The 72089-nt window shown below is 48.6% G+C and overlaps 1 protein-coding gene across 1 annotated transcript; it reads left to right on the top strand.

Moving 5' to 3' along the window:
- Positions 1 to 12366: 12366 nt before the first annotated feature.
- SLC35B2 (solute carrier family 35 member B2) lies at positions 12367 to 43558 on the top strand. The gene is made up of 4 exons (XM_073628731.1): positions 12367 to 12460; positions 37482 to 37675; positions 40153 to 40310; positions 42350 to 43558. The coding sequence occupies exons 1-4, from the start codon at positions 12438 to 12440 to the stop codon at positions 43286 to 43288; spliced, it is 1314 nt and encodes a 437-aa protein (XP_073484832.1). The 5' UTR covers positions 12367 to 12437; the 3' UTR covers positions 43289 to 43558.
- The last annotated feature ends 28531 nt before the right edge of the window (positions 43559 to 72089 follow it).

Here is a 72089-nt window from a genome sequence, read left to right as displayed (position 1 = left end):
GGCCAATACCTTTATTTAATATGCTCTTAAAGCACGCCCATTTTTCCTCTGTGTTTTTTGTTCCTAGGATTTTATCCCATTTAATATCTTCTAGCAAGGAGCGCAGTTTAGGGAAGTTGGCTCTTTTCAAATTCAGTGTCTTTGTGTTCCCCTTGTGTTTCCTATTTGTGTGGTTTATACTGAAGGCAATTGACCTGTGGTCGCTGTTTCCTAAATTGCCCTGTATATCCACATCCGCGGTCAGGTCTGTATTGTTAGTATTCAGTAGGTCTAGCGTAGCACCCTGATGTTTAGGCAGGGTTGCTATTAAATGTATTTACCAAGTGATAGTTGCCTTGGTTAATTGTTAGGAGATCAATTGATTTAGCCCTATTTCTGGAATCACTGCACTTCTCTCTCCTGTTGCTAGGTGGCCGGGTATCTGGGGACATTAGATAAGACAAGGGCATTGTAAGGACAGGTTAGGAATGAATGGGGTGTCTCAGTGAATGGGCAGGGATTTTCTTGGGTCCCTTGGCCTGCTGGGAGAGCCTATTTATTTGGGTGGAGTCAGGTGATCGGGGGTTCTGTGCCACCTGGATGGCTGTCTGGGTTGACATGTGTCGTATTGCCCTGGGCTGTTAGGCCAGAAATCTAAGGCCTATCCGCTTGCTGAGAGCCTATCAAGAAGTAGTGCAGGGTTGGGACTGCGGTCTGGTAGTCCAACCAGAAGTAAGGGTTCCACCGGCCGGGGAACCAGTCGTGGATCGGAGGTAGAGGGGAAGCTGTCGCCACAAAGGGACCATCCACCTTGCTACCAGAGATCATTGTGCGTAAGCTGAGGCCAGTACCAGAGCAGACTTCTCGCCAGCCGGGGATGGTGAAGAAATGGGAAAGCTTCAGCAAGTGCCAAGTCAGGGACCCAGAGGGACAGTAGAGGTGACGCTTGTGGAGTGCCAAGCCAGGGACCTAACGTGTCAGCAATGGTGAAGCTTGAGGAGTACCTATAAGATCCAAGCCAGGGACCTAACGTGTCAGCAGGGGTGAAGCTTGAGGAGTATCTATAAGATCCAAGCCAGGGACCCAGCAGTGAAGTGGGGGTGATGCTTGAGGAAGATACTGAGTGCTACAGTGAAAGAGCTCAGGGGATCCAGTGGCTAGTGGATCTGAAGTCTAGTGAGAGAGCCTGGGGCTCCTTAAGTGAAGACCTACAGTGAGTGTGGGGTAAAGAAAACTGTTTGTGTTGCAGATAGTTGAATACCTTTACCATTAGTAACAGCTACAGGATTATTGCCATAGGAGACAGCGGTCCTACCTATACAGAAGTGGTGTCCGGCTGGAGGCCTTCACCTGTATAGCTGTCCACCTTTGCATCTACTTAAGGGTGTCCTGGCCCTAACCCTCTCTCCCACAGTTCTGTTTAAGAGACAATAAATCTCTTTGCATTCAAAAAGTGTCTGGCACCCACCATTTTATCTTGCATCACACCCACCATGCCTTGTAACCCACTCTACACTGAAGGATGTGAGCTTTCCCTAACCCTGGAGGTCACCATTAGGCCTCAGGGGCCCAGGGACTTTGCTACACTAGTAATGCTTTGTTTCTTGTGGATGCAATTACCATCTGACCCATGAAATTGTCCTGCAAGACATTTAGGAGATGGCGAGCCTTATGCCGTGTACAGGCGATCGGACATTCCGACAACAAAATCCTGGATTTATTTCCGAGGGATGTTGGCTCAAACATGTCTTGCACACACACGGTCGCACAAATGTTGTCGGAAATGCCGAACGTCAAGAACGCGGTGACGTACAACACGTACGACGAGCCGGGAAAAATGAAGTTCTATAGCCAGTGCGGCTCTTCTGCTTGATTCCGAGCATGCGTGGAATTTTGTGCGTTGGAATTGTGTACACACGATCGGAACGGACTTTGTTGTCAGAAAATTTGAGAACCAACCCTCAAATTTTGTTTGTCGGAAATTCCGACAAAAAATGTCCGATGGAGTCTCCACACGGTCGGAATTTCTGACAACAAGCTCGCATCCCACATTTGTTGTCGAAAATTCCGACCGTGTGTAGGTGGCATAAGACGAATGTGCGGTTCCTTCCGCCCAGTCTGTCTGGATAATTAAAACCCCCCATTATGATGACACTTCCCATCCTTGCCGCCATTCCAAACTGTGGTAGGAGGTCCGCCTCCCCCTCCTCCCTCTGCTTAGGGGGCCTATAGCATACTCCCAGTGTTACTTTCCTCCCTTTTGAAGCTCTGCCCATAAGGATTCCACCTCCTCCCTTGCTCCACTTGTACATCATTCTTGATATACAGGCATACTCCTCCCCCTTTTTTTTTTTTACCCTCCCTATCTCTGTGATATAGGGAATACCCTTGAATGGTTGCCAGCCAATCATGAGTGCTGTTGAACCAGGTCTCTGAAATTCCCACAAACTCTAAATCCTTCTCGTACAAGAGTAGCTCTCGTTCTCCCATCTGGTCAGCCGGACTCCTGGCATCAGTGAACATGCCTCGTAGTTTTTGTCCGGTCTCATACTATCTCCTTATTGGGTGTTCTGAGGATGCAATTTGGATTTGTTCATTTACTTGCCTTGGGTTTAGGTACTTTAGTCAACCTACCACTAATTCACCCAATACTACCCTTTGAAATTTGTTCCACGCTGACTATCTCTACATCTAGACCCCCCTGTGGCCTAGTGGGAGTGATTATGGGATGTCAGGGGAGGATTAGTGGGTAACGGCAACTTTTATGGAATGTCGGAGGGGTAATTATGGGTTGTCAATGAAATATTATGTGATGTCAGGGGGCGATAGGGAAATATTGAAGGATATCAAGAAGTTACTATACGGTGTTAAAGAAATGTTATAGGTTGTGACGGGGTGAGTATGGTGTGTCAGGGAATTATTATGAGATGCCAGGGGGTGATTATGGGATGACAAGCAATCAGTAAGGGGTGTCAGGGGGGGTTAGTATGGGGTGTTATGGGGTAAATATAGGCTATCAGAGGGTGATACTCGCATACAGTTGTGCTCAAACGTTTGCATCGCCCGGCAGAAATGGTGAAATTTTGGCATGGATGTTGAAAATATGATCATGCCAAAAAAGTCTTTTATTTAAGGATAATGATCATATGAAGCCATTTATTATCGCATAGCTGTCTGGTTCCTTTTTAAATCATAATAACAGAAATCCAAATGTGTAAAAAAGTGAAAAACTGCGCTAAATAATATCTGTCCTTGCAAACAAACTTAAGCACCAATTTTGTGCAACACAATAACAGTCAAAGTAAGAAAAACAATAAAATTGTGCTAATATTATAAAAGTCCATATATGTCACCAAATGAATGATTCAAATGTACAAAAAGTCCACATTTAATGATATAAAGTGAATAATTCCTTGGTAGTGTCCATCATCCATCACCAATAGTGTCACAGTGAATCTACCACTAGCTGTAGAAACTGCTTACCAGCTCCAGCTGACCCCTTGTTACAGGGGGTCGGTGAACGCCTATGGCTTAAAACACAGCCGGGGCCTTTCTCCACATCACAGCATCACTCCACTTCTTCCAGTGGTACTCAAGGGATTTGGTAGGAAATGGACACCAGAGGCTCCAAATAGTGTAAAATCCTTAGGTTTATTTGTATGAAAAATCTCGCTTACAGTAATAAAAGCCTGGAGTTTGGCGTGTCGGCCGGCACATACCAAAAAACCCGTCCGTCGGGACACGACAGAGGTGGTGACGTCAGCACGTCGCTCCGCCCTACACATTTCGTCTCAAATGACATCGTCCTGGGGCACATGCGTAGGGCGGAGCGAGGTGCTGACGTCACCACCTCTTTCGTGTCCCGACGGACGCGCTGTTTGGTATATGTCAGCCAGCACGCCATACTCCAGACTTTTATTGCTATAAGATAGAATTTTCACATAGATAAACCTAAGGATTTTACATTATTTGGAGCCTTTGTTTTTTTTTAGGTGTCCATTTCCTACCGAATCCCTTAAGTACCACCAGGAGAAGTGGAGTGACGCTGTGATGTGGAGAAAGGCCCCCGGCTGGGTTTTGAGCCATAGGCGTTCACCGACCCCCTGTAATAAGGGGCAAACTGGAGCTGGTAAGCAGAAATCCAAATGTCCCTGATGAAAAGTTCCCCTCCCCTGGAATTGTTGGCCTTGGTAGAGACACACAAGGTGACACTAACCGGTTCAAATGGCAATTAAAGGTTAATTTCCCACATCTGTTTCTATTTTTTTAAATTGCAGTTAGTATCTGTGTATAAATAGTCAATGAATTTGTTAGCTCTCACTGGATGCACTGAGCAGGCCAGATACTGAGCCACAGGGATCAGAAAAGAACTGTCAAAAGACCTGCGTAACAAGGTAATGGAACTTTATAAAGATGGAAAATTATATAAAAACATATCCGAAGCCTTGAATATGCCAGTCAGTACTGTTAAATCCTTTATTAAGAAGTGGAAAATTCAGGGATCTCTTGATACCAAGCCAAGGTCAGGTAGACCAAGAACGATTACAGCCACAACTGCCGGAATAATTGTTCGGGATACAAAAAAAACCCCCACAGGTAACCTCAGAAGAATTTTCTTTGCTTTTCAGTGGGTTAATACGAAATTGTGTAAATGAATTATTTCATTATTAACACTTAAAGTGGAACTAAACCCTCTTCTCCTTTACAGCCAAAGAAGCTGCCATCTTCGCTTCTGTTTGATCCGCAGCTGCCACAGTCCTGCACAAGTGATCAGTTAGGACCCAAGCCACGGTTTGACATTTCAAGCTGGTTAAAAGCACAAGCAACTGTGACAATTATCCTTCACAGCATGCTTTGAATAGAACTATTTTGGGAAACCATTAAACAAATTTGTTTAGTTCCGCTTTAAAGCCAGGAGATGATCAGCGTTTGGAGCCTATCAATACTCACAGGAGGGACACACCTATAGGTGTTCAGAATTTCCCTGGATTGAAGGCGGGCTACTCTGCTGGCTGAAGTCCTGACAGGAGAAGGTGTGACATGGAGAGATCCACGTCTTATCTGTTTATTTAGATAGGACAGCAGCCAGGATTGTACGACCTGACCGGCGTGCCTGGGTGACATGGTGACCTTGGGGTGAGTACAGGTGTAGAATCCTCCTACCTGGCGCCTTAGGGGTTCCTCGGGCCAAGGGTTAACCAAAACCCTAATACTGTGGTATTTTCCCAATATAATGGGTATAAATACTGGTTTAAGGTCCTGGGATACTAAGGTATAAATATTGAAATAGGTTCCTGATATACCAGGGGTATAAATACTATGACATTTTCCTCATATGCTGGCTTGTAAATACTGAAGTATGTACATGATATACTGGGATATATACTATATATACTGTATAAACTGAGAATATTCCTGATACACGTGGGTATGAATATTTGTTTGTGTAACTCATCTTTTGGGTTATAAATAAGGTATGTTCCTACTATACTTGTTTATGTTCCTGATATACTTGGGTATAGATACTCAAGTATATTCCTGATATACTTGTGTATGTATACTAAGGTATGTTCCTATTATACTTGTTTATGGATACTAAGGTATGTTCCTAGTATACTTGTGTATAGATAATCAGGTATGTTCCTGGTATACTTGTGTATAGGCACTCGGGTATGTTCCTGACATACTTGTTTATAGATACTAAGATATGTTCCTGATATACTTGGGTATAGATACTCGGTATGTTCCTGATATACATGGGTATGGATACTTGTTCCTTATATACTTAAATATGTACAGTATACTCAGGTATGTTCCTACTATACTTGTTTATGGATACTAAGATATGTTCCTGATATACTTGGATATAGATATATACGGGTATGTTCCTGATATAATAGGGTTTCGATACTAAAGTATGTTCCTAATATACTTGGGTATAGATACTCAGGTATGGTCTTGATATACTTGGGTATGGATACTAAGGTTTGTTCCTACTACACGTGTTTATGGATACTAAGGTATGTTCCTGATATACTTGTGTATAGATACTCAGGTACGTTCCTGATATACTTGGGTATATATACTAAGGTATGTTCCTACTATCCTGGTTTATGAATCACTGGCAGTAACGTACACAAAACTATATGGCGTTAAACTGGCAGTAATGCACACAGAAGTAAATGGCGTTAAACTTGCAGTAACGCACAAAACTTTATTGCGTTAAACTGGCAGTAACGCACACAAAACTATATGGCTTTAAACTGGCAGCAATGCACACAAAACTATATGGCGTTAAACTGGCAGTAACGCACGCAGAAGTAAATGGCGTTAAACTTACAGAAATGCAGAAAACTATATGGCGTTGAACTGGCAGTAACGCACAAAAAAACATATTGCGTTAAACTTGCAGTAACGCACACAGAACTATATGGCGGTAAACTGGCAGTAACGCACACAGAACTATATGGCAGTAAACTGGCAGTAACGCACACAGAACTATATGGCGGTAAACTGGCAGTAACACACACAGAACTATATGGCGTTAAACTGGCAGCAACGCACACAAAACTATATGGCGTTAAACTGGCAGTAACGCACACAAATGTAAATGGTGTTAAACTTGCAGTAATGCACACAAAACTATATGGCAGTAAACTGGCAGAAACGTACACAGAACTATATGCCGTTAAACTGGCAGTAACACAAAAAACTATATGACGTTAAACTGGCAGTAACGCACACAAAACGATATGGCGTTAAACTGTCAGTAACGCATGCAGAAGTAAATGGCGTTAAACTTACAGTAACGCACAAAACTATATGGCATTAAACTGTCAGTAACGCACAAAAAACTTTATTGCGTTAAACTGGCAGTAACGCACAAAAAACGATATGGCATTAAACTGGCAGTAATGCACACAGAACTATGTGGCGTTAAACTGGCAGTAACGCACACAAAACTATATGGCGTTAAACTGGCAGCAACGCACACAAAAGTAAATGGCGTTAAACTTGCAGTAACGCACAAAACTATATGGCATTAAATGGCAGTAACGCACAAAAACTATATGGCGTTAAACTGGCAGTAACGTACACAGTACTATATGGGGTTAAATTGGCAGTAATGCACACAGAAGTAAATGGCGTTAAACTTGCAGTAACGCACAAAACTATATGGCATTAAATGGCAGTAACGCACAAAAACGATATGGCGTTAAACTGGCAGTAACGTACACAGTACTATATGGGGTTAAATTGGCAGTAATGCACACAGAAGTAAATAGCGTTAAACTGGCAGTAACACAATCAAATAGAAGTGTTCAACCGTCACTACACTGACGCTATCTGAACTGTCCCTACTCTAGCTTTAAACTAATGTAAAGATTACTGACACGGTCTCACTACACTACAATGAAACTATCTGAGCTGTCCCTACTCTAGCTGCACACTATGCAAAGCTGAATGATGGTCCTCCTCACTACACTCACACTATCCCTAGACTGACACTAAACTAATATTCTCCACTGACAATTGAAGCAAAATAGCACAGTATAGCACACTAACTAATAGCACTGAACAGAGCCCTGTTCTATCTCTCTCCACGCCGAAATCACACTGAAAATGGCTGCCATTGAAAGAATACTTTGATACTGTGGGGCGGGAATGAGCCATGATTGGATAAAGTCATGATAACAGTGTCCATTCATGACTCTGACAGTGCTCTGTGCCCTAATTGGCTGAAGATTTCACTGCTTCAGCCAATCAGGGCTTGCAATGCACTGTTCAACTCCACAATGCATTGTGGCCGGTTCAGGGGGCCGAACAAACGGTCGAACGACCCGTTTGTTTGGATGTCCGCCGAACGTCCGAACAACGAAAGTTCGGCTCGGGCCGAACCATTCGGCCATCCCTAGTAGAGCAGTGGATGGCGTCGGTAGAGCAGTGAATGTAGTGTTGCTATCCGTCTGGGATTCACCCGGACAGTTCGGGTTTGGAATCATGTGTCTGGGTTTTAAACTGCTTGAAACCTGGACACATTATTCAGACTGAACTATGGCTTCCCAGTTCCCAGCAGGGATGCTGGCTGCAGTTGTCTAAGCTGAGAGTGTCTGTTTCATTCTCTTTCACACTGCCCAAAGCCAACACTAATAACCCCCCCACACACACACAGACGGGAGAGGAGAGAGGGTTGATCTGCTCCTCTTCCTCCCGCCCCTACCCCTCTGTGGCTGCCCACACTCCAATCCCCAGAACTGTGCCTCAGAAAAGGAAAGTGGGGGCCAGAAATTTGAAGTCCAGCAGCCTCAGATACATCTGGATGAGAGGTGCTGACTGCCAAAGAGTGAGTGAGCTCACCATCCATCCCTGTCTGTGACTGAAGTCTCCCCCCTTCTCTCTCCTGCCTCTCAGTGAGAACACTAAGGTAAATCATGGTTCTCAGAGCACCCCTTACATCAGAGTTCCCCTTTACACCAGAGGACACAGTGTTCCCTTTTACATCAGAGTCCTCTCCGTGCATCAGAGTTCTCAGTGTTCCCCCTTAAATCAGGGTTCCCAGAGCATCTCTTATGTCAGAGTCCCCAGAGTTCTCCCTTACATCAGAGTCTGCAGAGTCCCCCCTTACAGTGTAAAAGAGGAACTCTGCAGATTCAGATGTAAAAGGGGAACTCTTGTTATTAACTTCATATGATTAGAAATGTTATTTAATTGCAAAATATATGTATAGTTTATAGTATAAAAAAAATTTGCTGCGCGCCGCTAAAGTGTTTGGGTTTGACGGTGTCAGTAGAGCAGTGGACGGTGTCAGTAGGGCAGTGGACAGTGTCAGTAGAGCAGTGGACGGTGTCAATAGGGCAGTGGATGGTGTCAGTAGAGCAGAGAACGGTGTCAGTAGAGCAGTGGACGGTGTCAGTAGGGCAGAGAACGGTGTCAGTAGGGCAGTGGATGGTGTCAGGAGAGCAGTGGATGGTGTCAGTAGGGCAGTGGACGGTGTCAGTAGAGCAGTGGACGGTGTCAGTAGAGCAGAGAACGGTGTCAGTAGGGCAGTGGATGGTGTCAGTAGAGCAGTGGACGGTGTCAGTAGGGCAGTGGATGGTGTCAGGAGAGCAGTGGACGGTGTCGGTAGGGCAGTGGACGGTGTCAGTAGAGCAGAGAACGGTGTCAGTAGGGCAGTGGACGGTGTCAGTAGGGCAGAGGACGGTGTCGGTAGGGCAGTGGACGGTGTCAGTAGAGCAGTGGATGGTGTCAGTAGAGCAGAGAACGGTGTCAGTAGGGCAGTGGATGGTGTCAGGAGAGCAGTGGACGGTGTCGGTAGGGCAGTGGATGGTGTCAGGAGAGCAGTGGACGGTGTCGGTAGGGCAGTGGACGGTGTGAGTAGGGCAGAGGACGGTGTGAGTAGGGCAGTGGACGGTGTGAGTAGGGCAGAGGACGGTGTGAGTAGGGCAGTGGACGGTGTGAGTAGGGCAGTGGACGGTGTGAGTAGAGCAGTGGACGGTGTGAGTAGGGCAGTGGACGGTGTCAGTAGAGCAGTGGACGGTGTCAGTAGGGCAGAGGACGGTGTCAGTAGAGCAGTGGATGGTGTCAGTAGAGCAGAGGACGGTGTCAGTAGAGCAGTGGACTGTGTCAGTAGAGCAGTGGATGGTGTGAGTAGGGCAGTGGACGGTGTGAGTAGAGCAGTGGACGGTGTGAGTAGGGCAGTGGATGGTGTCAGTAGAGTAGTGGATGGTGTCAGTAGAGCAGTGGATGGTGTGAGTAGAGCAGTGGACGGTGTGAGTAGGGCAGTGGATGGTGTCAGTAGAGTAGTGGATGGTGTCAGTAGAGCAGTGGATGGTGTCAGTAGAGCAGTGGACGGTGTCAGTAGGGCAGTGGACGGTGTCAGGAGAGCAGTGGACGGTGTCAGTAGGGCAGAGGACGGTGTCAGTAGAGCAGTGGATGGTGTCAGTAGAGCAGTGGACGGTGTCGGTAGAGCAATGGACGGTGTCAGTAGAGCAGTGGATGGTGTCAGTAGAGCAGTGGACGGTGTCAGTAGAGCAGTGGACGGTGTGAGTAGGGCAGTGGACGGTGTGAGTAGGGCAGAGGACGGTGTCAGTAGAGCAGTGGATGGTGTCAGTAGAGCAGTGGACGGTGTCGGTAGAGCAGTGGACGGTGTCAGTAGAGCAGTGGACTGTGTCAGTAGAGCAGTGGACGGTGTCAGTAGAGCAGTGGATGGTGTGAGTAGGGCAGTGGACGGTGTCAGTAGAGCAGTGGACGGTGTCAGTAGAGCAGTGGACAGTGTCAGTAGAGCAGTGGACGGTGTGAGTAGAGCAGTGGATGGTGTCAGTAGAGCAGAGGATGGTGTCAGTAGAGCAGTGGATGGTGTCAGTAGAGCAGTGGACGGTGTGAGTAGAGCAGTGGACGGTGTGAGTAGGGCAGTGGATGGTGTCAGTAGAGTAGTGGACTGTGTCAGTAGAGCAGTGGACAGTGTCAGTAGAGCAGTGGACGGTGTGAGTAGAGCAGTGGATGGTGTCAGTAGAGTAGTGGACTGTGTCAGTAGAGCAGTGGACAGTGTCAGTAGAGCAGTGGACGGTGTGAGTAGGGCAGTGGATGGTGTCAGTAGAGTAGTGGACTGTGTCAGTAGAGCAGTGGACAGTGTCAGTAGAGCAGTGGATGGTGTGAGTAGGGCAGTGGATGGTGTCAGTAGAGCAGTGGACGGTGTCAGTAGAGCAGTGGACAGTGTCAGTAGAGCAGTGGACAGTGTCAGTAGAGCAGTGGACGGTGTCAGTAGAGCAGTGGACGGTGTGAGTAGAGCAGTGGACGGTGTGAGTAGGGCAGTGGATGGTGTCAGTAGAGTAGTGGACTGTGTCAGTAGAGTAGTGGACTGTGTCAGTAGGGCAGTGGATGGTGTCAGTAGAGCAGTGGACAGTGTCAGTAGAGCAGTGGACAGTGTCAGTAGAGCAGTGGACGGTGTCAGTAGAGCAGTGGACGGTGTGAGTAGAGCAGTGGACGGTGTGAGTAGAGCAGTGGACGGTGTGAGTAGGGCAGTGGATGGTGTCAGTAGAGTAGTGGACTGTGTCAGTAGAGTAGTGGACTGTGTCAGTAGGGCAGTGGATGGTGTCAGTGGAGCAGTGGACGGTGTCAGTAGGGCAGTGGATGGTGTCAGTAGAGCAGGGGACGGTGTCAGTAGAGCAGTGGACGGTGTCAGTAGGGCAGTGGATGGTGTCAGTAGGGCAGAGGACGGTGTCTGTAGAACAGTTGAAAAGGGGAATCTGCACCACACAGGGAGATTAGGGTGTGCCCAGGCACATCCGGCCCACCCTGTGCGCACTCCTATGACTGGAGCAGAAGGGATATGACGGGGGAGACTTCTTGCACAAAAGTTTTGATCAGAGAGAGGGAAGCTAACAGTCTATGGAAGGAATGGCAAGAACAGAGATCTGGTGATGGGGGAGGGATATTTTGGGTAATTGATAGGGGGAGGTGATATTCTGTGCAGTTAATGAGGATATTTCGGGCAGTTGATGGTGGGGTGGGGGGTATATTCTAGGCAGTTGATAGGTGGATGGGGGTGTATTTTGGGCAGTTGATGGGGGTAGGTTAGGGATATATTCCCAACCTCTGGGCAGTTGATGGGGGAGGGAGTGTTCTGGGCAGTTGATGGGGGAGGTGGTATTCTGGGCAGTTGATGGGGGAGGGGGTATTCTGGGCAGTTGATGGGGGTATTCTTGGCAGTTGAAAGGGGGGAACTCTGGGCAGTTGAAGGGGCAGGGGAGCATATTCTTGGCAGATGATGGGGGGTGTATTCGGGGCAGTTGAAGGAGGGGTGTCTTCTGGACAGTTGGTGGTGGGGGCGTATTGTTGGCAGTTGATGGGGGGGGGGTTGTATTCTGGGCAGTTGATGGGGGTGTATTCTGGGCAGTTTATACGGGGTGTATTCTGGGCAGTTGATGGGGGGGTATTCTGGGCAGTTTATAGGGGGTGTATTATGGGCAGTTGATGTGGGTATTCCGGGCAGTGGATGGGGAGAGTGTATTTTTGGCAGTTGATGGGAGGGGGGGGTGTCTCCTGGGCAGTTGATTGGGGGTGCAGTCTAGGTAGTTGATTGGGGGGGTATTCTGGGCAGCTGAAGGGGCAGGGGGCGTATTCTGGGAAGTTGATGGGGGTGGGTGGTATTTTGGGCAGTTAATGGGGGGTGTATTCTGGGCAGTGGATGGGGTAGGGGGCATATTCTGGGAATTTTATCGGGGGTGGTATTTTGGGCAGTTGATTGGAGGGGGGGGGGTAGTATTAGTGTTGTACAGGACCGGAGGGTCTTGTCTTTTAAGTGCCTTAAATCCCCACCAGGGGGCTCCAGTGATCTCGGACTCTGATGGCTGCAGCCGCACTGACTCCTCCGGGCCGCCGGGTGTCGCTGTGTCGGTGTGTGGAGGAGGAGGAGGAGGAGGAGGAGGGATGCCCGGCTGGGAGAGAAGAGACCAGACATGAAGAGCCCGACCAGGAGACGGTGAGTGATCGGAGCACCTACCGGGGATGGGGGCAGTGCAGGGGATCGAGATGTATATAGAACTGTCAGTGTGTCATCCGATTCCTTCCCACCGACCCCCCCCTCCCCCAACATATATCATCCCCATATATATCAGTGTCCCCCCCCATATATATCAGTGTCCCCCCCCATATATATCAGTGTCCCCCCCCCATATATATCAGTGTCCCCCCCCATATATATCAGTGTCCCCCCCCCCCATATATATCAGTGTCCCCCCCCCATATATATCAGTGTCCCCCCCCATATATATCAGTGTCCCCTCCCCATATATATCAGTGTCCCCCCCCCATATATATCAGTGTCCCCCCCCCATATATATCAGTGTCCCCCCCCATATATATCAGTGTCCCCCCCCATATATATCAGTGTCCCCCCCCCCCCATATATATCAGTGTCCCCCCCCATATATATCAGTGTCCCCTCCCCATATATATCAGTGTCCCCCCCCCATATATATCAGTGTCCCCCCCCCATATATATCAGTGTCCCCCCCCCATATATATCAGTGTCTCCCCCCCATATATATCAGTGTCCCCCCCATATATATCAGTGTACCCCCCCATATATATCAGTGTCCCCCCCCCATATATATCAGTGTCCCCCCCATATATATCAGTGTCCCCCCCCATATATATCAGTGTCCCCCCCATATATATCAGTGTTCCCCTCCCCCCCATATATATCAGTGTCCCCCCCCCATATATATCAGTGTCCCCCCCCCCCATATATATCAGTGTCCCCCCCCATATATATCAGTGTCCCCCCCATATATATCAGTGTCCCCCCCATATATATCAGTGTCCCCCCCCATATATATCAGTGTCCCCCCCCATATATATCAGTGTCCCCCCCATATATATCAGTGTCCCCCCTCCCCCCCATATATATCAGTGTCCCCCCTCCCCCCATATATATCAGTGTCCCCCCTCCTCCCCATATATATCAGTGCCCCCCCCGTATATATCAGTGTCCCCCTCCCCCCATATATATCAGTGTCCCCCTCCCCCCATATATATCAGTGTCCCCTCCCCCCCCATATATATCAGTGTCCCCTCCCCCCCCATATATATCAGTGTCCCCTCCCCCCCCATATATATCAGTGTCCCCCCTCCCCCCCATATATATCAGTGTCCCCTCCCCCCCCATATATATCAGTGTCCCCTCCCCCCCCATATATATCAGTGTCCCCTCCCCCCACATATATATCAGTGTCCCCTCCCCCACCATATATATCAGTGTCCCCTCCCCCCCATATATATCAGTGTCCCCCTCCCCCCAATATATATCAGTGTCCCCTCCCCCTCATATATATCAGTGTCCCCCTCCCCCCAATATATATCAGTGTCCCCCTCCCCCCAATATATATCAGTGTCCCCTCCCCCTCATATATATCAGTGTCCCCTCCCCCTCATATATATCAGTGTCCCCCCCCCATATATATCAGTGTCCCCCTCCCCCTCATATATATCAGTGTCCCCCCCAATATATATCAGTGTCCCCTCCCCCTCATATATATCAGTGTCCCCCCCATATATATCAGTGTCCCCCCTCCCCCCCCCATATATATCAGTGTCCCCCCCCCATATATATCAGTGTCCCCCCCATATATATCAGTGTCCCCCCCCCCCATATATATCAGTGTCCCCCCCCCATATATATCAGTGCCCCCCCCCATATATATCAGTGTCCCCCCCCCCATATATATCAGTGTCCCCCCCCCATATATATCAGTGCCCCCCCCATATATATCAGTGTCCCCTCCCCCACCATATATATCAGTGTCCCCCCCCCCCCATATATATCAGTGTCCCCCCATATATATCAGTGTCCCCCCCATATATATCAGTGTCCCCTCCCCCCCCATATATATCAGTGTCCCCTCCCCCCCATATATATCAGTGTCCCCTCCCCCCCATATATATCAGTGCCCCCCCCCATATATATCAGTGTCCCCTCCCCCACCATATATATCAGTGCCCCCCCCCATATATATCAGTGTCCCCTCCCCCCAATATATATCAGTGTCCCCCCTCCCCCCATATATATCAGTGCCCCCCCCATATATATCAGTGTCCCCCCTCCCCCCCATATATATCAGTGTCCCCCTCCCCCCCCCATATATCAGTGTCTCCCCCCCATATATATCAGTGTCCCCCCCATATATATCAGTGGCCCCCCCCCCATATATATCAGTGTCCCCCCATATATATCAGTGCCCCCCCCATATATATCAGTGTCCCCTCCCCCACCATATATATCAGTGTCCCCTCCCCCACCATATATATCAGTGTCCCCTCCCCCCCATATATATCAGTGTCCCCTCCCCCCCATATATATCAGTGCCCCCCCATATATATCAGTGTCCCCTCCCCCCATATATATCAGTGCCCCCCCCCCATATATATCAGTGTCCCCTCCCCCCCATATATATCAGTGTCCCCTCCCCCCCATATATATCAGTGTCCCCCCCCCCCATATATATCAGTGCCCCCCCATATATATCAGTGTCCCCTCCCCCCCCCATATATATCAGTGTCCCCTCCCCCCCATATATATCAGTGTCCCCCCTCCCCCCAATATATATCAGTGTCCCCCTCATATATATCAGTGTCCCCCCTCCCCCCATATATATCAGTGTCCCCTCCCCCCCATATATATCAGTGCCCCCCCATATATATCAGTGTCCCCCCTCCCCCCCATATATATCAGTGTCCCCCTCCCCCCCATATATATCAGTGTCCCCCTCCCCCCCATATATATCAGTGTCCCCCCCCCATATATATCAGTGTCCCCCCCCATATATATCAGTGTCCCCCCCATATATGTCAGTGTCCCCCCTCCCCCCCATATATATCAGTGTACCCCCTCCCCCCCATATATATCAGTGCCCCCCCATATATATCAGTGTCTCCCCTCCCCCCATATATATCAGTGTCCCCCCCCATATATATCAGTGGCCCCCCCATATATGTCAGTGTCCCCCCTCCCCCCCCATATATATCAGTGTCCCCCCTCCCCCCCATATATATCAGTGTCCCCCCCCATATATATCAGTGTCCCCCCTCCCCCCATATATATCAGTGTCCCCCCTCCCCCCCATATATATCAGTGTCCCCCCCATATATATCAGTGTCCCCCCTCCCCCCCATATATATGTGTCCCCCCTCCCCCCCATATATATCAGTGTCCCCCTCATATATATCAGTGTCCCCCCTCCCCCCATATATATCAGTGCCCCCCCCATATATATCAGTGTCCCCCCTCCCCCCATATATATCAGTGTCCCCCCTCCCCCCAATATATATCAGTGTCCCCCTCATATATATCAGTGTCCCCCCTCCCCCCATATATATCAGTGCCCCCCCCATATATATCAGTGCCCCCCCATATATATCAGTGTCCCCCTCCCCCCCATATATATCAGTGTCCCCCCCCCCCATATATATCAGTGTCCCCCCCATATATATCAGTGGCCCCCCTCCCCCCCCATATATATCAGTGCCCCCATATATATCAGTGTCTCCCCTCCCCCCATATATATCAGTGTCCCCCCCATATATATCAGTGGCCCCCCTCCCCCCCATATATATCAGTGCCCCCATATATATCAGTGTCCCCCCTCCCCCCCATATATATCAGTGTCTCCCCTCCCCCCATATATATTAGTGTCCCCCCCCATATATATCAGTGTCCCCCCTCCCCCCCATATATATCAGTGTCCCCCCCCCCATATATATCAGTGTCCCCCCACCCCCCATATATATCAGTGTCCCCCCTCCCCCCCATATATATCAGTGTCCCCCCCCCCATATATATCAGTGTCCCCCCTCCCCCCATATATATCAGTGTCTCCCCTCCCCCCCATATATATCAGTGTCTCCCCTCCCCCCCATATATATCAGTGTCTCCCCTCCCCCCCATATATATCAGTGTCCCCCTCCTCCCATATATATCAGTGTCCCCCCTCCCCATATATATCAGTGTCCCCCCTCCCCCCCATATATGTCAGTGTCCCCCCCCCCCATATATATCAGTGTCCCCCCTCCCCCTCATATATATCAGTGTCCGCCCCCATATATATCAGTGTCCCCGTCCCCCTCCTCCCCCCATATATATCAGTGTCCCCCCCTCCCCCCATATATATCAGTGCCCCCCCATATATATCAGTCTCTCCCCTCCCCCCATATATATCAGCGTCCCCCCCATATATATATATCAGTGTCTCCCCTCCCCCCATATATATCAGTGTCTCCCCTCCCCCCCATATATATCAGTGTCTCCCCTCCCCCCATATATATCAGTCTCTCCCCTCCCCCCATATATATCAGTCTCTCCCCTCCCCCCATATATATCAGTGTCCCCCTCCTCCCCATATATATCAGTGTCCCCCTCCCCCCCCATATATATCAGTGCCCCCCCCATATATATCAGTGTCCCCCTCCCCCCCCATATATATCAGTGTCCCCCCCCATATATATCAGTGTCCCCTCCCCCCATATATATCAGTGTCCCCCCCATATATATCAGTGCCCCCCCATATATATCAGTGTCCCCCTCCCCCCCCCATATATATCAGTGTCCCCCTCCCCCCCCCATATATATCAGTGTCCCCCTCCCCCCCCCATATATATCAGTGTCCCCCTCCCCCCCCATATATATCAGTGTCCCCCTCCCCCCCCCCATATATATCAGTGTCCCCCTCCCCCCCCATATATATCAGTGTCCCCCTCCCCCCCCCATATATATCAGTGTCCCCCTCCCCCCCCATATATATCAGTGTCCCCCCCTCCCCATATATATCAGTGCCCCCCCCCATATATATCAGTGCCCCCCCCCATATATATCAGTGTCCCCCCCTCCCCATATATATCAGTGTCTCCCCTCCCCCCCATATATATTAGAGCTTTCTTTTGGAGGTATTTGATCACCTCTGCGGTTTTTATTTTTTGCGCTATAAACAAAAAAAGAGCGACAATTTTGAAAAAAAGCAATATTTTGTCATTTTTGCTATAATAAATATCCCCATTTTTTTTTCTTAAAAAAACAAATTTTTTTCCTCAGTTTAGGCCGATAAGTATTCTTCTACATATTTTTGGTAAAAAAAAAATCACAATAATTGTATACTTGCACAAAAGTTATAGCGTCTACAAAATAGGGGATAGTTTTATAGCATTTTTATTATTTATTTTTTTTTTACTAGTAATGGCGACGATCTGCGATTTCTATCGGGACTGCGACGTTATGGCGGACACATCGGACACTTTTGACGCATTTTTGGGACCATTGTCATTTATACAGCGATCAGTGCTAAAAAAATGCACTGATTACTGTATAAATGTCACTGGCAGGGAAGGGGGTTAACACTAGGGGGGCGATCAAGGGGTTAAATGTGTTCCCTAGGGTCATTGCGACCGTTGGCCACGAGCATCGGCACCCCCCTCTGTGCAATGGGCGCGTGCGCGCCTGCTATCCCGACCCCGCGAGCCGACGTACAGCTACGACGGCTCGCGCAGGGGAGCCAACCTGCCCCACGTTAGAAAAAGTCCTGCAAGCAGCATCTTCGGGGCGGTGCGGAAGTGGTGTATACAGCACCCCCCCCCCTCTCCAAAACCTCCCCTGCCCATTGCAATGAATGGGCTGCGCTTCTGAAGCGCCTGAAAAGCGCCGCAACACTGGAGTTTTTAACCCCTTCAGCAGGGTTAAAAAGCACCCCGCTAGCTGCCGAAAAGCGCCGCTTAACCACTTGCCTACCTTGCCTACGTCATATGACGTCGCCCCAGAACGAGAGCCGCCCCGTCGTCATTTGACGGTGGGCGGGTGGCAAAAACCAGCTGTGAAGCGCTGCTAAAAACGAGCGGCGCATTACCGGTCCCAATGTGAAAGGGCTTTTTAAAGGGATTGTAACTGTTGGATTTATTTTTCTTATAAATAACAAACATGTTATACTTACCTCCTCTATGCAGTTGGTTTTGCACAGAGCGGCCCCCGATTCTCCTCTTCTGGGGTCCCCCCCCCCAGCGGTGCTTCTGGCTCCTCCTGCCTTCAAAGGGCCCCCATAGCAAACTGCAAAGTGCAGTATAGAACGCCCCTATAGCAAGGAAGGCCTTCTCCTGCCCAGGACTACATGTCCCATGAGGCATTGCTCCTCACACATACATACACCTGTTCTCAGGCACTTACTGACTTGTATGGAGGGTGTACTGAGCTGTATGTGTGCTGCACTGTGTATACTGACATGTAAACAAATAATGAATTCTGTATGCAGGCCAACTAATCGATTATGAAAATAGCTGACAGCTACTTTCATAATCGATTATGTGTATTAGTGGTTTCAGCCCTAGCCCCCCCCCCCATATATCAGTGTCCCCATATATTACTGTCACCCCTCCCGCCATATTATGGTATCTCCCCCTGCCATATATTGGTGTCCCCCATATTTCAATGTTACCCCCCCATATATTAGTGTCACCCCATATATCACTGTCACCCCTCCCGCCATATTATGGTATCTTCCCCTGCCATATATCATATATTGGTTTCCCCTGTTTATCACTGTCACCCCCCCGCCATATATTGGTATCTCCCCCCCCGCCATATATTGGTATCCCCCCCCGCCATATATTGGTATCTCTTCCCCCCCCCGCCATATATTGGTATCTCTTCCCCCCCCGCCATATATTGGTATCTCTTCCCCCCCCCGCCATATATTGGTATCTCTTCCCCCCCCCGCCATATATTGGTATCTCTTCCCCCCCCCGCCATATATTGGTATCTCTCCCCCCCCCCCGCCATATATTGGTATCTCTCCCCCCCCCGCCATATATTGGTATCTCTCCCCCCCGCCATATATTGGTATCTCTCCCCCCCCCCCCCGCCATATATTGGTATCTCCCCCCCCCCCCCGCCATATATTGGTATCTCTCCCCCCCCCCGCCATATATTGGTATCTCTCCCCCCCCCCGCCATATATTGGTATCTCTCCCCCCCCCGCCATATATTGGTATCTCCCCCTAGCTCTGTAAAAATTCGGAATGAACCCGACACACTTTTTGTATAAAAACAGGGATTTCTGGTTCACATGGATCGCAATCTCATCACCAACTGCGTCACAGTAATCCCTCCCTGGCCAGTCCCTACAATACTCTACTGAGATCTCCCTCCCCGTTAAATAAAAAAAAAAAATAATAATATAAAGACACAAATGTTAGAAAAGTATTTTATTCAATTAAAATCACACAAGAATGAACTCCGATCTTTAGTTCTTTCCATAGATTTTTCTATTGGATTCAAGTCAGGTGATTGGCTGGGCCATTCTAGCAGCTTTGTTTTCTTTCTTTTGTCAATCGAGCCTTTTACAATCACTTTAATTTTCATGTGCGTGTAAAGGCAGGTGTCCCAATACTTTTGACAATATAGTGTGTGTGTATATAGTGTGTGTGTATATAGTGTGTGTGTATATAGTGTGTGTGTATATATGGTGTGTGTATATATGGTGTGGCTTTGTATGATGATTTATGATGGGGAAGTTGGTTTATGATGTTTATATATCTGATGCTTTATTTGCATGTCATCCTTTGTATTCTCCTCTATATCGGTGTCACCCTCCGTATTCTCCTCTATATCGGTGTCACCCTCCGTATTCTCCTCTATATCGGTGTCACCCTCCGTATTCTCCTCTATATCGGTGTCATCCTCCGTATTCTCCTCTATATCGGTGTCACCCTCCGTATTCTCCTCTATATCGGTGTCATCCTCCGTATTCTCCTCTATATCGGCGTCATCCTCCGTATTCTCCTCTATATCGGCGTCACCCTCCGTATTCTCCTCTATATCGGTGTCATCCTCCGTATTCTCCTCTATATCGGTGTCATCCTCCGTATTCTCCTCTATATCGGTGTCATCCTCCGTATTCTCCTCTATATCGGTGTCACCCTCCGTATTCTCCTCTATATCGGCGTCACCCTCCGTATTCTCCTCTATATCGGTGTCATCCTTTGTATTCTCCTCTATATCGGCGTCACCCTCCGTAGTCTCCTCTATATCGGTGTCACCCTCCGTATTCTCCTCTATATCGGTGTCACCCTCCGTATTCTCCTCTATATCGGCGTCACCCTCCGTATTCTCCTCTATATCGGTGTCATCCTTTGTATTCTCCTCTATATCGGCGTCACCCTCCGTAGTCTCCTCTATATCGGTGTCACCCTCCGTAGTCTCCTCTATATCGGTGTCACCCTCCGTATTCTCCTCTATATCGGCGTCACCCTCCGTATTCTCCTCTATATCGGTGTCACCCTCCGTATTCTCCTCTATATCGGTGTCATCCTCCGTATTCTCCTCTATATCGGTGTCACCCTCCGTATTCTCCTCTATATCGGTGTCACCCTCCGTAGTCTCCTCTATATCGGTGTCACCCTCCGTAGTCTCCTCTATATCGGTGTCACCCTCCGTAGTCTCCTCTATATCGGTGTCACCCTCCGTAGTCTCCTCTATATCGGTGTCATCCTCCGTAGTCTCCTCTATATCGGTGTCACCCTCCGTAGTCTCCTCTATATCGGTGTCACCCTCCGTAGTCTCCTCTATATCGGTGTCATCCTCCGTAGTCTCCTCTATATCGGTGTCATCCTCCGTAGTCTCCTCTATATCGGTGTCACCCTCCGTAGTCTCCTCTATATCGGTGTCACCCTCCGTAGTCTCCTCTATATCAGTGTCATCCTCCGTAGTCTCCTCTATATCGGTGTCATCCTCCGTATTCTCCTCTATATCGCCGTCACCCTCCGTATTCTCCTCTATATCGGTGTCATCCTCCTCTATATCGGTGTCACCCTCCGTATTCTCCTCTATATCGGTGTCACCCTCCGTATTCTCCTCTATATCGGTGTCACCCTCCGTATTCTCCTCTATATCGGTGTCATCCTCCGTATTCTCCTCTATATCGGTGTCATCCTCCGTATTCTCCTCTATATGGGTGTCATCCTCCGTATTCTCCTCTATATCTACGTCACCCTCCGTATTCTCCTCTATATCGGTGTCACCCTCCGTAGTCTCCTCTATATCGGTGTCACCCTCCGTAGTCTCCTCTATATCGGTGTCACCCTCCGTATTCTCCTCTATATCGGTGTCACCCTCCGTAGTCTCCTCTATATCGGTGTCACCCTCCGTAGTCTCCTCTATATCGGTGTCACCCTCCGTATTCTCCTCTATATCGGTGTCACCCTCCGTAGTCTCCTCTATATCGGTGTCACCCTCCGTAGTCTCCTCTATATCGGTGTCACCCTCCGTAGTCTCCTCTATATCGGCGTCACCCTCCGTAGTCTCCTCTATATCGGTGTCACCCTCCGTAGTCTCCTCTATATCGGTGTCACCCTCCGTAGTCTCCTCTATATCGGTGTCATCCTCCGTAGTCTCCTCTATATCGCCGTCACCCTCCGTATTCTCCTCTATATCGGTGTCATCCTCCGTATTCTCCTCTATATCGCCGTCACCCTCCGTATTCTCCTCTATATCGGTGTCATCCTCCGTAGTCTCCTCTATATCGGTGTCATCCTCCGTAGTCTCCTCTATATCGGTGTCATCCTCCGTAGTCTCCTCTATATCGCCGTCACCCTCCGTATTCTCCTCTATATCGGTGTCATCCTCCGTAGTCTCCTCTATATCGGTGTCATCCTCCGTATTCTCCTCTATATCGCCGTCACCCTCCGTATTCTCCTCTATATCGGTGTCATCCTCCTCTATATCGGTGTCACCCTCCGTATTCTCCTCTATATCGGTGTCACCCTCCGTATTCTCCTCTATATCGGTGTCATCCTCCGTATTCTCCTCTATATCGGTGTCATCCTCCGTATTCTCCTCTATATGGGTGTCATCCTCCGTATTCTCCTCTATATCTGCGTCACCCTCCGTATTCTCCTCTATATCGGCGTCACCCTCCGTATTCTCCTCTATATCGGCGTCACCCTCCGTATTCTCCTCTATATCGGTGTCATCCTCCGTATTCTCCTCTATATCGGTGTCACCCTCCGTATTCTCCTCTATATCGGTGTCACCCTCCGTATTCTCCTCTATATCGGTGTCACCCTCCGTATTCTCCTCTATATCGGTGTCACCCTCCGTATTCTCCTCTATATCGGTGTCATCCTCCGTATTCTCCTCTATATCGGCGTCACCCTCCGTATTCTCCTCTATATCGGTGTCATCCTCCGTATTCTCCTCTATATCGGTGTCATCCTCCGTATTCTCCTCTATATCGGCGTCACCCTCCGTATTCTCCTCTATATCGGCGTCACCCTCCGTATTCTCCTCTATATCGCCGTCACCCTCCGTATTCTCCTCTATATCGCCGTCACCCTCCGTATTCTCCTCTATATTGCCGTCACCCTCCGTATTCTCCTCTATATCGGTGTCACCCTCCGTATTCTCCTCTATATCGGTGTCACCCTCCGTATTCTCCTCTATATCGGTGTCATCCTCCTCTATATCGGTGTCACCCTCCGTATTCTCCTCTATATCGGTGTCACCCTCCGTATTCTCCTCTATATCGGTGTCACCCTCCGTATTCTCCTCTATATCGGTGTCATCCTCCGTATTCTCCTCTATATCGGTGTCACCCTCCGTATTCTCCTCTATATCGGTGTCACCCTCCGTATTCTCCTCTATATCGGTGTCATCCTCCGTATTCTCCTCTATATCGGTGTCACCCTCCGTATTCTCCTCTATATCGGTGTCATCCTCCGTATTCTCCTCTATATCGGTGTCATCCTCCGTATTCTCCTCTATATTGCCGTCACCCTCCGTATTCTCCTCTATATCGGTGTCACCCTCCGTATTCTCCTCTATATCGGTGTCACCCTCCGTAGTCTCCTCTATATCAGTGTCACCCTCCGTATTCTCCTCTATATTGCCGTCACCCTCCGTATTCTCCTCTATATTGCCGTCATCCTCCGTATTCTCCTCTATATCGGTGTCACCCTCCGTATTCTCCTCTATATCGGTGTCACCCTCCGTATTCTCCTCTATATCGGTGTCACCCTCCGTATTCTCCTCTATATTGCCGTCACCCTCCGTATTCTCCTCTATATTGCCGTCACCCTCCGTATTCTCCTCTATATCGGTGTCACCCTCCGTATTCTCCTCTATATCGGTGTCACCCTCCGTATTCTCCTCTATATCGGTGTCACCCTCCGTATTCTCCTCTATATCGGTGTCATCCTCCGTATTCTCCTCTATATCGGTGTCATCCTCCGTAGTCTCCTCTATATCGGTGTCATCCTCCGTATTCTCCTCTATATCGGTGTCATCCTCCGTATTCTCCTCTATATTGCCGTCACCCTCCGTATTCTCCTCTATATCGGTGTCATCCTCCGTATTCTCCTCTATATTGCCGTCACCCTCCGTATTCTCCTCTATATCGGTGTCATCCTCCGTATTCTCCTCTATATTGCCGTCACCCTCCGTATTCTCCTCTATATTGCCGTCATCCTCCGTATTTTCTCTTGGATGTAATTTTTACGCTCTTTTACATTTCCTCGCTGCCTCCTCTGTGGATGTTGATTGGTTTGAGGGGTAATAATTATTTGTTTGGTGTCGGCACCCATTGCATCCAATCAGGTTGTGTCATTGATCACCTGGGATCTGTGGAATCCGTGACAGTTGTTTTTTTGGACCTCTTTTCTATACATCACTGATGGTAAATCCCCCCCCCCCCCACCATGATGTCACATCTCAGTGTTGTCACTGTTAGAGGGACACTGTCCAATGTCACCTGATGACACCATGTGCAGGGTTTTTTTTTTTTTTTTTTGCATCACCTTGCCTAAAGAGCTGACACTCTAATCAGCAGACGGAGGCTCGGGCCCCCTTGTTTGGCCCCAGGATGGACATACAGCCAATGTGCCCCTCTGGAGGTTCCAGGCCATCTCCATGTTGTCTGATATCTCAGGAGAAACATTCTCCATCAACCAATGACAGAAGGGCTCTGAATCTGACTGGAGGTTGTGTGCAGCACAGACAGTCCCCATTTCAGTCAGGTTTATAAATGAGACAAACAAGGTTCAGTGTTCTCCTCTGGGGGGGGGGGGGTGTCAGGGAGCAATTTGCAGAATGAGGTTCCCTGATAAAAGAATTGATTTGGCCTGGAATCCCCGGCCTGTCGGCGGCCCCCCTGGACTGGCCCCGAGGCCGGAGCGTCCCGGTCTGTGGTCTGTGTGCAGGACGGCGATCGCTCATCACTGCGCCCGCTACAAGTGAGTGTTTGTTAGCTGGTGACACGTCTGACTGCTGCACCCCCCCCAGGAATGAACTCTGGGCGGAGAGCCGGCCTCTCAATCCATCTCTTTCATTCCACAGACTTCCTCCTGTCCTGGCACAGACCCGCCATTGTCACCTGACGCCAGGCTGGAGGTTACACCAACATTGCCTGATGGGCACCCAGATTTAACCCCGACGCTGCTGGGGAGAGTCCGTCCATCCGTCCCTCTGCATATCTCTCTATCCATTCATCCCTCCACCCTTCCCTCCACCTATCCATCTGTCTCTCTACCTATCCATACATCCACCCTCCACCTACCTACCCATCTGTCCATCCACCTACCTATCTATCCATCCGTACATCCATCCCTCTACGTATCTATCTGTCCATTCATCCCTCCACTCCTCCATCCCTCCCTCCACCTACCTATCCATTTACCTACCTACCTATCCATCTGTCCATCCACCCTCCACCTACCTACCCATCTGTCCATCCACCTACCTACCTATCCATCTGTCCATCCACCCTCCACCTACCTACCCATCTGTCCATCCACCTACCTATCTATCCATCCGTACATCCATCCCTCTACGTATCTATCTGTTCATTCATTCCTCCACTCCTCCATCCTTCCCTCCACCTACCTATCCATCCCTCCATCCACCTATCCATCTGTCTCTCTACCTATCCATACATCCACCTACCTACCCATCTGTCCATCCACCTACCTATCTATCCATCCGTACATCCATCCCTCTACGTATCTATCTCTCCATTCATTCCTCCATCCCTCCCTCCCTCCACCTACCTATCCATCTACCTACCTACCTATCCATCTGTCCATCCACCCTCCACCTACCTATCCATCTACCTACCTATCTATCCATCCCTCTACGTATCTATCTCTCCATTCATTCCTCCATCCCTCCCTCCACCTACCTATCCATCTACCTACCTATCTATCCATCCCTCTGCGTATCTATCTGTCCATTCATCCCTCCACTCCTCCATCCCTCCCTCCACCTACCTATCCATTTACCTACCTACCTATCCATCCGTCCATCCACCCTCCACCTACCTACCCATCTGTCCATCCACCTACCTATCCATCCCTCTGCGTATCTATCTGTCCATTCATTCCTCCACTCCTCCATCCTTCCCTCCACCTACCTATCCATCCCTCCATCCACCTATCCATCTGTCTCTCTACCTATCCATACATCCACCCTCCACCTACCTACCCATCTGTCCATCCACCTACCTATCTATCCATCCCTCTGCGTATCTATCTCTCCATTCATTCCTCCATCCCTCCCTCCACCTACCTATCCATCTACCTACCTATCCATCCGTCCATCCACCCTCCACCTACCTACCCATCTACCTACCTATCTATCCATCCCTCTGCGTATCTATCTGTCCATTCATTCCTCCACTCCTCCATCCACCCTCCACCTACCTATCCATCCACTCTTCACCTACCTATCTGTCCATCCACCCTCCACCTACCTATCTATCTGTCCATCCACCCTCCACCTACCTATCCATCTGTCCATCCACCCTCCACCTACCTATCCATCTGTCCATCCACCCTCCACCTACCTATCCATCTGTCCATCCACCCTCCACCTACCTATCCATCTGTCCATCCACCCTCCACCTACCTATCTGTCCATCCACTCTTCACCTACCTATCTGTCCATCCACCCTCCAACTTCCTATCCATCCACCCACCTATCCATCTGTCCATCCACCCTCCACCTACCTATCTGTCCATCCACTCTTCACCTACCTATCTGTCCATCCACCCTCCACCTACCTATCCATCCACCCTCCACCTACCTATCCATCTGTCCATCCACCCTCCACCTACCTATCCATCTGTCCATCCACCCTCCACCTACCTATCCATCTGTCCATCCACCCTCCACCTACCTATCCATCTGTCCATCCACTCTTCACCTACCTATCTGTCCATCCACCCTCCACCTACCTATCCATCCACTCTTCACCTACCTATCTGTCCATCCACCCTCCACCTACCTACCTATCCATCCGTCCATGCACCCTCCACCTACCTATCCATCTGTCCATCCACCTACCTATCCATCCGTCCATCCACCTACCTATCCATCCGTCCATCCACCTACCTATCCATCCGTCCATCCACCTACCTATCCATCCATCCACCTTCCTACTCATCCATCTGTCCATCCACCCTCCAGCTACCTACCTATCCATCTGTCCATCCACCTACCTACCTATCTATCCATCTTGAAATAAATACCACTCATTGTGATCCACCACCACATAAATTTTGCGCTTACCAAAAGGCAAGCTAAGTAAGCTTGTGTGTAAACCGGAGATCCGGATGCCAAATCAATGGCGCTGCTTCTCCGTGCTCAACGTGGAAAAGGAAGTGCAGTAGATGATGGATCATACACCTACCCGGGTTCAGGATCATGAGGGCAAAAGAAAACTGGTGGAAATCCGCTTACAGAGTTTATTTAAAAAAGGAATTGCACTTACAAGAATATGTAGTTTAAAAGACAATTTGCCAGCCGGCGTTGCATACACCCGTTCACATCAAGGTCGCGATGACTCCCTGCACAGCACACTTCAGCACGGAGAAGCAGCGCCATTAGTTTGGCATCCGGATCTCCGGTTTACACACAAGCTTACTTAGCTTGCCTTTTGGTAAATGGTGGTGGATCACAATGAGTGGTGTTTATTTCAAGTTTTATACAGACTTCACTGGGAATTATAAAAGAAAGAACTGCGCTATAAAGTGAGATTGCAAAGAATGACCGTGTGCAATAAAATTAGTATAAACAATAAGCCCACATGAATATGTCAAAAAAAACATCAAATCATAATTAATGATCATAATAAAGTCCATAAGTACAAAAGAGGTGAGAGGAATCCTCCAGTTGTTGTGTTTTGTCCACAGTTGAACTGCTACTACTCTGGGGGGTTTTATGATAGTGCGGGGATTTTTTGTTTTTCTTCACTGGGAATTACTGAAGGATTTTTGTCTTGGACTTTCTTTGTTTCCATGGATGACTTTTCATGGTCACTCACTTCATGAATCTTTTTTATGCACTAATTGATTTTTATGTATTTGCATATAGCGCAGTTTTTTCTTGTTGTTGTTTTTGTGTGTATCTCACAATATAAACTGCTGCTGGTGGGGGTTTCTTATGGCAGCGCAGTATTTTTCTGCTTCCTATCTATCCATCTGTCCATCCACCCTCCACCTACCTGTCCATCCACCCTCCACCTACCTATCCATCTGTCCATCCACCCTCCACCTACCTATCCATCTGTCCATCCACCCTCCACCTACCTATCCATCTGTCCATCCACCCTCCACCTACCTATCCATCTGTCCATCCACCCTCCACCTACCTATCCATCTACCCTCCACCTACCTGTCCATCCACCCTCCACCTACCTGTCCATCCACCCTCCACCTACCTATCCATCCACCCTCCACCTACCTGTCCATCCACCCTCCACCTGTCCATCTGTCCATCCACCCTCCACCTACCTGTCCATCCACCCTCCACCTACCTGTCCATCCACCCTCCACCCTCCACCTATCCATCTGTCCATCCACCCTCCACCTACCTATCCATCTGTCCATCCACCCTCCACCTACCTATCCATCTGTCCATCCACCCTCCACCTACCTATCCATCTGTCCATCCACCCTCCACCTACCTATCCATCTGTCCATCCACCCTCCACCTACCTATCCATCTGTCCATCCACCCTCCACCTACCTATCCATCTACCCTCCACCTACCTGTCCATCCACCCTCCACCTACCTATCCATCCACCCTCCACCTACCTGTCCATCCACCCTCCACCTACCTGTCCATCCACCCTCCACCTACCTGTCCATCCACCCTCCACCCTCCACCTATCCATCTGTCCATCCACCCTCCACCTACCTATCCATCTGTCCATCCACCCTCCACCTACCTATCCATCTACCCTCCACCTACCTGTCCATCCACCCTCCACCTACCTATCCATCCACCCTCCACCTACCTGTCCATCCACCCTCCACCTACCTGTCCATCCACCCTCCACCTACCTGTCCATCCACCCTCCACCTATCCATCTGTCCATCCACCCTCCACCTACCTATCCATCTGTCCATCCACCCTCCACCTACCTATCCATCTGTCCATCCACCCTCCATCTACCTATCCATCTGTCCATCCACCCTCCACCTACCTATCCATCTGTCCATCCACCCTCCACCTATCCATCCACCCTCCACCTACCTGTCCATCCACCCTCCACCTACCTGTCCATCCACCCTCCACCTACCTATCCATCCACCCTCCACCTACCTGTCCATCCACCCTCCACCTACCTATCCATCTGTCCATCCACCCTCCACCTACCTGTCCATCTGTCCATCCACCCTCCACCTACCTATCCATCTGTCCATCCACCCTCCACCTACCTATCCATCTGTCCATCCACCCTCCACCTACCTGTCCATCTGTCCATCCACCCTCCACCTACCTATCCATCTGTCCATCCACCCTCCACCTACCTATCCATCTGTCCATCCACCCTCCACCTATCCATCTGTCCATCCACCCTCCACCTATCCATCTGTCCATCCACCCTCCACCTACCTGTCCATCCACCCTCCACCTACCTGTCCATCCACCCTCCACCTATCCATCTGTCCATCCACCCTCCACCTATCCATCTGTCCATCCACCCATCTGTCCATCCACCCTCCACCTACCTGTCCATCCACCCTCCACCTACCTGTCCATCCACCCTCCACCTATCCATCTGTCCATCCACCCTCCACCTACCTGTCCATCCACCCTCCACCTACCTGTCCATCCACCCTCCACCTATCCATCTGTCCATCCACCCTCCACCTATCCATCCACCCTCCACCTACCTGTCCATCCACCCTTCACCTACCTATCCATCTGTCCATCCACCCTCCACCTACCTATCCATCTGTCCATCCACCCTCCACCTACCTATCCATCTGTCCATCCACCCTCCACCTACCTATCCATCTGTCCATCCACCCTCCACCTACCTATCCATCTGTCCATCCACCCTCCACCTACCTATCCATCTGTCCATCCACCCACCTATCCATCTGTCCATCCACCCTCCACCTACCTATCCATCTACCCTCCACCTACCTGTCCATCCACCCTCCACCTACCTGTCCATCCACCCTCCACCTACCTATCCATCCACCCTCCACCTACCTGTCCATCCACCCTCCACCTATCCATCTGTCCATCCACCCTCCACCTACCTGTCCATCCACCCTCCACCTACCTGTCCATCCACCCTCCACCTACCTATCCATCTGTCCATCCACCCTCCACCTACCTATCCATCTGTCCATCCACCCTCCACCTACCTATTCATTCATCCTTCCACCACCTATCTGTCCATTCCTCCCTCTGCCCCTTCATCCTTCCCTCCACCTATCCATCGATCTGTCTCTCCATTTATCCTTCCACCACCTACCTATCCATCCACTAATCCCTCCACCAATCCATCTGTCCATCAACCCTTCCACCCCTCTACCTATCCATCCGTCCACCTATCTATCTGTCCCTCTACCCTTCCACCCCCTCTACCTATCCATGCATCCATCCGTCCGTCCACCCTCCACTTATCCATTTGTCTATCCATCCTTCAACCCATCCATTCATCTATCCACCACCTATCTATGTGTCCTTCCACCCCTCTACCTTTCCATCCACCTCTTGCATCCATCCACCCGTCCATCCACTCACCCTCCACCTATCTATCTATTATCCCTTCGTCCCATCCCCAATCCCTCCCTTTATCTATCTACACATCCACCCATCCCTCTCCCCACCCCCCATCCATCCATCCTTCACCTATCCATCAATGCATCCCTCTCCCCCATCCATCCATCTATCTACTCCATCCATCCATCCATCCTCCATCCATCCACCCCTCCATTCATCTATCCATTTGTCCAGATAATAGGAACTGGCAGTGAGATTAGGAACTCGGATCGTAAGCTCTTGCGGTCGGGCGTTTTCCATCTTGACTTGATTTTCTGCAGGGCGTGGCATTCTATCAATAATAATTAGAATTTATAGGTATCCCTCTAATAAAGGTGTTGAGGATAATCCACATTTCCAGGGTCACATTTGTGGATTGTCAGGTGATGTTTGCCAGGCGCGTCTCCGCCCAGAAGTATACAGGAACTATTTTTTACCTCTCACAGAGATCACAATGCCTTCATCTGCTTTTTTTCCCTCTAAAAGGATGGCACCATCTTTGTTCAGGTATCATCATTTACTTCCTGGACTGAGATGTTGGCTCAGAGATGACCCAATCGTGTAAATCCTGGTGTCTGTGCATTTCTAGGCTGTGTTCACAAATGTCTGACACAGATCAGCCCCTGCTGCCGCCTCTCACCTTGTGACTTGCTACAAAGTTGCAGTCTGAATACTGGAGGAGGGGGGACTGAGGAAATGCTTCCTCCTGCCTGCAGCAGACTGATAACATCATTTCAGCCCAGGCAAAGTCACTGACTAAGGCTCCATTCACACTAGCGCATTTTTTGATGCATTTTGCATTTTGCAGAAATGCACGGGAATTTTTTAACATGGGTTCCTATGGAACATGTTCACATCAATGCCTTTTTGTTTCTCTGCATTTTTGGAAAGGGTCAGGGACTTTTTTTCATGCAAAATGCAGCGTTTTGCATGTAATAGAATTCAATGGACAAGCATCAAAAACGCAAGTGCACCGTTTTTGATGCGTTTTTGCCGTTTTTTTTTTTTTTTTTAATTTTTTAAAATTTTTTTTTTTTTTTTAGACTGTAAAAAAAAACTGTAAAAAAAACGCAAAAACGCGGCAAAAACGCAGCAAAAACGCTGCTCAAAAACGTGGCAAGCATGAAAAAAAAACCTCCAAAAACGCCCAAAAGCAACATGCATAGGTGTGAATCGAGCCTAAAGTTTGAAGCTGACCTTCCCTTTGTTCAACTTGGCCTCCAAAATTAGTACCGGTGAATGCTGTGCGTGTCAGGATCTGGTGATCTCTCACACATTCACCTCCTCGGTACAATACATTATATAGAATCTCCAGTTCATAACTGAGGAAGTCTGACAACGTTGATGTTTGACTAACGCAGTCAGCGTAAGATGGCGCTCGGCCAAAGTCTGGAGGACATCCTAAATGGGTGATTAAAGGGCCCTTTGCCAAGATGGCGCTTAGCCAGATCCTAGAGGACATCCTAGGTGTTTATTTAAAGGAGCCTTCCTGCTACACCTCTGTGACTTTGCTTCAGACTGCAGACAGCCAGTAATAGGCAAACCTCTGGAGGAAAGCAGCAGCTGGCCAATCAGGTAACTGGACTCAGACCCGCCCACCATTAAATCTCCTATATTTATCAATAAGAATATTCTGTATTATACCATGACCAAACCCTTACAAATAATGTTTAGGTCTTGGGGAACCTCTACTAAAACCAATTCATCATTGGAAAGAATGTCCCTTACATTGGTGGCCAATGGGAAGAATGTTCCTTACATTGGTGATCAGTGAGAAGAATGTTCCTTACATTGGTGGTCAGTGAGAAGAATGTTCCTTACATTGGTGATCAGTGAGAAGAATGCTCCTTACATTGGTGATCAGTGAGAAGAATGTTCCTTACATTGGTGGTCAGTGAGAAGAATGTTCCTTACATTGGTGATCAGTGAGAAGAATGTTCCTTACATTGGTGATCAGTGGGAAGAATGTTCCTTACATTGGTGATCAGTGAGAAGAATGTTCCTTACATTGGTGATCAGTGGGAAGAATGTTCCTTACATTGGTGATCAGTGGGAAGAATGTTCTTTACATTGGTGATCAGTGAGAAGAATGTTCCTTACATTGGTGATCAGTGGGAAGAATGTTCCTTACATTGGTGATCAGTGAGAAGAATATTCCTTACATTGGTGATCAGTGAGAAGAATGTTCCTTACATTGGTGATCAGTGGGAAGAATGTTCCTTACATTGGTGATCAGTGAGAAGAATGTTCCTTACATTGGTGATCAGTGAGAAGAATGTTCCTTACATTGGTGATCAGTGAGAAGAATGTTCCTTACATTGGTGATCAGTGAGAAGAATGTTCCTTACATTGGTGATCAGTGGGAAGAATGTTCCTTACATTGGTGATCAGTGGGAAGAATGTTCCTTACATTGGTGATCAGTGGGAAGAATGTTCCTTACATTGGTGATCAGTGAGAAGAATGTTCCTTACATTGGTGATCAATGAGAAGAATGTTCCTTACATTGGTGATCAGTGAGAAGAAAGGGGGTATTGGGATGTAGTAGAGGGACAGAGGGGGAATTGGGGTGTAGTAGAGGGACAGAGGGGGGATTGGGGTATAATAGAGGGACAGAGGGGGGATTGGAGTATAATGTAGGGACAGAGGGGATTGGGGTATGATGTAGGGACAGAGGGGGGGTTGGGGTATAATAGAGGGACAGAGGGGGGGATTGGGCTGTAGTAGAGGGACCGAGAGGCGATTTGGGTGTAGCTGAGGGACAGAGGGGGGGTTGGGGTGTATCAGGGTGACAGGGGGGTATAGTGGAGGGACAGAGGGGTGATTGGGGGGTAGTAGAGGGACAGAGGGGCGATTGGGGTGTAGTAGAGGAGGGACAGAGGGGCGATTGGGGTGTACTAGAGGGACAGAGGGGAGGGGGTTGGGGTGTAATTGGGGTTTAATTGGGGTATAATAGTGGGACAGAGGGGTGATTGGGGTATAATAGAGGGACAGGGGGGCGATTGGGGTATAATAGAGGGACAGAAGGGTGATTGGGGTGTATTAGAGGGACAGAAGGGTGATTGGGGTGTATTAGAGGGACAGGGGGGATTGGGGTATAATAGAGGGACCGAGGGGGGTTTGGGTATACTAGAGGGGCAATTGGGGTGTAGTAGAGGGACAGAGGGGCGATTGGGGTGTAGTTGAGGGACAGAGGAGCGATTGGGGTGTCGTAGAGGGACAGAGGGGGAATTGGGGTATAATAGAGGCACAGAAGGGGGGGGAATTGGGGTGTAGTAGAGTGACAGAGGGGGAATTGGGGTGTAGTAGAGTGACAGAGGGGGAATTGGGGTGTAGTAGAGGGGCGATTGGTGTGTAGAAGAGGGACAGAGGGGTGATTGGGGTGTAGTAGAGGGACAGAGGGGTGATTGGGTTGTAGTAGAGGGACAGAGGGGTGATTGGGGTGTAGTAAAGGGACAGAGGGGGAGATTAGGGTATAGTAGAGGAGGGACAGAGGGGGAGATTGGGGTGTAGTAGAGGGACAGAGGGGGAGATTGGGGTGTAGTAGAGGGACAGAGGGGGAGATTGGGGTGTAGTAGAGGGACAGAGGGGGAGATTGGGGTGTAGTAGAGGGACAGAGGGGGAGATTGGGGTGTAGTAGAGGGACAGAGGGGGAGATTGGGGTGTAGTAGAGGGACAGAGGGGGAGATTGGGGTGTAGTAGAGGGACAGAGGGGGTGATTGGGGTACAATAGAGGGGCGATTGGGGTGTAGCTGAGGGACGGGGGGGGGGGGGTTTGGGGTGTAGCAAGGCGACAGGGGGGGTGTTGGGTTGTAGCAGAGAGACGGGAGGATTGGTGTGTAGTAGAGGCACAGAGGGGGAATTGTGGTATAATAGAGGCACAGAGGGGGGGATTGGGGTATAATAAAGGGACAGAGGAGGAATTGGGGTATAGTAGAAGGACAGAGGGGGGATTGGGGTGTAGTAGAGGGGGGTTAGGGGGGATTGGGGTATAATGGAGAGGCGATTGGGGTACAATAGAGGGGCAGAAGGGCGATTGGGGTATACTAGAGGGACAGAAGGGCAATTGGGGTGTAGTAGAGAGATGATTGGGGTATAATAGGGGGACAGAGGAGTGGTTGGGGTGTAGTAGAGAGATGATTGGGATATAATAGAGGGACAGAGGAGTGGTTGGGGTGTAGTAGAGGGACAGTGGGGTGATTGGTGTACAATAGAGGGACAGAAGAGCAATTGGGGTACAACAGAGGGACAGAGGGGTGATTGGGGTATACTAGTGGGACAGAGGGAGGTGGGGGGGTTGGGCTGTAGTAGAGGGACAGGGGGGGGGGGGTTGGGGTGTAATAATGGGACAGAGTGGGGTTTGGGGCTGTAGTAGAGAGACAGAGTGGGGATTAGGGTGTAGTAGAGGGACGGAGGGGGGGAATCTCACTCCAGATGGGGGGCAGAGGGAGGTATTATCCTGGAGGGAAGTGATGGGTGAATGGCGGTGATGGGTGAATGGCGGTGATGGGTGAATGGCGGTGGATGCCGTGTGAATGTCGTGTCTCAGGTGTGTAGGACTCGACGAACTTTGGTGGCCCCGCACACGTTTCTGTTTATATTGTCTTTTATGGCTTCCATAAGTGAGATGAGAGGAAAGGTCGGAGTGACGCACCCGGTGTTAACCTATTTATTTCCTGATGGCTCCCCGGCAAGTCTGAGGAGTCGGCCTGATTCCCCTTCTTGGTATTATTTATGTATTTTTTCTATTGAACACTTGAGCCCTGATCGCTGATCGGTGACCTCAGGTGTGGAAGACATTAATTGGGGGTAAATACGAACATTTTTTTTTTAAATAATTTTTTTTTCAACACATTTGCAGGTAAGGTGTATCTAACAAATCAAAGTCCGATCTGTCATCTGTAGTTATGTAATAAGTGAGATGTATTGTTTTTGTTACAATGTATCCATGAATGAATGAAGCCTGCAGAGAGCTCCATTCACATGAGAACACAGAGCGGGGCTGCCTGTCACACAGGATTGCAGCAAGTGGGGGGGGGGGGGGTTACTTGGATCACAACATTTATACAACCGGCTCCCAATCATATGACCCCCCCATCACAGTGGTCACATGACTGTCCAATCTCACCCCTGCCGACAGCCCCCCCCCCCCCGCCCGTCTTTCATAACTTTTTTAACTTTTTAAAAACACACCAAGGCAGGAAGGGGTTAAGTTGATGTTCGGCGCAGTGTGGCGGTTTGTGATATCAGAGACACGACTTCGATCACCAGATTGCAGATACCGTCTTATCATTCCGGGTTCAACCGCCATCCTCAGTCACCGTCATTTCTTAGATATGAACCCGATCATGGCGGCGTGTACCTTGCTCTGTGTAATATAAGCAATCGTTATTTTTTTTTTAATTGAAAACCTTTTATTCATCCTTTGTTCTATCTCAATGCTGCTAATCTTCTGCAGCCTATTTGCAGCCTCTTCCAGCGATTGGCTGCATGGCATTTCTCAGGGTGGGTTTCCTGATGGTGACAACGCCTGTGTGATGTGTGTAGAACCCTGTAGTCTCTATCAGCGGCCTGTGTGACGGGGTGACAACGCGGGAGCACAAATAGGAGACGGAGCATTGCCGCCCCTAAACAGGAAGTGCCGGAATAAGGACCTTAATGGCAGGATCACCAGGGAGTATTTTAATGAAAGCTGCAGATTTACAAATATTGAAAGATTTTTTTTTTTATTTTGTCAGTTATCGATTGATCGTTTGCTGTGAGCCCACCCCTCCCCCATAGGCGGACTTCCTGCCCAATAAACTGCCTTTACGAGCTGATAAGGGAGTAAACTAAGATGTGCCCGGCTGTATAACACACAGAGAGAGAATTTCATTCATCACACGGACTGTACAGGAAACCTCTATAGACATGGCTGGGAAGGAGGGGAGCTGTGTAATAGTAAGGTAAACCATAGAATGCTGGGAGTTGTAGTTCTCTGTGTTTGGTGTGGCGGTTGGGGGATGGCAAGTCTAGTTATAAACTGTTCTGTAGTCATTGGCCATGCTGAGAGTTGTAGTGGATGTTCTGTAGTCATTGGCCATGCTGGGAGTGTTAGTGGATGTTCTGTAGTCATTGGCCATGCTGGGAGTTGTAGTGGATGTTCTATAGTCATTGGCCATGCTGGGAGTTGTAGTGGATGTTCTATAGTCATTGGCTATGCTGGGAGTTGTAGTGGATGTTCTGTAGTCATTGGCCATGCTGGGATTAGTAGTGGATGTTCTGTAGTCAGTGGCCACACTGGGAGTTGTAGTGGATGTTCTGTAGCCACACTGGGAGTTGTAGTGGATTTTCTGTAGTCAGTGCCAATGCCGGGAGTTGTAGCAGATGTTCTGTAATCAGTGGCCATGCTGGGAGTTGTAGCGAGCGTTCTGTAGTCATTGGCGACGCTGGGATTAGTAGTGGATGTTCTGTAGTCAGTGGCCACACTGGGAGTTTTAGTAGATGTACTGTAGCCACACTGGGAGTTGTAGTGGAGGTTCTGTAGTAAGTTGCCATGCTGGGAGTTGTAGTGGATGTTCTGTAGTAAGTAGCCATAGTGGGAGTTGTAGTGGATGTTCTGTAACCAGTGCCCATGCTGGGAGTTGTAGTGGATGTTCTGTAACCAGTGCCCATGCTGGGAGTTGTAGTAGATGTTCTGTAATCAGTGCCCATGCTGGGAGTTGTAGTGGATGTTTTGTAGTAAGTAGCCATGCTGGGAGTTGTAGTGGATGTTCTTTAGTCGGCCACACTGGGAGTGGTAGTGGGTGTTCGGTAGTTAGAGGTCATGCTGGGAGTTGTAGTTCTCTATATTCGGTGTGGCAGTTGGGAGATATTGGGTCTGATTATAACGCATTGTTCTCTCTCTCTCTCTCTCTCTCTCTCTCTCTCTCTAGGTCTCTGCTGCTTTTCCTGGTTCTCCTCTTGGGGGTCTCAGCAGAAGATCCTCCCCCCGCCGCCTCTGCCCAGTACTTATGGGGGGAGTTCTGGATGGTACGTTTCTTTCTAAACATCGCCGGGTATGGGACAATTCTGATACCGGGATATATACTCATACAGTACTTCAAACGCAAGAACTACCTAGAGACCGGTAAGTGGGTCTCATGTTCCATCCAGTGTATTCTCTGCTCTTCATATCTCTATTCAGTCTTTTTGTCTTGTCAGCGTTATTGTTGTGTTTCTCTTCAGCGGATGAGATGTCCTTGTTCTTCCCTCCCTTCTTTTTTCTTTTTTTTTGTGTGTGTTCAGTATACAAGTCCGGATGTGAAGACATTTTTTTTGGCCTCTACTTATAAACAATCCTTTGTGATTGGAATGGCGTTTTCCATAACAATGGTGGGAGGTCGGGACTCCAAGTCAGCTGGCTTTTGGGGTCCCCAGGGTCTAGAGGTGACATTTCTCCTTTGGGGTTATTTGTAGGAACTGCCTGTTTTATAGGTCTCAGAATAAAGAGAGATGGACAGCAGGGGTCCCAGTATGGGGAGAGATGGACAGCAGGGGTCCCAGTATGGGGAGAGATGGACAGCAGGGGTCCCAGTATGGGGAGAGATGGACAGCAGGGGTCCCAGTATGGGGAGAGATGGACAGCAGGGGTCCCAGTATGGGGAGAGATGGACAGCAGGGGTCCCAGTATGGGGAGAGATGGACAGTGGGGGTCAAAGTATAAATAAACACGGATAGTTTGGGTCCCAGTATGAAGAGAATTGCACAGTCAGGGTCCCAGTACAGAGATAGACAGTTGGGGTCCCAATATGACGAAATTGGACAGCTGTGGTCCCAATATGGGGAGAGGTGGGCAGTTGGGCTCACAGTATGGAGAGAGGTGGGCAGTTGGGGTCCCAGTAGAGAGAGATATGGACAGTTTGGGTCCCAGTAGAGAGAGATATGGACAGTTTGGGTCCCAGTAGAGAGAGATATGGACAGTTTGGGTCCCAGTAGAGAGAGATATGGACAGTTTGGGTCCCAGTAGAGAGAGATATGGACAGTTTGGGTCCCAGTAGAGAGAGATATGGACAGTTGGGGTCCCAGTAGAGAGAGATATGGACAGTTGGGGTCCCAGTAGAGAGAGATATGGACAGTTGGGGTCCCAGTAGAGAGAGATATGGACAGTTGGGGTCCCAGTAGAGAGAGATATGGACAGTTGGGGTCCCAGTAGAGAGAGATATGGACAGTTGGGGTCCCAGTAGAGAGAGATATGGACAGTTGGGGTCCCAGTAGAGAGAGATATGGACAGTTGGGGTCCCATTATTAAAGCAGAGTTCCACCCAAAAATGGAACTTCTGCTTTTCGGATTCCCCCCCCCCTTCAGTGTCTAATTTGGCACCTTTCAAGGGGGAGGGGGAGAGCAGATACCTGTCTAATACAGGTATTTGCTCCTACTTCTGGCAAAAGATCGCTGCAGAATCCGCGGCGATTTACGCCATGTCCAGCCCCCCCCACCGCTGTCTTCTGGGAGGAAAACAGCAGGGACCACTCAGAACGCGCAGCGCGACTCGCGCATGCATAGTAGGGAAACAGGCTGTAAAACCACAAGGCTTCATTTCCTGATTCCCTTACTGAAGATGCCGGAGCCTCCACCCGGGACCCGAGGGACAGGTCGGCTTCGGTTGACGACATCGCGGGCGCCTTGGACAGGTAAGTGTCCTTATTTTAAAAGTTAGCAGCTGCAGTATTTGTAGCTGCTGATTTTTATTTTTTTTTTTTTTTCGGCATAACTCCGCTTTAAGAGAGTTGGGCGGTTGTGGTCCCACTATCGAGAAAGATGGACAGTTGGGGTCCCTGTATGGAAAGATATGGGCCGTTAGGGTCACAGTATAGAGAGAGATGGACAGTTGGGATTTCAGTATGAGTGTTGGAGAGCTGCGGTCCCAGTATGGAGAAAGATGGACAGATGGGGTCCCGGTATGGAGAAAGATGTACATTTGGTGTCACAATATGGACGAAGGTGGACAGTTGTTGTCCCAGTATGGAAAGTTGGGGTCCTAGTATGAAGAGAGTTTGACAGCTGCAGTCCCAGTATGGAGAAAAATTAACAGTTAGGGTCACAGAATGGAGAAAGATTGACAGTTGGAGTCCCGTTTTGAAGAAACACAGATAGCTGGGTTCCCAGTCTGAAGACGGACACTTGGGTTCCCAGTCTGAAGACGGACACTTGGGTTCCCAGTCTGAAGACGGACACTTGGGTTCCCAGTCTGAAGACGGACACTTGGGTTCCCAGTCTGAAGACGGACACTTGGGTTCCCAGTCTGAAGACGGACACTTGGGTTCCCAGTCTGAAGACGGACACTTGGGTTCCCAGTCTGAAGTAAAACTGACACTTGGGTTCACAGTATGAAGTAGCCAACGCATATACCGAAATGTGATAGACTTTTTTTCCTGACATTTCTACTGACATGATGGAGAAAATCCAGGAAGAATGATCAGATCGTCATTTTATACCTGATATCTGTGTGTGTTTCTCATCTTTTCACTTGGTCATCAATCTCTATTTAGGAATATTGTGGCCGATTTCTTGGTATTTTGCTTAGTGTCATCCATTCCTACTCATTCCTCCTATCTTCATTGCAGGTCGAGGCATATGTTTTCCACTAGTAAAGTCCTGTGTGTTTGGCCATGAATCAAAGTCTTTGACTCCCGATGAACCTTCATCTGCCGTCCGGTTAGAAGGTGACCCTAGTACCACCCAGCAGGCTCTTAAACTACTGTTCTGTGCAGCCGGACTCCAGGTGAGAAGCGGGGACACTCGCAATAAGAGTAGAAGGGAGAAACCTGGGATCACAGTGGAAAGTAGAAACCTAGGAAGAAAGTAGGAGGTAGACACCTGGGATGAGAGCAGAAGGGGGGACACCTGGGATGAGAGCAGAAGGGGGGACACCTGGGATGAGAGCAGAAGGGGGGACACCTGGGATAAGAGCAGAAGAGGGGGGACACTTGGGATGAGAGCAGAAGGGGGGGGGGACACTTGGGATGAGAGCAGAAGGGGGGGGGGGGGACACCTTGGATGAGAGCAGAAGGGGGGGACACCTGGAATGAGAGCAGAAGGGGGGGACACCTGGGATGAGTGCAGAAGGGGGGGGACACCTGGGATGAGAGCAGAAGGGGGGGACACCTGGGATGAGAGCAGAAGAGGGGGGACACCTGGGATGAGAGCAAAAGAGGGGGTACACCTGGGATGAGAGCAGAAGGGGGGGACACCTGGGATGAGAGCAGAAGAGGGGGGACACCTGGGATGAGAGCAAAAGAGGGGGTACACCTGGGATGAGAGCAGAAGGGGGGGACACCTGGAATGAGAGCAGAAGGGGGGGACACCTGGGATGAGTGCAGAAGGGGGGGGACACCTGGGATGAGAGCAGAAGGGGGGGACACCTGGGATGAGAGCAGAAGAGGGGGGACACCTGGGATGAGAGCAAAAGAGGGGGTACACCTGGGATGAGAGCAGAAGAGGGGGTACACCTGGGGTGAGAGCAGAAGAGGGGGTACACCTGGGATGAGAGCAGAAGAGGGGGGACACCTGGGGTGAGAGCAGAAGAGGGGGGACACCTGGGGTGAGAGAAGAAGAGGGGGGACACCTGGGGTGAGAGCAGAAGAGGGGGTACACCTGGGATGAGAGCAGAAGAGGGGGTACACCTGGGGTGAGAGCAGAAGAGGGGGGACACCTGGGGTGAGAGCAGAAGAGGGGGGACACCTGGGGTGAGAGCAGAAGAGGGGGGACACCTGGGGTGAGAGCAGAAGAGGGGGGACACCTAGGGTGAGAGCAGAAGAGGGGGGCACCTGGGATGAGAGCACAATTGGGGGGCACCTGGGATGAGAGCACAATTGGGGGGCACCTGGGGTGAGAGCACAAGAGGGGGGCACCTGGGATGAGAGCACAATTGGGGGGCACCTGGGGTGAGAGCACAATTGGGGGGCACCTGGGGTGAGAGCACAATTGGGGGGCACCTGGGGTGAGAGCACAATTGGGGGGCACCTGGGGTGAGAGCACAATTGGGGGGCACCTGGGGTGAGAGCACAATTGGGGGGCACCTGGGGTGAGAGCACAATTGGGGGGCACCTGGGGTGAGAGCACAATTGGGGGGCACCTGGGGTGAGAGCACAATTGGGGGGCACCTGGGGTGAGAGCACAATTGGGGGGCACCTGGGGTGAGAGCACAATTGGGGGGCACCTGGGGTGAGAGCAGAAGAGGGGGGACACCTGGGATGAGAGCAGAATTGGGGGGACACCTGAGATGAGAGCAGAATTGGGGGACACCTGGGATGAGAGCAGAAGAGGGGGGACACCTGGGATGAGAGCAGAAGAGGGGGGACACTTGGGATGAGAGCAGAAGGTGGGGGACACCTGGGATGAGAGCAGAAGGTGGGGGACACCTGGGATGAGAGCAGAAGGTGGGGGACACCTGGGATGAGAGCAGAAGGTGGGGGACACCTGGGATGAGAGCAGAAGGTGGGGGACACCTGGGATGAGAGCAGAAGGTGGGGGACACCTGGGATGAGAGCAGAAGAGGTGGGACACCTGGGATGAGAGCAGAAGGTGGGGGACACCTGGGATAAGAGCAGAAGAGGTGGGACACCTGGGATGAGAGCAGAAAAGGGGGGACACCTGGGATGAGAGCAGAAAAGAGACACCCCGGATGAGGTTAGAAGGGAGAATCTCATGATGAGATCAGAAGTAAGAAACCTGGGATGGGAGCAGAAGGGACAGATGCGGAATGAAAGTGGAAGGGATAACGGGACAATATCTTGGTAATCTGTGTTTCTCTCCACTCAGATCGCCTACCTGACATGGGGTGTCCTGCAGGAGCGTGTTATGACCCGTACCTACACTGGCACAGAACCTGGCACCCCCGGAGAAAAGTTCAGAGACTCTCAGTTCTTGGTGTTCATGAATCGGATCTTGGCCCTGACCGTGGCCGGAATCTACTGCGCCCTCACCAAACAGCCTCGCCATGGTGCGCCCATGTACAAATACTCCTTCGCCTCTCTGTCCAACGTCCTCAGCAGCTGGTGTCAGTACGAAGCTCTCAAGTTCATTAGTTTCCCCACCCAAGTCCTGGCTAAAGCCTCGAAGGTCATCCCTGTCATGTTGATGGGAAAGCTGGTCTCGCATAAGAGTTACGAGTATTGGGAGTATTTCACCGCTGTCCTCATTTCCATTGGGGTCAGCATGTTCCTGCTGTCCAATGGAGGAGGTTCTCGTCCTTCCGGGGTCACCACTTTCTCCGGAGTGGTCATTTTAACCGGCTACATCGCGTTCGACAGCTTCACGTCCAACTGGCAGGACTCTCTTTTTAAATACAAGATGTCTTCCGTGCAGATGATGTTTGGGGTCAACCTCTTCTCCTGCCTCTTCACTGTCTTCTCTTTGCTGGAGCAAGGTGGCCTGCAGGAGGCGATCCGCTTCATGTCCCGCCACCCAGACTTCGCTTTCCACGCCGGCCTCCTCTCTGTCTGTTCGGCTTTCGGCCAGCTCTTCATCTTCTACACCATCAACAAGTTTGGGGCGGCCGTGTTCACCATCATTATGACTTTGCGCCAGGCCCTGGCGATTCTTTTGTCATGTTTGCTGTATGGTCACCCAGTCACGCCGATTGGCTCGGTGGGGGTAGCGGTGGTTTTCCTGGCCTTATTCCTCCGTGTCTATGCCCGAAGCCGGATGAAGAGGAAGGGGAGGAAGGCGGCTGATATTGCGGCGGTGCAGAAGGTGTAAATCGCCTTCAGGTCGTGGGCATTCCGCCCTGCGACTTATTAACGACCTATTTAAAGGGTCCTTGTCTCCTGGACTGATGGGAAGTTTGAAGCTGGCTGCTGCGCTGGCTTTAATTGGCACACCGTGGTGGCGATAACCTGAACTTTTGTGCCGACCATCTACCGCAGACCAAACTTTTCTGCAAGTGCAGAGCAAAGTATTTGTGAGTTTTAGTTTTTTTTATTTTACTTTAGAAGCAATCAACATTATTAAATGGTACATTTACATTGTCGTTTGATGTATTATTTATTAATAACTTGACCTCCGGAAGGTTTTACCCCCTTTATAACCAGGCCTTTTTTTGCTATTCAGCACTGCGCTACTTTAACCACTAGCCACCCAAGCCAATGCTGACACTTCTCATCTACATGTAAAAATACTCTTTTTCCAGCAAAAAAAAATTACTCAGAACCCCCAAATATAAATATATATATATATATATATATATATATATATATATATATATATATATATATATATATATATATCTCCATATATCTATCTATCTATCTATCTATCTATCTATCTATCTATCTATCTATCTATCTATCTATATATATAAATTTTTTTTTTTTTTTATGGGTCATGTATATTGGAGATTTGTTGGATTTTTTTTTTTTTTAGGTGCATATTAATTCAATAGAAAAAATTTAAATCAAAAATGTAAATTTTATTAATACATAAAAACAACACAATTGCATTAAAGACAGTACAGTCCTTAAATGTACAGCACTATGGTATGGTTCCTAACATGTTTCACCCTAAAATGGGGTCGCTGTCCAAATGAATATCAGAGCCTCCCCAAGATATATTGCAATTGATAATGATTCAGGGGGTCAGGCAGACACCATAAGACCAGAAACCGGACTGCAGGCAGTCATAGAAGGCATGAAAGGACCAGTAAGTCTAATTTTCAAAAAAGTGAACACGAGGATGAGAAACTCCTATTTGGGGACACTTAGAGCTTGAAGATGCATACTCCCTACAGGACCTCAGATCATGTGCTGAGTGTCCCCAAATAGGAGTTTTGCAAATTTAGACTCTCTGGTCCTTTCATGCCTCCTATGATTGCCTGCAGTCTGGTTTCTGATCCTATGGTGTATGCCTGACCCTCTGAACCATTATCAATTGCAAAATACCTTGGGAAGGCTCTATTCATTTGGACAGCATCCCTGAGAAAGCCCCATTTTAGGGCGAAACATGTTAGGAACCACACCATCGTGCTGTACCTTAAAGGACTGTACTGGTATGAGTCTTTTCTAATGCAATTGCGTTTTTTTTAATGTATTTATTAAAATTTAAATTTTTTTTTAATTCATTTTTTCTTTTCTTTTTTATTAATTTTTAATTGATTTAATATGCACCTAAAAAAAAAAATCCTACAATTCTCCAATATACAAATTAAGGGATGTGGTGCTATATTGTTGGTATATTGTCCAGAAGCTGAGTTTTTTTTCCTTGAATGGGTCATGTTTGCCAGATGCTACACCCAACCGACCATGACAGGGCGTCTAACTCTTGCTGCGACATTGTGTACAACCCTGGCCACTGCAGCTAAAGAGGGCGAGGTTGGAACGGGGGTGGTAAAAACATGTCTTAACTCAGGGGTTTTACCACCCCCCCCCAAACTGCAAATGTAAATGAACCCTTATTGTTCTGACCCCCCCCCCATAAGGCTGCTTTCACACTGATGTGCGGCACATCAGTATGGAAGCAGCCCTATACTATTATGACCGGTGTATTGCTCCACACTGACCTGAAGATCTCTTCTTTCCTGCTGCTGGCACCACTCTGGAGACCGATAGCCAGGATAAGAGGTGGAGTGCAGGTTGTATCCTCCCCGCATGGGGCAGGAGCCGGCGCTATAGAGGAGGGATCGCCTTATGCAGCCCTTGCTCCCTACTACACCTCCAACTTTACAAGCAGTCCCTCTGCATTGCACTCTGATGCTCTGGAATGGCGGGTTAGCAAGCCCAGACCGCGATCTACCAGTCACCTGTCCGCAATCTACTGGTTGCTGAAACCCCCCCCCCTGCTTTAAAGTGTATGTATTGCGACCCATTGGGGAGATTTCCTCTCACTTCTTGTCCTGTAATTCAACAGAGGAGATTTCTACAAAGGTAAGAGAATTACCCTCTCAGTTGCCACATTGGAAGATTTTCCCTTTATTCCTATACTGGATTTTCCATCACTTTCTTACCATATTCACCAGGACAAGTGGAGAAGGTGAATCTCCTCAGCGGGGACAGACAGCAATACAAACATGATAGGGGTTCTAACCCATCCTATATACACTTCAAAGTATAAAATCTGAAAGAGTTCAATTGGACATAAAAGCCAGAGGTGACGTCATATACAGTGGGGGAAAATAATTATTTCCTCCCCTGCAGATTTTTTTTAGTTTGCCCACTTACAAAGAAATGAAGGGTCCATAATTTTTTTATCATAGGTGTATATTAAATGATAGAATATCAACCAAAAATCCAGAAAAAAAAACATAATACAAATGTTATAAATTGAGTTGTAGTTCAGTGAGTAAAATAAGTATTTGATCCCCAAGAAAAACATGTCTTAGTACTTGGAGAAACCCTTGTTGGCAAGCACAGAGGTCAGACGTTTCTTGTAGCTGGTGACCAGGTTTGCACACTTCTCAGGAGGGATTTTGGTCCACTCTTCTTTACAGATCTTCTCTAAATCCTTAAAGTGGGGGTCCACCCACACCGCCAAAAAAAAAAAATATTAAAAGCCAGCAGCTACAAATACTGCAGCTGCTGACTTTTAATACATGGCCACTTACCTGTCCCAGGGTCCAGCGATGTCGGCAGGCGACGCCGAGAACCCGCTCGGTTCTCGGCAGCTTACGCCGCCATCCTAGGTGAGGGAATCAGGAAGTGAAGCGTTGTGGCTTCACTTCCCGGTTCCCTACTGCACATGCGCGAGTCGCGCTGCGCGTCCCAAGTGGTCCCCGCTCTCTCCTGGGAGCTGTGTAATTCCCAGGAGACAGCGCGATGGGGACGGGAAGAGGCGTAGACTGCCATGGGAGTCTATGCCGGAAGTGGGTGCAAATACCTGTCTTAGACATGTATCTGCACCCCCCTCCCCCCTGAAAGGTGCCAAATGTGACACCGGAGGGGGGGAGGGTTCCGAAAAGAGGAAGTTCCATTTTTGTGTGGAACTCCGCTTTAAGATTTCCTGGCTGCCTCTTGACAACCTGAAATTTTAGCTCCCTTCATACATTCTCTATAGGATTAAGGTCTGGAGACTGGCCTTAATGTGCTTCTTCTTTCGCCACTCCTTTGTTGCCTTGGCGGTATGTTTTGGGTCATTGTCATGCTGGAAGACCCATCCATGACCCATCTTTAGTGTTCTGGCTGAGGGAAGAAGGTTCTCATCCAAGATTTTAAAATACATGGCCTCGTAATGTGGCAAAGTCGGTCTGTACCTTTAGCAGAGAAACAGCCCCAAAGCATCATGTTTCCACCTCCACGTGTGACTGTAGGGACGGTGTTCTTAGGGTCATAGTCAGCATTTTTCTTCCTCCAAACATGGCGAGTCGAGTTAATGCCAAAGATTTTTTTGGTCTCATCTGACCACAGCCCTTTCTCCCAATCCTTCTCTGAATCATTTAGATCAGAGATATGCAATTAGTGGACCTCCAGCTGTTGCAGAACTACAAGTCCCATGAGGCATAGCAAGATTCTCCCAGCCAGAAGCATGAAACCCAGAGGCAGAGGCATGATGGGACTTGTAGTTTTGCAACAGCTGAAGGTCTGCTAATTGCATATCCCTGCTTTAGATGTTCATTGGCAAACTTCAGACGGACCTGTACATGTGCCTTCTTGAAGAGGACGACCTTGCGGGCGCTGCAGGATTTCAATCCATGGCGGTGTATTGTGTTACCAATGATTTGTTTGGTGACTGTGGTCCCAACTGCCTTGAGATCATTCACAAGCTCTTCCCGTGTAGTTCTGGGCTGATCCCTCACTTTTCTTATGACCATCCTCACCCCATGAGGCGAAATCCTGCATGGAGCCCCAGACCGAGGGCGATTTTGAAGGTTATTTTGTATTTCTTCCATTTGCAAATAATCGCTCCAACAGTTGTCTCTGTCATGGTTATGCAGTAATGTGTGTTTGTCAGCTCACCTTTCCTTCTCTGTGTTCACCGGTCTCTAATTAGGAAAACTATATTAACCTGGGCATTGCAAGCCAACCTTGCTGATCAAGCATTGTGTATTCATTGTGTGTTTGGCTTCCTGTTTCCTGCTTGCCGTGTGCTCTTTGTCTCTGTTACCAACCTTGGCGTGTTCTCGACTATCCCTGCTTGCCTGTGACCCTGAACCTTTGGCGTATACTCTGTTGTTCCTGTCTGCTAGTCACCCTGACCTCTGCCTTATCCCTTTACTATCCATGTTGTTCTAGCCTGCTTCTTCCTTCTCCTGTAGTCCACCGTGAGCTGTGAGACCCTGGGGGGGGCCGTGACCTGGAGCCAGACTGCAGCACAGTCCATCCTCACCACTAGAGGCTCTGGTGAACACCTGCTGGCTCTTAGACTCCGCGCCCTTTGGGAATCTATGCTCTAGCTCCCAGTGGGATCCGTGTTATTGATCCAGTAGACCTGCTTCCTGAACCTCCCTGGGTACTATCCGCAGCAGTCAGTCCGCTATCTTAGCGGCGCACATCCGACTCTACAGAGTGCATCTGTCACCTGGTCTCAGGTGACCTGACAGTCTCCTCCTCACCAGGATTCTTGCTGATGGTCTTGTAGCCCATTCCAGCCTTGTGCAGGTCTACAATCTTGTCCCTGATGTCCTCTGACAGCTCTTTGGTCTTCCCCATGATGGTGAGGTTTGAATGAAAGAAAGAGATTCTGTGGACAGGTGTCTTTTATACACATAATGAGTTGTCGTTAGGAACACCTTCTTACATTGACAGGACTAAACTGTGTACCACATGAGCACCTACTGTAGCCAGTCTGTGGGAGCCAGAATTATTGTTGGTTGGTAGGGGATCAAATACTTCTTTTACTCACTGAACTGCAGCTCCATATATAACATTTGTGTCATGTGTTTTTCTGGATTTTTGGTTGACACTTTGTCTCCATCATATAAAATACACCTATGATAAAAATGATAGGCCCTTCATTTCTTTGTAAGTGGGCAAACCTACAAAATCTGTATACTATGGAGAACAAAATACACCTTCTACAAGACGAAACACACAGTCACACACTATTATTATTATACATTTATATAGCTCTGACATATACCGCAGTGCTGTACAGAGAACACTGAGCCAGTCACATCAGCCTCTGCAGCAGATGAGCTTACACTCTAATGTCCCTCTAGAGCAGGGATGTGCAATTAGTGGACCTCCAGCTATTGCAGAACTATAAGTCCCATGAGGCATAGCAAGACTCTGATAGCCACAAGCCTGACACCCAGAGGCAGAGGCATGATGGAACTTGTAGTTTTGCAACAGCTGGAGGTCCGCTAATTGCATAACCCTGCTCTAGAGTCTAGACAATGCTGCACTTACCCAAATACAGTAAAGCCAGCTTACCCAAATACAGTAAAGCCAGAACCGGTACATTTTACATTTAAAGTGATTTGTAAATGATCGTTTTTTAAAATAACAAACATGTCATATCTTCACTGTGCAAATCGTTTTGCACAGAGTGGCCCTGAACATCCATTTCTGGGGTCCTCCGGCGGCTCTTGTGGCTCCTCCCCTTATTAGATAACCCCCTTGTAGAAGCGCTCTCCCGCTTATCTTGTGGGCGAGTTACCTTGTGGGCGTGCTCCCGAGTCCAGCATTCGGCGTCCATAGAGGCCAAATGCAGGACTTGCCCCCCCCCAGCGCCCGCATCATTGGATTTGATTGACAGCAGCGGGAGCCAAAGACTGCGCTGCTATAAATCTATCCAATCAAGAGCTGGGTACCCGTGGAGAGAGGGATGGCGCGGACGCGCCAGACAGAGATTTGGGGCTCAGGTAAGTAAAAAGGGGGGGCTGGGGGGGCCGGTGACTGCAAGGTGTTTTTTCACCTTAATGCATAGGATGCATTAAGGTGAAAAAACACGAGCCTTTACAACCCCTTTAAGACTGTGTAATATTGCAGAGTTACTAATGAATATAATTTAGATGTCCCGTATGATAACCTGAGGGATGGCTGTTGAGCAATCCTTGTTGGAAACAAACATTAGCAGTGCTGCCAGGACACAGGCTTCCCAGGCTCTGCTCCCATAGGTCCTCTCTGCCTCTCCAGCCTCTAATTGTACACCGCCACTGGAAACACACTACAATTTAATGTTATAAATCTTCAGAGGAAATTAATTCTGCTTGAAGGACACAATAGATGTTCAATGGAGAAATAAACAATGCAGATTAGATCCTGAAAGGTGCATGCACAGCTTGGTGTATGTTCTTGGCACTCCTTGGTGCTGAGATGAATGAACCCCCACATGCAGGACTTACATTAACCTTGCCTATCTAAACGAGTTTGCTGAAGACCCCAAACCTAGAAGAAACCGGAGAGAAGATGTTGGATCTGGAAAGGGATCTTGTGGACATCGCAATACTGGAGGAGAGGTGAGTATTGAAGGATTAGTTAGAGTGTCCCTAGCCAAGTTTAGTGTTTTCCACAGCTAGGCTAATACCATCTGAACTTTGTTTTCTATGCTCTAAACCAGTGGTCTCCAAACTGTGGCCCGGGGGCCGGATGTGGCCCTTTGCATGCCTTTATCTGGCCCTTGGGGCAATATTCCACTAACTGACACCAATGATGGGGCACCATCCCTCCTACTGCTACTGATACCATCAATACACCATTGATGGAGTAGTATTCTTCTCATTGATATCAAAAATGGGTCACTATTTCTCTCATTAAAACCAATGATAGGGCACTGATGCCGGGGCATTTTCTACTCTCACTGGGCACATTTCGGCCCCCTAAAGCCTGAACGACATTAAACTGGTCCTTTGCTTAGAAAGTTTGGAGACCCCTGCTCTAAACGCCCCTCTGTTAGCCTGTGTATCCTACATGTGTACACATAAGTGTTTATAGGCAGAAAAAAAAACATCACTTGCATGTTCAGGATAGCGTTTTGGCAGAAAAAAAGCTAGACCTGCCTAGATGAGAAAAAAGGATTGACTGAGTTGAAACAACTCTTTTAAAAAATAAACGGATTTTATGGGAAAAACATGAGACAGAATTATTAAAAATATAAATCTATATTACAATTAAAATAGCATTTAACATACAAAAACACCTAACTGACTAACAGCCTCAACAAGTACCCAATAAGCTAAACATGGAAATATTGATATTGGTGAAACCCATGTGGACATAAATACTATACAAATATATCAATCGATAAGGTCCATAAATTTCCATGTGCTCTTGTCGACGCATTTCGCAAACTGCTTCCTCAGGACATTATTGGGTAGGTGCTGATGAGCCAGAAGGATCAATGTAGGGGACGCCACACAAAGATATAAATTTGAGATCAGTTGGATTTCTGTCCATAAAAAATTAGTAGCAAGTAAGTCACGTATCTGACCCTTGGTTTGGAGAAAGGGGAGTTTCACCTCTGCTGTACCCTAGATTTAGGCAGATCTAGGCAGTTCTCAAATCAGAGAATCAAGTAGATTCGAATATGATGGATTAAAATTAGTAGGAGGGAAGGGCTATACATCTCCATCAACATCAATGAAGATTAATCTGCCAACCCCCTATGGAGGGTAGCGGATCTCTGAACCAGCGGGGACACCCTTGGTCGACATGTATCTCTGGATATTAGATTCCCTCCATAGGGGGTTGGAAGATTAATCTTCATTGATGTTGATGTATAGCCCTTCCCTGCTACTAACTTTAATTTTCTTTCTTTTCTCTAGAGGTGCTTCATACAGGTATCCATCTTCCTGATCTCGCTAGAGATGCTCCATACAGATAGTCCTCTTCCTGATTTCTCTAGTGATGCTCCATACAGATAGTCCTCTTCCTGATTTCTCTAGAGATGCTCCATACAGATAATCATCGTCTTGATTCTCTAGAGATGCTCCATACAGGTACCCATCTTCCCAATTTATAGAGATGTTCCATATAGATAGTCATCTTCCTGATTTCTCCAGAGATGCTCCATACAGGTATCCATCCTCCTGATTTATCTAGAGATGCTTCATACAGGTAGCCACCTTCCCAACATCTCTAGAAAAATGTGACATACAGGTAGCCATCTTCCTGATTTCTCTAAAGATGCTTGATATGGGTGGCCATTTTCCAGACTTCTTCAGAGATGTGGTAGCCATCTTCCTGACTGATCTTCTAGAGATGCTTCATACAGGTAACCATCTGCCTGCTTCCCGATCAGCTCACATCAGGGGTAAAAACCCTCTGTGATTGGCCAAGGCAGATAAATATTCATAATTCAAAAAATTGTTATTGTCTCACCCTAAGCCCTGGTTCATACTGCTGCGGGTTAGAACTCGCGCGATTTTAAACCCGCATGTCAGTCTGACTTTGGGAGTGATTTCAGAGGCATCTGTGTAGGTTCATGCACAGATGTCTGTTCAAATCCCCCCCCCCCCCCCCCCCCCCCCCCCGAAGTCGCCAAAAGTAGTACAGGAACTACTTTTGGGAATTCGGACGGTGCCTTTGCCGACAATAGCCGCTGAATGTCAAATCGCATGCCAAATCGGGCCAATGTGAATGTGGGTTTACTGCTGAAGACAACTCAACAGCAGCAGGCAGTAATAATATACTATCAGACCCCTTTCACACTGCAGCACCTCTAAAGCAGCGGTGATTTCCGGGCGCTAGTGGGGTGGATTTTCAGTTCAGTTTTGCTGTGCTTTCATTCATTTCAATGGGCAGGAGCGTTTTGGGAGCGCTCTTTACAGCAATCCCAAGCGCCCCCAAAGATGTTGCTTGCAGAACTTTTCCTAACGTCCCACAAGTGCACCGCCCCCGTTGTGAAAGCACTCATTGCACAGAATGGGAGGCAGATTTCAGGCGCTTTTTACAGGCTATTTCTAGCGCTAAAACGCCTGAAAACTGCCTCAGTGTAAAAGGGGTTTTAGGAAAAACCTAGCAAGCTTAGAACACATAAAGTTTAGGATGTTAGTATTGACATATAATCACACACATAGGTTGGACTTGATGGACTTTTTTGACCTCGCCTACTATGTATGTTTACAGCCTAGGTGTGGAGAACACTAACCTTGGCTAGGGACGCTCCAGGTCAAAGCAGAACTAAACTTTCACTACTCACCTCTCCTCCAGAATTACAATGTCCACAAGGTCCCTTTCCAGAGCCAACATCTTCTCCCCGGTTTCTTCCACGTTTGGGGTCTTTGGTAATCTTGTTTAGATGGGCAAGGTTGTTGCCATTCCTGCATGTGGGGGTTCGTTAATCTCAGTACCAAGGTGTACCAAGAATTTATATCAAGCTGTGCATGCGCATCTCATTGTACATGCTTAAGCATCTTCTGTGGAGTAAGGTAAGAAGACTTTATTGCAGAAAAGTTACGCTTTAAGGCAAGGATCCCTTAAACAATAAAAAACAGTTGATCAGGATTCTTGGCGACAGTCACCTGGAATCCTCTCCTATAAGGGTCAGTTCACGAATGTTGGCCATAGATGGATTGAATCCCAGCCAGTTCAGCAGGGACTGGCCAAGATTTGATCAATCGATGGGCAGGCTGGTTGTGCTGAAGTCGATCCATCGATCGACTTCAGTACAACCAGCCTGTTGTTTTTTTTCATGTGATCACGGCCAGTGGCTATAGCCACCAACGGTAATCGCTGTGCTCTGCTGGAAGGGAAGGCTTTGTGCCAGCTGACCATAATAGCGCTGCAGGAGTGTTGATGGGGGAATCAAGCAATTTTCTTTCCTTCTACCCGTGATGACAGGAAAGAAATTTGCATAATCTATGGGCTGCTTAGGCTGTGAGAGCCATTTTACCAGCACTTGTGACTTTCTCTCACAATCATTGTCTCATCAAGATGTTCAGTTCACAAACATAAGTGGCCTATAGACACCTGACCATCACCTATATGAGCTTTTGGATATTCCATTTCAGAACTATGGCCATTAATATGGAGTTGCCCTATCCCTCCTGGCCATTATTATCGAGTTGCCCACTTTGTGGCAATATCAGTCTCCACTCTAAAGTAGGGTTGCCACCTTATCCTTTTAAAACCGAACACATAATGATGATTATCATTAAGATTAAGAGGTTGAGATTAAGGCTGATTAAGATAGTAATTATACACACTTGGTGCCTTATCTGAATTAAATTAGCCTCAGAACTTGTGTAATTCATATGTGTTCGGGTATAAAGGGATCAGGTGGGAACCCTACTCTAAAGGCTTTCAAACCAGATTTTGGAGGGTGTCTGTGGGAAAGTGTGCCCATTTGTGAGGTCAGGTACTGATGTTTTAGGAGAAGTTTGGTCTCACAATCAGCATTCCAATTCATTACAAAGGTATTCAGTAGGGATGAGGCAAGATCTTTTACAGCAGTGGTTCTCAACCCTGTCCTCAAGTACCCCCAAAAGGCCATGTTTGCAGGTTTCCCTTTATCTTGCACAGGTGCTTTGAATCAGAGTCAATGGCCTGGTATTTTGGATTAGCTATTTTAAGAGAAATTCCCAAAACATGGCTTGTTGGGGGTACTTGAGGACAGGGTTGAGAACCACTGCTTTATAGGACAGTCGAGTTCCTCCACACCAAACTGGTCACACCATGTCTTTATGGAGCTGGCTTTGTACACAGGGGCACAGTCATGGTGGAACAGAAAAGGGTCTTCACAAAACCGTAACCCATACAAGCTTGTTGGACATCCCATTACAAAATCATGGCCTTTACTATGGATCTAACCCCTACTTGTGACTATAACAGCCTCCATTCTTCTGGGAAGACTTTCTACCAAAATCTGAAGGATGTCTGGGAATGTTTGCCCATTTGTGAGGTTGAATACTAATACTGATACTGAAGTCAGATAAGAAGATATTCAGTTAGGTTGAGGTCAGGTACTGATGTTGGATGAGAAGACTTGGCTCACCATTAGCATTCCAATTCATCCCAAAGGTGTTCAGTAGGGATGAGGTCAGGGCTCTGTGCAGGACACTCGAGTTCCTCTACACCAAACTGGTCACACTATGTCTTTATGGAGCTGGATTTGTACACAGGGGGGGGGCGCAGTCATGGTGGAACAGAAAAGTGTCTTCACCAAACTGTTAACACAAGGCTGGAAGAGAGCAATTGTCTACAATGTCTTTGTGTGATGTAGTATTAACAGGACTCTTTACTGGAGACACCTGAACTCCATCATTTCAAAGGGGGTTCACATACTAGGTAGGTATTTAACCAATGAGATCCATTATCCCCTATTAGTATTTTACCTTCACCTAGAATGGCTCAATTATCTACTGTCCTCTATAGGCATCTTGCGGAATCTCACAACTGTTGCAGTGGGCAGCTGCTAGCTTTATGTTAGCTACTTGCAAACCACGGGCATACATCCAAGTACCATGGGAAAATCTCTTATACGCAGGGTCCCCTCCCCCAACATGGTTCTATACCCAGCAGTCATTGGGGCTGGCTGTCAGTTGGAAAGCTTGCTCCCTGCCAGCAGCTCCTGTGTAAAGAAAGCCTACTGCATTGATACATTGTAACTATTATTGATACAATGTATTTAAGTTCCTTTACATGCAGTTCGAAAGAGTGAGCGTCGTTATACAACTGTTTTAATATAAATAAGTATTTATTTCCTATGATCATTAGCTCCATCTAGTGACCATAATTTTCCTGACTCCTGCTATTCTTATGAATGAAGAACATCTGACCTTTATTACAGAATATCCCCTTAGAGGACCTTTTTTGTACAGAACACCCTCCTTAGAGGACCCTTTTCTATAGGACACCTCTTTAGAAGTCCCTATTATATAGAACACCCTTCTTAAAAGAGCCCCCTTATAGAGAAACGTTCCACCAGCTCCCAGGTCTTCTGTAGGTACTTCCACAATGGTCTAAAATGGGAAGGTGAAGGTGGGGGGGGCGCCATCTAATGGCCACAAGATGATAGTGGCGGCTCTTACCGTGTTACTGGAACTTTATACAGCATGGATATAAGTAGTTCTGTCTCACCCTCCTTAGAACATTCACAGTATATATCTTTAGAAGACCTTATGCAAGACCCCCCCCCTCGCCCCCAGAAGACCCTTTTATAGAGAACGTCTGGTAGAACAGTGGTTCTCAACCTCAGTCCTCAAGTACCCCCAACAGGCCATGTTTTCAGGTTTTCCTTTCAGCGGCGGCCCGTCCATTAGGGGCGCACGGGCGTGGCGCCACCCCACCATGCATGCGTCTGGCCCCCTAATCTACATTTGGGGCACCGGATGCATGGATTCAAATGGGGGGGGGGGGGGTTAAGTATGTAATTAGAGCCTGAGGCTCTAATTGGCTTCAAAAAAGGGTGGGCTCGGGGTGCAAAACCCACCCAGTTGTGTGAGAATAGCGAATGAATATTCGCTATTCTCACACTGATCCTCCTCCCGGCCAATCAGGAAGCGGGTCCTGAGACCCCTCACCCGATTGGCTGAAAGGACAGGCGATTCTTTTGGATGCCTAGGAGGAGGAGGGAGGAGATGCATGGCGGAAGCTGCCGTGATGCAGAGGAGGAGGAGAAGCCCGTCCGCCGCCCGTAGTAGTGGTGCCCGCACCGGAAGAGCAAAACCCCCGGGGGAGGGTGGGGTGAGGGCGACCCGACCAAGTGGAAGCAGGGGGTGCCACCAGCCGAACAGGGTGGGGGGTGGTTGTTTGCTGCCCCCCCCCCCCCCAAAAAAAAAAAACACCAGCCACCACTGTTTCCTTTACTTTGCACAGCTGCTTTAAAATCAATATCAAATATATTGATAAGATCTATTTTATCTAAGGGAAGTTCCCAAAACATGGCCTTTGGGGGTACTTGAGGACTGAGGTTGAGAACCACTGCCAAAAAATACCCCTTTATACTGAACACCCCCTGTAGAAGACCCCTAACTACAGAATAACCCTGTAGAAGACCCCTTTATACTTTATACAGAACAACCCTTGTAGAGAACCCCTTTATACAGAACAGTCATTTTTAAAGACTCCTATATAGAAAATACCACTTTAGAAGACCCCCTTTATACAGAACACCTCCCTTAGAAACCCCCCTTATACAGAGCATCCCATTAGAAAACCCATGTATACAAAACATCCCCATAGAAGACTTTTGTTGTACAGAACACCCCTTTGGAATACCCCCTTACTGTGTGTGTGTATGTGTATATATATATATATATATATATATATATATACACGCTTAAAAGACCCCTTTATACAGAACACCCAGTTTAGAAGACCTCTTTATACAGAACGCCCCTCATGCAGGGCACTTCCTTCGAAGACCCCTTTTTATAAAATTATAGCGAATACCCCCCTTAGAAATCCTCTTTATACAGAACACTCCCCCCCTTGAAAGACCCCTTATACAGAATACCCTGCTTAGAAAACCCTTTAATACAGGACCCCCCTCCCCCCAACCTATATAACATCCACCTTAGGGGACACCTTTTTACAAAATATTCCCTTCAGAAAATCTCTTTATACAGAACACTCCGCTGACAAGACCCCGTTATAAAGAACACTAGTTTTAAAGTTTTAAAAGACCCCTTTACTTAAAACACCTTCTTCAGACAACCCTAGTTTAGAAGACCTTTTATACAGGGCATCCCCTTAGAAGCCCCCTTTATACAGAACACCCCCTCTCCTTCCTAGATAAACCTTTATATAGCATATGTAATAGTTTATACAGAACACCCCCTCAGAGGACCCCTTTACATAGGACATCACTCTTAAAAGACCCCCTTTATACAGAGAACCCCCCTTAGATGACCCTTTAGAAGACCTTATTGTATGCTTCTTAGAGGATCCCTTTATATAGGACACCCCCGTTAGAAGACCCTATTATACAGAACACCCCTCCTAAAAGAGCCCCTTGTAGAGAACTTTCCACCCTCTCCCAGCTTTCTGTATTGCTGATCTTTTTTCAGAACAGAAGTTGATAGAAGCTTTTCCACAATGGTCTAAATGGGAAGGTGAAGGCGGAGGGTGCCATCTAATGGTTACACCATGATAGTGGCTGCTCTTTCTGTGCTGCTGGAATATTATACAGCATGGATAGAGAACTCTGTCCCCTATGTACAAAATACCCCCTTAGAAGACCCCTTTATACAGAAAACCCCCTGTAGAAGACCTCTTTACACTTCTTTAATGATCCCTATGTACAAAATACCCCCTTAGGAGGACCCCTTTATACAGAACAGTCATTTGGAATACCCCCTTATATAGATGACCCCTTAATACAGAACACCCCTCTTAGAAGAGCCCTTTATGCAGGGCACCTCCTTAGAAGACCCCTTTTTAAAAGAATTCTAGAGAGTACCTTCTCTTAGAAATTCTCTTTATACAGGCCACCCCCCTTGGAAGACCTCTTATACAGAACACCCCACTTAGAAAACCCTTCAAATAAAGAACACAGCCCTCCCTTTATACAGAACGCCCCCTTAGAGGAATATTACACCGACACCTCCCCATCCTGACACTGACATCCCCCCAGGAATATTACACTGACACCCCCCATCCTGACACTGACATCCCCCCAGGAATATTACACCGACACCCCCCCTCCTGACAGTGACATTCCCCCAGGAATATTACACCGACACCCCCCCATCCTGACACTGACATCCCCCCAGGAATATTACACTGACACCCCCCATCCTGACACTGACATCCCCCCAGGAATATTACACCGACACCCCCCCTCCTGACAGTGACATCCCCCCAGGAATATTACACCGACACCCCCCATCCTGACACTGACATCCCCCCAGGAATATTACACCGACACCCCCCATCCTGACACTGACATCCCCCCAGGAATATTACACTGACACCCCCCATCCTGACACTGACATCCCCCCAGGAATATTACACCGACACCCCCCCTCCTGACAGTGACATCCCCCCAGGAATATTACACCGACACCCCCCATCCTGACACTGACATCCCCCCAGGAATATTACACCGACACCCCCCATCCTGACACTGACATCCCCCCAGGAATATTACACCGACACCCCCCCATCCTGACACTGACATCCCCCCAGCAGGAATATTACACCGACACTCCCATCCTGACTCTGACATCCCCCCAGGAATATTACACCGACACCCCCCCTCCTGACACTGACGTCCCCCCAGGAATATTACACCGACACCCCCCATCCTGAAACTGACATCCCCCCAGGAATATTACATCGACACCCCCCCCACCCTGACACTGACATCCCCCCAGGAATATTACACAGACACCCCCCATCCTGACACTGACACCCCCCAGGAATATTACACCGACCCCCCCATCCTGACACTGATGTCCCCCCAGGAATATTACACCGACACCCCCCATCCTGACACTGACATCCCCCCAGGAATATTACACCGACACCCCCCATCCTGACACTGACATCCCCCCAGGAATATTACACCGACACCCCCCATCCTGACACCCCCCAGGAATATTACACTGACACCACCCATCCTGACACTGACGTCCCCCCAGGAATATTACACCGACACCCCCCCATCCTGACACTGACATCCCCCCAGGAATATTACACCGACACCCCCCCATCCTGACACTGACATCCCCCAGGAATATTACACCGACACCCCCCCTCCTGACACTGACATTCCCCCAGGAATATTACACCGACACCCCCCCCACCCTGACACTGACATCCCCCCAGGAATATTACACCGACACCCCCCCCCACCCTGACACTGACATCCCCCAGGAATATTACACCGACACCCCCCATCCTGACACTGACATCCCCCCAGGAATATTACACCGACATCCCCCCACCCTGACACTGACATCCCCCCAGGAATATTACACCGACACCCCCCCATCCTGACACTGACATCCCCCCAGGAATATTACACCGACACCCCCCATCCTGACACTGACATCCCCCCAGCAGGAATATTACACCGACACTCCCATCCTGACTCTGACATCCCCCCAGGAATATTACACCGACACCCCCCCTCCTGACACTGACGTCCCCCCAGGAATATTACATCGACACCCCCCATCCTGAAACTGACATCCCCCCAGGAATATTACATCGACACCCCCCCCACCCTGACACTGACATCCCCCCAGGAATATTACACAGACACCCCCCATCCTGACACTGACACCCCCCAGGAATATTACACCGACCCCCCCATCCTGACACTGATGTCCCCCCAGGAATATTACACCGACACCCCCCATCCTGACACTGACATCCCCCCAGGAATATTACACCGACACCCCCCATCCTGACACCCCCCAGGAATATTACACTGACACCACCCATCCTGACACTGACGTCCCCCCAGGAATATTACACCGACACCCCCCCATCCTGACACTGACATCCCCCCAGGAATATTACACCGACACCCCCCCATCCTGACACTGACATCCCCCAGGAATATTACACCGACACCCCCCCTCCTGACACTGACATTCCCCCAGGAATATTACACCGACACCCCCCCCACCCTGACACTGACATCCCCCCAGGAATATTACACCGACACCCCCCCCCACCCTGACACTGACATCCCCCAGGAATATTACACCGACACCCCCCATCCTGACACTGACATCCCCCCAGGAATATTACACCGACATCCCCCCACCCTGACACTGACATCCCCCCAGGAATATTACACCGACACCCCCCATCCTGACACTGACATCCCCCCAGGAATATTACACCGACACCCCCCCACCCTGACACTGACATCCCCCCAGGAATATTACACCGACACCCCCCATCCTGACACTGACATCCCCCCAGGAATATTACACCGACACCCCCCATCCTGACACTGACATCCCCCCAGGAATATTACACCGACACCCCCCCTCCTGACAGTGACATTCCCCCAGGAATATTACACCGACACCCCCCCCATCCTGACACTGACATCCCCCCAGGAATATTACACCGACACCCCCCCTCCTGACACTGACATTCCCCCAGGAATATTACACCGACACCCCCCATCCTGACACCCCCCAGGAATATTACACCGACACCCATCCTGACACTGACATCCCCCCAGGAATATTACACCGACACCCCCCATCCTGACACTGACGTCCTCCCAGGAATATTACACGACACCCCCCATCCTGACACTGACGTCCCCCCAGGAATATTACACCGACACCCCCCATCCTGACACTGACGTCCCCCCAGGAATATTACACCGACACCCCCCATCCTGACACCCCCCAGGAATATTACACCGACACCACCCATGCTGACACTGACGTCCCCCCAGGAATATTACACCGACACCCCCCATCCTGACACTGACGTCCCCCCAGGAATATTACACCGACACCCCCCATCCTGACACCCCCCAGGAATATTACACCGACACCCCCCATCCTGACACTGACGTCCCCCCAGGAATATTACACCGACACCCCCCATCCTGACACCCCCCATCCTGACACCCCCCAGGAATATTACACCGACACCCCCCATCCTGACACTGACGTCCCCCCAGGAATATTACACCGACACCCCCCATCCTGACACTGACATCCCCCCAGGAATATTACACCGACACCCCCCATCCTGACACTGACATCCCCCCAGGAATATTACACCGACACCCCCCCATCCTGACACTGACATCCCCCAGGAATATTACACCGACACCCCCCCTCCTGACACTGACATTCCCCCAGGAATATTACACCGACACCCCCCCCACCCTGACACTGACATCCCCCCAGGAATATTACACCGACACCCCCCCACCCTGACACTGACATCCCCCCAGGAATATTACACCGACACCCCCCATCCTGACACTGATGTCCCCCCAGGAATATTACACCGACACCCCCCATCCTGACACTGACGTCCCCCCAGGAATATTACACCGACACCCCCCATCCTGACACCCCCCAGGAATATTACACCGACACCACCCATCCTGACACTGACGTCCCCCCAGGAATATTACACCGACACCCCCCATCCTGACACCCCCCAGGAATATTACACCGACACCCCCCATCCAGACACTGACGTCCCCCCAGGAATATTACACCGACACCCCCCATCCTGACACCCCCCAGGAATATTACACCGACACCCCCCATCCTGACACTGACGTCCCCCCAGGAATATTACACCGACACCCCCCATCCTGACACTGACATCCCCCCAGGAATATTACACCGACACCCCCCATCCTGACACTGACATCCCCCCAGGAATATTACACCGACACCCCCCCATCCTGACACTGACATCCCCCAGGAATATTACACCGACACCCCCCCTCCTGACACTGACATTCCCCCAGGAATATTACACCGACACCCCCCCACCCTGACACTGACATCCCCCCAGGAATATTACACCGACACCCCCCCACCCTGGCACTGACATCCCCCCAGGAATATTACACCGACACCCCCCCACCCTGACATCCCCCCAGGAATATTACACCGACACCCCCCATCCTGACACTGACATCCCCCCAGGAATATTACACCGACATCCCCCCACCCTGACACTGACATCCCCCCAGGAATATTACACCGACACCCCCCATCCTGACACTGACATCCCCCCCAGGAATATTACACCGACACCCCCCATCCTGACACTGACATCCCCCCAGGAATATTACACCGACACCCCCCCCACCCTGACACTGACATCCCCCCAGGAATATTACACCGACACCCCCCATCCTGACACTGACATCCCCCCCAGGAATATTACACCGACACCCCCCATCCTGACACTGACATCCCCCAGGAATATTACACCGACACCCCCCCCACCCTGACACTGACATCCCCCCAGGAATATTACACCGACACCCCCCATCCTGACACCCCCCAGGAATATTACACCGACACCCATCCTGACACTGACATCCCCCCAGGAATATTACACGACACCCCCCATCCTGACACTGACATCCCCCCAGGAATATTACACCGACACCCCCCATCCTGACACTGACGTCCCCCCAGGAATATTACACCGACACCCCCCATCCTGACACTGACGTCCCCCCAGGAATATTACACCGACACCCCCCCCACCCTGACACTGACATCCCCCCAGGAATATTACACCGACACCACCCATGCTGACACTGACGTCCCCCCGGGAATATTACACCGACACCCCCCATCCTGACACTGACATCCCCCCAGGAATATTACACCGACACCCCCCATCCTGACACCCCCCAGGAATATTACACCGACACCCCCCATCCTGACACTGACGTCCCCCCAGGAATATTACACCGACACCCCCCATCCTGACACCCCCCAGGAATATTACACCGACACCCCCCATCCTGACACTGACGTCCCCCCAGGAATATTACACCGACACCCCCCATCCTGACACCCCCCAGGAATATTACACCGACACCCCCCATCCTGACACTGACGTCCCCCCAGGAATATTACACCGACACCCCCCATCCTGACACCCCCCAGGAATATTACACCGACACCCCCCATCCTGACACTGACGTCCCCCCAGGAATATTACACCGACACCCCCCCACCCTGACACTGACATCCCCCCAGGAATATTACACAGACACCCCCCATCCTGACACTGACACCCCCCAGGAATATTACACCGACCCCCCCATCCTGACACTGATGTCCCCCCAGGAATATTACACCGACACCCCCCATCCTGACACTGACATCCCCCCAGGAATATTACACCGACACCCCCCATCCTGACACTGACATCCCCCCAGGAATATTACACCGACACCCCCCCATCCTGACACTGACACCCCCCCAGCAGGAATAAGAAAATAAGGATGATCCTCAGCTCCATCTAGTGGTCATAATGCAGTACATGTATGACAGGAAGCTACACAGACCAACAGGGTGGTTAGAGGGTTGGAAAGGGGAGGCCACGGCGTGTCCATGCCCAGTAAGTGCCAAAATATTTCCTCTGCTCGGGGGTCCACACTGAAGGCCAGGTGATTTCCATTCTAGCAGCAGCTTTGATAGAAAATAAATTGTGTCGCTGTGGTGAAGCAGGGGCTGTTGTCTGCTAGTACTTACCCTTGGAGGATCTTCGGCAGGCTTTGGCACACAGCGCTCTTTGTTGCTCCACTTCATCTTTCTCTTGATATTCACTTAACAAGGAGCTGAGGTATTCTTCCTATGACAAGAAGAAGGGAAGACGTAAGAGTCCCTATCCTGGACAAGAAGAGCTCAGCAATCAAGGCTTCATAGCAGGACTCCAAGCAGACCTTAAAGTGGACCTCTCAGCAACTTTACAAGTCTGCATGACGATATAGAATATACCGTATTCTGCTATCCCTTCTACAAGTGCAAAAATGTCACTTTTCATCCTGCCGGAAATATACAGAGCTCAGAACTTTCTGCTCTCGTTGTCTCTGGACTGTTTTCAGTCCCAGTTCTCTATGTGGACTACAAAACCTCATCTCACTATGTTATAGACAGGGGGGGGGGGGGGGGAGTATTCTGTAGTCCAAAACACACTTTCTGTCCTACGGTGACAACACAACGTCTCCATAGATTCAGTACAATGAGTGTTGTCACCCTAGGACAGGAAGTTACCGGCAGGATCAAAGACAAAGGGAAAAGAAAACGAATGCAGCCACCATATCTCAGGACTGCTCAGCTGAAGTATAGTACATTTTTGTATTTCGGATTCCCCTATAAATCACTTGCCCCATCAGAGTGCCCCAATAGATTAGTTACCCCATCAGAATGTCCTCTTAGCTTAGCTGCACCCATCAGAGTACATATATAGATCAGTTGCCCCATTACAGTGTCCCCATAGATTAATTGCCCCATCAAACTGACCCCATAGATTAGATGCCTCATCACCGTGCCCCCATAGATTAATTGCCCCATCAAACTGTCCCCATAGATTAGTTGCCTCCATCAGAGTACCCCCATAGATCAGTTGCCCCATCACAGAGCTCAGTGTACCTGTAGAAGTCCTTATAGCCTGGCAGGCAGAAGGTGGGAGCTGGCAGGAGAAATGTGCTGCAGGGCACACAGCAGGCACGTGAAGTCATTGGTTGCTAGGCATGCCGGCATCTCTAGCAACCAATGACTGCTGCTCACTGGACCAGGACTTGTGGGCGGTCTGCCATGTTAGTGAAGGCTCCATGAACCATCAGCCTGTGCAGGAGGCGGGGCCAGGGACTTCTAATCCCTCTCCACTCCATCTAACACCAACAATAAAAACATTTTCCTTTATTTATAATGTAACATATGGGGGAGAAATTAAAAAAAAAAAAATGATTTGGCAGTGAAAGTGGCAGTTAAAATGTGTGTGTGTGTATGTAGGGGGAGGGGAGGGGGAGGGGTTACTTGGTTTGACAGTTAAAGGGTTGAAACAAATGAACAATATAGTTTGGTAGTGAAAGGGTTAAAAACTGAAAGAATTTGGCAGTTGAAGAGAATGAATCTTCCTAAAGGGAGCGCAGACAGCAATAAAAACCTGACAGGGGCTCTAATCCCTCTCCACTCCATCCAACACTAACAATTAACAAGTTTTCCTTTAGTTATTTTACATATGGGCAAGAAAAATGAAAAACACATTGGTTTTGGCGGTAAAAGGGTTAAAAATAGGGGGAGGGGAGGGTATAAAAAAAGAAAAGAAGTTGGTTTGGCGCTGAAAGGGTTAAAAAAAAATAAAACTTACAAAAATCTGTGTTTTGAAAAAAAAAGGGTTCATAGAAAGGGTTAAAAATGAAAAAAAAAAAAATATGATTTTGCAGTGAAAGGGTTAAAAACAAAAGGGATGGGGAATTGGTTTCATAAAGTATTCATAAATGAAAGGGAAAACATTTGATTTGGCAGTGAAAGGGTTAAAAATGGATAAATAATTGGTGTGTAATAATAATGAAAGAAAAGAAAAGATTTGATGGAGAATTTCTAAGGCTCCATTCACAATGTTATCATAAGAATAGAGATCTTTATTTCAGTCATGGGACTGTAAGGGTTAAATCTCATTCACAATAACATGTTCTTCCAGGAGCCGTATATGAATTCACAAAGCTCACAAATAAGGACGTGGCTCCTTTAAGAAAAATCGTCAGTTATTTTTCAAAAAAAAAAAAGTCACCTGACTGCACACTGCGATCTGATTGGTCCCTTGATTCTCTGCCTATGATGTCATCGGCTGAGTCTCTATATAGCCAGATGCAGGTCAGTGAGCTCTCAGAAGCTCAGAGATCACTGACCAGTGAACACGTGCTTCTTATCTCACCTGAGATATTTCTTGCGATTTTATTGGATTTGATTTCGTTCGATTCAATTTCATTGCGATTTCTATTGTCATACATTTAAAGCGAGTTTCTTTATTCCTAATAATGAACCGATTTAAATGTAATCGGCTTCTTTCTCTGAAAAACACCAAAGAGAAAGCCAGCAAAGGAGGGGTAATGGTAGGAGGCATCAGTGACCAGCCTGCAGATTCCCCAACCAAAAAGCCCCCCAAAATGAAGAGGATTGTGCGCGGCTGTTTCAGGGCCGTTGTTGGATGTTTCGGTTCCGGCTGTAAAGTCAATGAACATCAACGAGATACAGACACCGAAATTGGTAAGTGTTATGGATAGTGATAGATAGAAAAAGTACTCTGGATAAGTCACCTACACTCATCGATCAAATTATTGATTATTTGTTTTCATAGAATTATAGAACAGAAGGGATATTAAAGTGATTGATAAGCCACAATCTGATCTTTATATCATCTCCTCTGTCAGATAAAAATCTGCATCCTCGTGCCTTGCGTTATTTATAAATAAAACGGTTTCGACTTGTATTAAAGAGGAAGGAATCCCATCGATTTAACAGTTTCAAAAAACATTTCTATTTCTGGCATGTCGGGAATGCTAACTGTCACATTGGTTGTGCTCTCAACCAAACTGTCAAACCATCCAATGGCTGCTGTCATAACGGATCACATGTGCAGCATTATGGCAGTTGAAGATTCACCACTTCAATACCGGCACTTCCCCCCCTTCCTGCCCATTTATATATATATATATTATTGGAGTGATCTATATATACACTGCTGCCTGATGTCATCACTGGACTCCTCCCCCTACTGCCTTATATGGACTTGTTTACTCCTTATATGCAAATGAGGCAGCTGGCTGGGGCTGCGTCGCCATGACAATAACTGACATGACTGCACTGGACCTCCTATGGGAAGGATTGTGTATGTGACGTTTCTATGGTAAAATCTCCATCCCATAATAATACCATCCATTCCTTCCTGTCTAAAGACTTAATTCACAAGGCCGGAAGAGCCGGATATTGTGATCCCCCAATAAATTATTGGGGTGATATATATATATATATATATATATATATATATATATATATATTATTGGGGTGATCTATATATATATTATTGGGGTGATCTATATATATATTATTGGAGTGATCTATATATATATATATATATATATATATATATATATATATATATATATTATTGGGGTGATATTGATGAGATATTAGTTATTAATGTGCAATCATCGTGTTTTGGGGAGATAACTGATCAGTATGACTCCTCCTCCTCCCCCATTTTTTATCTGCAGTGGACAAGAAATCCAAATAAAAAATAAAATAAAGAAATGTTCTCTTTGTGGGGTGCAGAGGTGACATTTGGGGGAAGTCTTTAGACAGGAAGGAATGGATGATATTCTACTTGTATTAAAGAGGAAGGAATCCCATCGATTTAACAGTTTCAAAAAACATTTCTATTTCTGGCATGTCGGGAATGCTAACTGTCACATTGGTTGTGCTCTCAACCAAACTGTCAAACCATCCAATGGCTGCTGTCATAACAGATCACATGTGCAGAATTATGGCAGTTGAAGATTCACCACTTCAATACCGGCACTTCCCCCCCTTCCTGCCCAGGACAATTTTCAGCTTTCAGCGCTGTCCCACTTTGAATGACAATTACGCGGTCATACAACGCTGTACCCAAACTACATTTTTATCATTTTCTTCCCACAAATAGAGCTTTCTTTTGCTGGTATTTCATCACCTCTGGGGGGGGGGGGGGGTATTTTTTGCTAAACAAACTAAAAAAGACCCAATTTTTGAACAAAAAACTTTTTTCTTATTTTGTCATAAGACGTTGTTTTCTCCTTTACTGATGTGCACTGATATGCAGCACTAATGGGCACTTATAGGCAGCACTGATGGGCACTGATTGGCACTGTGTTGGGGACTGTGATGGGCACTGATTGGCACTGTGGTGGACACTGAGAGACTTTGAGGGGGCACTGCTGGCAGATGTTGGGCACCTCTCATGGGGGCTGCACTGATAATCAATGTGCTGATTATCAGCACAGACCCCCCTCTGACAGAGAGAGCTGCCGATTGGCTCTCCCTGTCAGCACGAACCGAGGAATGCCGTTTACCGGCACTTCCAGGTTCACGCGATGATCACGTGGTAAGAAGCCTCTGTCAGGACTCCGGTGTCAGGACTCTGCAGCCCTGATACATGGGAGTCAGCGCAGAGGGGGGAGGGTAGAAACTGGTAGGATCAGCCAGCTATTTCATACACAGCACAAGCACTGTGCTCTATAACAGGCTTTAAAGGAACAGGATCTTCTTTAATGGTGCCAGAACACACAAAAATATATTTTGTTATAAAAACATCGTTATTGGAGTCCAAAGTTTTAAAAGAAACGGGGGGACAATGAATGTTGTCCACATTTCATAAAGACAATTCAGTGCACATACACATAAAGTAGTTACTGTAACCAGCGTGATGCTTGTTGCTTGACATGTTTCACTTTTCAGCTTCTTCAGGAGCTTACAAAGCAATATGTAGCTACAAAAAGACAAATACAATCAAAATAAAAAATAAACAACAATAATTCCAAAAATTTGCATAAAGAATTTTTAGTAAGTATGCATGACCGTAAATTAACATTTCTGTTATCAAAGTAAATGTGTATCAAAAAGATATAACAACATAAATATGTTCAATGAATATTAGGAATGCAATGAATCGTCATTGATCCGTGATCCATACGGATCAACCTCCGCGGATCGGGACACCCGCGATCCGCGGAGCGCTCTGTGGCCTCGGCCATAGGAAAGGCCGCGGATTCGGCCTAGCCCTGGAGCGGCGGCCATCTTGGTACACCCGGCGGCCGTTTACCATGTGATCGCTCCGTCCAATGACGGAGCGATCACTTGTAACAAATCGGCGTCATGTCATGACGCCGGTTCCTCTCTCCCCTCTGTGTACTGATCTGTACAGTGGAGGGGAGAGTTCAGATGGCAGCAGTGCCAATACTCTGCAATGCCCTGCCAATACTCTTCCATACCCTAACAATACTCTGCAATGCCCCGAGAATACTCTGCCATACCCTGCCAATACTCTGCCATACCCTGCCAATACTCTGCCAATACCCTGCCAATATACCCGCCAATACCCTGCCAATATACTCTGCAATACTCTGCCATACCCTGCTAATATATTACAGTGGGGGAGATTGTGGATATTAAAGTGGGGGAGATTTTTTTTTGTTGATCCGAACCATGACTCCTGATCCGAGGAACGATCCAAACCATGAGTTTTTTGATCCGTTGCACCCCTAATGAATATCCATGAGGGTCAGCACTATACATGAACACAACATGAACATAAAACTCACCATGTATATAGAATGTAATCAAGCTAATGCACACTACTAAAGGGTCCAAAACTGATGTAAGAAGAGGTACCCAGGCCACCTACAGTGTCCCATCTGATAACAAATAGAGATCATGCACCCATCACCAAGACCAACATATACAGAAGAAGGGCTTGAAGATGAAACCTACCAAGCGTATCCTCAAAACTCACCATATCTGTCAGAACAAAGACATAGCGGCCACCAGGCCAGACGGGACTGGTGGCCCCAGCCACAGAGCCGGCCATGGAGCAGGAGGTGGCTGCTATGTCTTTGTTCTGACAGATACGGTGAGTTTTGAGGATACGCATGGTAGGTTTGATCTTCAGGCCCTTCTTATGTGTATGTTGGTCATGCTGTTGGGTGTATGATCTCTATTTGTTATCAGATGGGACACTGTAGGTGTCCTGGGGGATGCTATTTATTAAATATGTCCGCATTCATCATCACGGGTGTTTAATAATAAGAAACAGAAGCACTGCAGATTACTCCACCGCACCCGAAATTGAAGAATCAGACCCCTTTTTCATTTTAGTGGGTCGGCATAACTGCCAGGCAACCAAAATTTTTATATGAAGGCCATTAGTCATCCCTGTGTCCCTGTCATGTTGGGATTATTTATTGTCCCTTGCACTGGAATTTTGAACTTTTCTCTCCATAATTTTATGTTGTGTGTGTATATATATATATATATATATATATATATATATATATATATATATATAGTAGGTGAAGGTGCTAAATCTGATTCTTCTTTTTTATTGCAGATGTACGCGGTATTTACTGCAGACACAGCTCACAAGGCAGGACTACCCCAGTGAGCGAGACAGAATATGAAAGCTACATTGAGACTCCACCAGCATGTGACGTTCACATAGAGACGCCACCAGCATGTGACGTTCACACGGAGACGCCACCAGCATGTGACGTTCACACGGAGACACCACCAGCATGTGACGTTCACACGGAGACGCCACCAGCATGTGACGTTCACACGGAGACGCCACCAGCATGTGACGTTCACACGGAGACGCCACCAGCATGTGACGTTCACACGGAGACGCCACCAGCATGTGACGTTCACATGGAGACGCCACCAGCATGTGACGTTCACACGGAGACGCCACCAGCATGTGACGTTCACACAGAGACGCCACCAGCATGTGACATTCACACAGAGACGCCACCAGCATGTGACGTTCACACGGAGACGCCACCAGCATGTGACATTCACAGGGATACTCCACCAGCATGTGACATTCACATTGAGACACCACCTGAATGTCACATTCATGTTGAGACTACAGCACAATGTGAGCTGCATGTTGAGAACCCACCAAAATACCAGGGCAGCCATTTGAATATCTCCTCCCATGAAGATGAGGGCAAGCTTAAAGAAAAGGATAGGCAGATCCTGGTGATAGGGGACTCTGTTATTAGAGGGACAGAGAGGGCAATCTGTCAGAATGACCGCGATCAACGAACAGTATATTGTTTCCCAGTCGCACGAGTTCGGAACATTGCAGATAGGATGGACGGATTGTTGGATGGGGCTGGGGAGGATCCAGTTGTCATGGTACATATTGGAACCAATGACAACATTAGAAGAAAATGGAGCACCCTACAAAATGATTTCAGGGACTTAGGGGCTATATTGAAGAAAAGGACCTCCAAGGCAGCATTTTCAGAAATACTGCCTGTACCTCGAGCCACACCAAGGAGGCAACAGGAGCTTAGGGAGCTTAGCAAGTGGCTGAAGAATTGGTGCAGGAAGGAGGGGTTTGGCTTCATGGAGACCTGGACTGACTTTTCAATTGGTCACTTGCTCTACAGCAGGGATGGACTGCACTTAAATGAGCAGGGTGCAGCTCTGTTGGGAAAGAAAATAACCAAAAGGGTGGAAAAAATGTTAAATCCACCACCAGCATGTGACGTTCACACGGAGACGCCACCAGCATGTGACGTTCACACAAAGACACCATCAGCATGTAACGTTAACACGGAGACGCCACCAGCATGTGACATTCACACGGAGACGCCACCAGCATGTAACGTTCACACGGAGACGCCACCAGCATGTGACGTTCACACGGAGACGCCACCAGCATGTGACGTTCACACGGAGACGCCACCAGCATGTGACGTTCACACGGAGACGCCACCAGCATGTGACGTTCACACGGAGATGCCACCAGCATGTGACGTTCACACGGAGACGCCACCAGCATGTGACGTTCACACGGAGATGCCACCAGCATGTGACGTTCACACGGAGACGCCACCAGCATGTGACATTGACACGGATACTCCACCAGCATGTGACATTCACATTGAGACACCACCTGAATGTCACATTCATGTTGAGACTACAGCACAATGTGAGGTTCATGTTGAGAACCCACCAAAATACCAGGGCAGCCATATGAATATCTCCTCCCATGAAGATGAGGGCAAGTTTAAAGAAAAGGATAGGCAGATCCTGGTGGTAGGGGACTCTGTTATTAGAGGGACAGAGAGGGCAATCTGTCAGAATGACCGCGATCAACGAAGAGTATATTGTTTCCCAGTCGCACGAGTTCGGGACATTGCAGATCGGATGGACGGATTGTTGGATGGGGCTGGGGAGGATCCAGTTGTCATGGTACATATTGGAACCAATGACAACATTAGAAGAAAATGGAGCACCCTACAAAATGATTTCAGGGACTTAGGAGCTATATTGAAGAAAAGGACCTCCAAGGCAGCATTTTCAGAAATACTGCCTGTACCTCGAGCCACACCAAGGAGGCAACAGGAGCTTAGGGAGCTTAGCAAGTGGCTGAAGAATTGGTGCAGGAAGGAGGGGTTTGGCTTCATGGAGACCTGGACTGACTTTTCAATTGGTCACTTGCTCTACAGC

This window comes from Aquarana catesbeiana, linkage group LG04, assembly GCF_042186555.1.
Source record: "Aquarana catesbeiana isolate 2022-GZ linkage group LG04, ASM4218655v1, whole genome shotgun sequence".
NCBI classification, from domain to species: domain Eukaryota; kingdom Metazoa; phylum Chordata; class Amphibia; order Anura; family Ranidae; genus Aquarana; species Aquarana catesbeiana.
Note: the sequence above shows the minus strand (reverse complement) of the source record. Positions and strands in the feature narration are given on the sequence as shown.

Excerpts from the sequence above, each read along its gene's own strand:
- SLC35B2 (XM_073628731.1), top strand. The coding sequence starts at position 12,438 with ATGAAGAGCCCGACCAGGAGACG. Across the intron at positions 37,676-40,152 it reads CAAGAACTACCTAGAGACCG|GTCGAGGCATATGTTTTCCA; the intron begins GTAAGTGGGTCT and ends TCTTCATTGCAG. Across the intron at positions 40,311-42,349 it reads TCTGTGCAGCCGGACTCCAG|ATCGCCTACCTGACATGGGG; the intron begins GTGAGAAGCGGG and ends CTCTCCACTCAG.